The sequence below is a fragment of the Callospermophilus lateralis genome, chromosome 14 (genome assembly GCF_048772815.1).
Source record: "Callospermophilus lateralis isolate mCalLat2 chromosome 14, mCalLat2.hap1, whole genome shotgun sequence".
NCBI classification, from domain to species: domain Eukaryota; kingdom Metazoa; phylum Chordata; class Mammalia; order Rodentia; family Sciuridae; genus Callospermophilus; species Callospermophilus lateralis.
In genome coordinates, this window is record NC_135318.1 from 79,527,533 (window position 1) to 79,598,480 (window position 70,948).

Here is a 70,948-nt window from a genome sequence, read left to right on the forward strand (position 1 = left end):
CCCAAGATTGATCAGAAATCGAAAGCCTCCTTCTAACCTGCCTCTCTCCTAAGTGTCACTTGTCCACACCTGCACAGCCTTTCCTGATCACTCTGCCTCCTTTGGTCTGTGGTACCCTGCCTTTGCCTTTGCTCTGCTCCTGCATGCCAAGCATTCCTTGAAGGCCTAGTGTAGGCAAGGCCCCTGTTCAGCGCCCGGTGTGAACAAGGTGAAGCAGGCCTCCTCCTCAAGGCCAGGGCTGGTGGGTGGCTAGAGCCAAACCACTGTGCCCCACCCAGAACGCCCCAGGTGCAGGTGACACAGTGGACAATGGAGTCCACACTACTGTGGAGTGGGAGGGCACCAGGTTGGCCACAGGAAGGAGAGGCCTGAGCCGGGTAGTGGGGAGCAAGATGCGTAGCAGAGAAGGCTCTGGGTGGAGGGAGAGTGCCTCGAATGGCCTGATGGAACAGGAGCAGTTCCCTCTGAGGAGTGCAGGGAGGCGCAGCCTGTGAGCCCAGATGCTCCGGAGACTGAGGCAGGAGGATCGCACGTTTGAGGCCAACCAGGGAAACTTAGCGAGACCTGTGTCAAAAAAACATTTTTGTCTTTGCAATGCTAATATAAGGGAGATTTTGGCTGATGTGAAATAATATTACCCATTTTAAAGCTCATGAGCTAAAGTGATTCTGTATTTCATAACAGTTCTCCAAAGCATCTTGAATATATGCAATGATTTTAAAAAGTTGTGAGCTTTTTTATTCATAATAATAAAACTGTATAGTTTTATAAAACTGAATAGTAAAAAGAATCCCTGGGGAAAGCCATTGGTACAGTGGAAAGTACTGGATGATACTGATTCTGGCAAAAACACAAAAATATATTATTCCATCTCCATGTAGTGAAAAATATACTTGTACAATATTTTGTACTTGTATTTCATATTATTAAAACAGTGATGTTGAAAAAAAACCAAACAAACATTTTTGAAGGGCTCAGTGTTGAAGCCCTTGCCTAGCATGAGTGAGGCCTTGGGTTCAATCCCCATTACTGGAAATAAATAGATAAAAGCTTAGAAGAAGAGAAATGGAGCAGTGCTCAATCTGGGGGAGGGGAAGAGGAGAACAGAGCGGTGGGGCCCGCACCCAGGGCCTCCCGGGCCGCACCCAGGCCCACAAGATGCGCTCCTGCAGACCCAGAGCTCCGGGGGCCAACCCAGGGGCAAGTGTGAGGTTTTCGTGAGAAGAGACCACAGCAGAAGCCACGTCGGCCAGTTGGGAGACCACTGCCAAGACCCAGGGGAGACGCAGGTCCTGGGTGGAAGAAACCAGAAGTGAGTTTGAATCCACAGCATCAGGGACTGGTGAAGAGCAAGGCCCTGGCGCCTTTAGGGCTTCAGTGACCGCTCCTGCTGTAGACAGGGTGACTTCGGTGTCTCTATGAACCCCAATCAGCAGGAGGAGACAGGGCGCTTCACCACTAGCTCCGGTTGCCCCTGTAGCCCCTCCCGGGAGCCCTGATGCTTTTCCAGGGTTCCCGTGCCCAGCTGTGCATCTGGATGTGTTTCAATCCAGGTGAACTAAAATTGTTTCATTTCCACATTTTAAAAGCAAATACCTTGAAAATAACAAAAAGCGTGCCTCCTGGTTATTAGCTACTGTCTCCGCGCGTTTTAAGAAACAAGGGGCTCTATGGCAGAGCGCGGTCATTCCCATTTCTTCACGCCACGCCTTTGGGTACCACAGGGAGCATTGCAGGAGCTCACCTGGCTGGGATGGCAGGCCCCAGCAAGCCCTCTGCACACCTGGCCCACTCAAAGCAAGCATCTCCAACCCGTGCAAGCACCTGCTCTCTGTCTGCTGTGAGCGGATGTCTCTGTGGTTACATCTGGAATCCACCCCCCTCTGTGAAAAATATCATTGGGGTCAGAAGCCTCCTTGGTGGGGTTGAGTGCTGCCTTGGCACCCCCCAGCCCACGGTGCTCTGCACTAAGGGGCTGCCACCCCCACGGCTGCCACTCCTCCGCTCAGGGCTGGAGGGCCCCAAGCCAGCTACAGATGACTTCCGGGACACCAAAATTCAATGACTGTTTGGAGCTGTGCACCCAAAAATCCAACCAGCACCCAGTATGGAGGTGGTTCCCAAGATCCAAACATCTGGAGTGCAATGACAGCATCGACCAGGCACAGGGGGAACTTCCAGCTAAAGCAAAGCTTGCCCTGTTAATGGGGGCCTGTCCTCTCATCCATGTGCGCCACAGGGTCAGCACTGTGTCTGCACAGCCAGGGAGACACACACACACACACACACACACACACACACCCCTGCACAAGTCCTTGCAAAGGTTTTGCTTCCCTTTGAAAATGCTGCATCTCCTGGTGTAAGTCCTTGATGACATGGGTATACTACATCTACCTCAGCCTTGCCAGAATAGTGACTTCAAACCACCTAACTGACCATTAAAAGGAGAACCAAACCTGGGCACCATGGCACACGCTTGTAATCCCAGTGGCTCGGAAGCCTGAGACAGGAGGATCAAAAGTTCAAAGCCAGCCTCAGCAAAAGTGAGGCTCTAAGCACCTCAGTGAGACCCTGTCTCTAAATAAAATACAAAATAGGGTTGGGGATGTGACTCAGCGGTCGAGGGCCCCTGAGTTCAATCAGGTACCCCACCCTACCCCCCCTAAAAAAGGAAAACCAAATTAGGAACACCTACATAAAATGCACCCACTTAAAAGAAAGGGCTGGCCAGGTGCAGTGGTGCAGCTCTGTCAACCCATCAACTTGAGAGGCTGAAGCAGGAGGATCAGAAGTTCAAGTTCAGCTTGGATAATTTAGCAAGACCCTGTCTTAAAATTAAAAAAAGAAAGGATGGAGGATGTAACTCAGTGGTGGAGCACGCCTGGGTTCAATCCCCATTACCAAAAAATAAGAAATCAAGAATGGGGTAGACCCATAACTGCTGACACAAAAAGCTTTCCTTCTAGTGTAATAAGAAAAGGAAGTTGCTGGGCTGAGCCTGTAGCTCAGCAGTAGAGCATTGCCTTGTTGTGGAAGGCACTGGGTTGAATCCTCAGCACATCATGAAAATAAATAAAGGTACTTTGTCCATCTACAACATATATATATATATATATATATATATATATATATATATATATATATGAAAAAATATATATATATATGAAATATATATATATATGAAAAAATATATATATATATGAAAAAATATATATATATATATATGAAAAGTAAGTTGCAAATTTAACATTCGATATAAACATCTGTTTGTGCACAGATAACATCTAAAGGATACACTCAAATGTAACAGTGGTTTTCTCTGGAGACTTTGTAGTCATTTTTGTGTTGTCTGAAGTGTTTTTTTTTAATATTTATTTTTTTAATTGTAGTTGGACACAATACCTTTATTTCACTTATTTATTTTTTTATGTGGTGGTGAGGATTCAACCCAGGGTCTTGCACGTGCGAGGTGAGCGCTCTACCGCTGAGCCACAAAGTTTCTTAAGAATATATTACTCTTGTAACTTAAAACACACTTTAAAAGCATTTCTAAATAGAACATGCTCCATGTTAGAGTAAGCACTTTGGATACTTTGAGGAGGGGAGACACTGAAATCAAAGTAATTTAAAAAAAAAAATTTTTTTTTAAAGCCCAGCCAGGGGCTGGGGCTGTAGCTAAGTGGTACAGCACTTGGGTAGCATGCGGCCCTGGTTTCCAGTGCCAGCACTGCAAAAAATAAATAAGTATTAACAATAACTTAAAAAATTAAAAGCCTGCTGGCCCATGTTTGCTTCAATCTGGCCCCAGCAGGGGAGCAAACAGCTCAGGGCAGCTGTGGCATGACAATGGGGAACAGAGGGCACATGGCCCCCCGTCCTCGCTTGCAGAACTCAGGGAATGGCCTGCCAGTGGCTGGCCTCTGGAATACAACAGCAGCTGGAGGGGCAGCACAGTGGGGGTCTCCCTGAGAAGACCCCCCAAGCCCTGAAGAAACTGGGAGAGAAGAGCAGGCCAGGGGGGAGGAGGGAAGAATGCCTCCTCCCCACATTCACCCAGGCACACAATGTCCCTGCCAGCACCCAGAGTGAAGTCCCATCAGAAAGCCTGGGAGCTGGTCCCAGGGCCAAGAGAAGAGCTTCACAGGCAGAAGCAGCAGACAGGGCCACGCCCAGAGGAGCAGAGCCTTTCTTTTTTTAATTTTAAGACACCCCATCCTGTGAGGCTGTAGAGCAGGAGCATGGGAAGGCAGGCCAGGCGAGAGGGCAGGGCTGGGAGGAGCCAGCACCCAGCAGTGCAGGTCATAGGAAGCCACCAGAGTGACAGTGTCAGATCCCACTTAGGGAATGACCCTCATAGCAGGGGGGCTAGAGGACCCCTCCACACACAGGGTCTGGAGTGGAGACTGCTGCCTGATAAGTCCTCCTCGCTGGAGAAACAGTCCAGAGGCCTGGTCACCAAAGGACACCAGTGCCCCTAATGCTTCCCTGCTAGGTGCCTCCAGGCAGTTCCCCCAGAACGTCTCCGGCCCCATTTCTCATGAGGCAGGCATTCCCCTTCTCAGCCCCAAGGAGACACAAGCCTCGAATGAGGGTGCAGTGGACACTCCTCCCCGGACCGCTCCGCCTGTTTCCTGAAAGTTTTAATTTCCCCTTATCGTCTGTCACTCGCACAAGAGGCTTTTCCAAAGGCCGTTTTCAAACTTTGTCCTCACCCTTAAACCCAGATTTCAGCTGTCCTATGATGCTCCCCGAGGCTATTTTTCTGGCCCTCTCAGAGCTCCCAGCCCCCTCGCCAGGCGGGAAGGTGACAACCGCGAAAAGGAGGCCGATCTCCTCGGTGGGGGCTTCGGGTGACATCACATCCTCCAGTGCGAAGTCAGGCTCTGAGGCCGGTCGAAGGGCAAACTTCCCCGTCCGCGCCCCGCGGTTCCTGAGTGCCGCAGCCCACCGCGCAGGGATCGCGCCATGGCCTCGCAGGGGACCTCGTGGCTGCTGCCGCTGGCGCTGCTGCTCGGTGAGCGCGGGCCCAGGGCGGGTAGCGGTTCGAGGCCGACAGGGACGGGGCGGTGGGGCCGGGGCGGTAGGCCGGCAGGGTGCGGCAGGGTGAGGGCAGGGGCGCGGGCCACCTGTTCAGCCCCGCTGCCCCCCGCTGTTTCCACCGCAGGCGCCGCCGTCGCCCTTGGGTCCATCCAGTTCCGAATGCAGCCGCTGAGGGTGGACGCGGAAATCGGCCGGCGGCTGGACCTGCGCTGCGAGGTGATGACGGCCAGCGTGGCCCAGGGCTGCTCGTGGCTCTACCAGCCGCCGGGCGTGGCCGCCAGGCCCACCTTCCTCCTGTACATCTCCACCCACCGGACCAAGCTGGCGGAGAAGCTGGACCCTCAACAGTTCACCGGCACGAAATCCAGGGACAGCTACACCCTCACCCTGAACAGCTTTCGCGAGGAGCACCAAGGATACTACTTCTGCTCGGTTGTGGTCAATTCGGAGATATCCTTCAGTCCCTTGGTGCCCGTCTTCCTGCCAGGTCAGGGCGTGGGGCGCGGCGCCTCTCGGCGTGGGGCTTGAGGTCACCTCTGAGCACTACTGGGGGCTACTTTGATGCGGTTCCCATTACACAGGCAGGGAAACTGAGGCTAAGGTGTGCTAGGTGGGGACCAGAGATGACTTTTTTTTTTTTTTTTTTTTAATGTACGGAGGATCCAACTCAGGGCACTCAACCACTGAGCCACACCCCAGCCCTATTTTGCATTTTATTTAGAGACAGGGTCTCACTGAGTATAGCTTAGGGCCTCACTGTTGCTGAGGCTGGCTTTGAACTCACGATCCTCCTGCCTCAGCCTCCCAGCGGCGGGGATCACAGGCGTGGGCCGCTGCGCCGGCTGGAGGCGGCTTTGGTGCCGCCGACCTGGGCTCGGTTCCCGCGCTTGTGTGGCCCTGGGCAAGTGTCTTAAACCCCTGCACCTGTGCTTGCTGGCAGCAGTACCCGGTTGTTAGCTGGACTCACAGGTTGCTGGCGAGCCTGGCGGTGCTGCTGGAGCTCACGCTCCCGCGTCGCGGTCCTGGTCCCGCCAACGTCAGGCCACCGCATTGGCCGCCACTGGTCAGCGCGCGTCCAGGGGACCCTCCTCCCTTGTCCCAGGGGAAACCGGGAGGAGGCCCTCCCATGGGGAGAAGGGAAACCGCCGGCACGGTGCATTTACAGCCCAGTCGGCCCCAACCACCCCGTTGCTCCTCCCGCAGCGAAGCCCTCCCCGACGCCCGCGCCGCGACTACCCACCCCGGCGCCCCCCACCACGCTGCTGCCCAGGTCCGTGCGCCCCGAGACTTGCCGGCCCGCGACGGGTGGTGCAGGTGAGGCCAGCGGGTGCTGGGGCCTGGGTGGGCCAGAGGTGTAAAGGACCGCAGGAGGCCTGGCCTGGGACGACCCTGATCCCCTGGTCGGTCCAAATGTGGGGAAACCGCGTCCTGGAGGGGAGAAGATTTCGGGGTGGCAGGCGGGCGAGGAGGGATGGGAGGCCCGGGCCTCTTCCTAAACGTGGGCGTCTCCGGTGTTGTCAGCGGACACCAGGTGGCTGGACTTCGCCTGTGACATCTACATCTGGGCGCCCTTGGCTGGGACCTGCGCGGTCCTTCTGTTGTCACTGGTCATCACCGTCATCTGTCACCACCGTAAGTCCCGGAATCACGACGCCAGGGTTCGGCCCCACTCCCACCGAAACGGAAACCGGGGTGGGGTTTGAATTTCTGGAACTCCCAGTGGCTGCCAGGACCTGGCAGGGACATTCCTTCCCTGAGGTAGGACGCAGGGAGGTGTCCCCGCCCCTTCCCGCCCTCCAGGAGGTTGTTGGGAGGCATTCCCCGCCCAGTTGACCCCGGCCGGCACAGAATGCAAACTGAAGGCGGCAGGGCACCCCCACGCTCCGCCCTGTGCCCTGGAGGGCTGGGAGAGAAACCTGGAACCCTTGGCGCCTCCCTACCACCCCATCCCCTAGGGTCCCGAGCAGCGTCACTCGCTCAGGTCTGAAGAGGCTTCAGTGTGCTGAGCCTCTCAGGAGAGTAGAAAGACAGGCTCCTGAGCCACCAACCTCAAATAGCAAGGAGGGCGTCTGGATCCGCTGGACACTCACTTTCCCTTATTTTTCCTTATCTAGGAAAACGAAGGCGTGTTTGCAAATGCCCCAGGTGAGTCTCTTAGCCCTGGTCCTGGCTACCAGATGGCAGATGGTGAAATGCTGTCCCAGAGAGAGGTCCTGGCAGTGGTGTCCTGGGGCAGGGAGTCAGCTGTCTGTCTCAGGGAGAGCAGAGCTGCTCCAGTAAATCTCTGTTTAATTGAGAGCCAAAAACCCACTGAGGGCTTCCACCAATTCTTCCTGGCCCTTCAAATAACTGAGCTCCTCTTTTTCTACATGATTCTCTCTGGATTTTATTGTTAAGATGGCCCCCTGCCCCTTAGCTGGTCTAGTTTTTTGAGGGAAAGTTAATCGTTTATCTTCCAAACAAAACAAATAACCTTGGTTCCTAATTTCCCTGTGTCAAAGCAGGGCCTTGATTTGCTGCCAGGGACTGGAGGAAAGGGGGTCAGAGGCCGGGGATTAGCTCTCTTGCAGGTCAAGTGACAGCCCCATCCAGTTCCACTCCCATCATTTTGAAATGATCAGAAACAAAGTCTTTAAGAAGTCCAGTGTCTGCACTCCTTCGCCTGAGGGCAGGGCAGCCGGGGTGCTCTCCCCACAGCGCGCTCCAGCTCAAGCAGGCCTGATGGGAGCCATGCTCGGGACCCCCTCATCTCCACAGCAGCCATGGATGGCCAATACCAGGTTCTCGACTCAGATCACAGCCCTGAGGTTAGGAAACCCACGCAGCCGAGGCAGGAGTACACTCCGATGACCACAGCTGACCATTCAGCTGAGGGCTGAGAGGGCCAGCCTCTGCACACTCCAATTCCACATCTCAGCCAACCTTGTACTGAAAAACAAATTGTGAAACGTGTCTGTGCCAAACAGAGAGGGGTTCTTATGGCCATGGCTTCCTAGCCGTGCAGTGTGACATTTAACTGGTATTTACGCTGAGGAATCTAGAGGTGATCCAGGCAGTGGGGTGTGCAAGGCTCTATGCAAATACTATGCCTTTTTCTATGAGGGACCCGAGGGCTTTGGTATCCAAGTGGGGGGGGGGGTCCTAGAACCAACCCTATTGGATATGAGAGGCAACTGTGTGTTTTTTTAAATGTGAAGTTTCATGATGATCTTTCACTATAACTTTCGTTTTACAGATGAGGAAAATGAAGCTTGGGACATTTGAGGGCTGGCGGGGGTTGGAGGGCACTGAATGTTAATGCTAACCAACTGTGTATACCAGTTCCTTTCAGTAGGCAAAACTATTCCACATTTTACACCTTGGGTTTGCATTTTATTCTCCTTGGTATTTCTTTGCAGAAATCCAAATTCAGCACCTTACACATTAATGGAAATGTAATTAACTTCCAATGTGTATATTATATATACCAAGGTCAGAGCTCTAAAAACTAAGGATTTTTATTACTTGGAGTGTAGTTGTGAGTTTCTCCAAGAGAATCCCTCATCTCTTTTCTGAAAACTCTTATTTTTGAAAGGAATAAAAAAATACAATCCTGCCTAACCCTAACCCTAATCCAAAAGATCAAACACATCTGAGGAATTCACACAGCCACATTCCCGTCTCAGTGATGGCCCAGGGCAGCTGGGCTTCAACAGGCATGGCCCCCACCCCGAGAGTCACCGGCCGGTACTGAGAGAACATGTAGTGTGATGTCAAGTTTAGGTTGTCACAGGCACTCTGGCTCAGGCCACTGTACATGGCCGACACTCCTCGTCCCTGTGAGCCTTGGATGAGGGCCAGGTCAGTGGGTGGCAATGGCTGGCATGGGGGAGGAGCCTCCTCCTACCTTCCTGGGGACCTTGACAAAGGCTCCACGCGCTGGACTCTGGTTGTGTGGCCTTGGCAATTTCTCCCACCTCTCCCACCCAGTGCCACCCCTGCATGGTTGTGGGGGTCAAACCAGATGGAGCCAGAGCAGCACTTGGCACATGGCCAAGGGCTGGGGGGCTGGTCATGGCCAGATGCTGGACTGAAGGGCTCTTGCTACAGTGACAGCCACCACCTCTCTTTCAGACCCCTCGTCAGAGAAGGAGGCAAGCCCGGCCTTTCAGAGAGATCTGTCTGACATGGCGCTGGGCCACGCAACAGCCACTACAGACTCCAACCTGAGACTGCGCCTGCTAGACCACACGGCCTCCTCTTCTGGGCCCCTGGTCTTCCTTTCTGTGTGTGTGTTCTCATTTTGGTAGTGGGCAGGGTGGGAAGGGTCATGGGTTCTGTATGTATTCACTTGGCTTCACACAAAGCTTTGTCTCCAGAATGTCACAAGGGCCAGTTGTGTTATGTTCCTGTGGGGGGCCAAGAGCCCAGGGCAGCAGAGCTGGGCCACTGGTACTCACCATCTCAGCCTCTCCCCACCACTTCTCAGAGGCTGAGCCCAGCTGGGAGCAACCCGGTCAGAGTGGCACAGGGGCCAAGGCTGGGGCCTGAGCTGGAGGGAGCCCTACTGCCACAAGGGCTGTCCCCAACACCATGTGGTGCCTTGTAGGGTGCCTGTCCCAGACCTCAGGGATCAAGCATTTCTCAGGCCCTGTGAGGTGCATGCGGCTAGGCCCTGAGCCTCAGGGAGGCCAGAGCATCTGCCTGTAGCAGCTCCCAAGGCAGCTGGACACCACTTTGCACCGCTGTGTAGACAGCACAGGTGCCCACAGCAACACTGAAGGGCAAGCAGTCCTGGAAATGGATCTGTCTCAGAAGAAAATTCCCATGTGGAAGCAAAATGACCATCCCAGCCTTTCCTCGGCCGAGGGTGAGGCTTGGAGTTGAGCAGAATCTCTAGTTTGAGGTATCACAGTAGAACATGCTCCTGGAATCCCTAATGACTTCTCATACTTTGAAAGATCCCTGGAGAGCTCCAGCACATTCCCTGGCCTCCCCGCAGCCAGCAGAGGGGAGGATGAGACTGAAGGCGGTGAGGAGGCTCAGAGCCCAATTGCTGCCCTCAAGTTGCATATCAAGCTCAACCCTAGAGGTGGGAGACTGACCCTGTCTGTCCACTGCTCACACTGATGCACTTTCTTCCCTTGGTTAATAAACATTCATGGTGGCCTTGAGCAGCTAACCAGCTCCCCACTTTTGGTCGCGCCACACTTACTTTCCCGATTCTCCACTCTGGTAGGGCCTCTGCTGGGATTCTGCACACCTAGAGGCGTTACCAGGCCAGACCCACCTTTACCTGGGCTTCCATGACATACACGGACAGGGATTAAGCTGGTTCCATCCCCAACAAAGGGGGGATTAGCCACCTCTTGCTTCACCCCATTCCTTCCTCTTATTCTTCCATGATAACACACAAGAGCTATCACCAAATCTCCATTTTGTGTTAACACGCATGTCAAGTGAGCACACAGGTCCTCAGGGTGCCACTCAGGGCATCCTGGCAGGAGCCCACCTGCCCTCCGCTCTGGCCTACCTTCCACAACCTTGGTTTGGGGAAAGGGGATGCTGGGGATTGGATCCACTGAGATGCATGCCTACTTTCACTCGTTGCAGGCAAGGCTGCTCACACCTGGGCTCCAAAGATCCCCTTGCCCGTTTGCAGAGTAGCTGGGACTGTGGTGGCTCAGGGTGTGCCACACCTGGTGACGACCTTTATCCTCTCAGGAGAGAAAGCAAGAAACTCTCCAGGCCGAGGTGGTAACCCTCCTGCGAACAGAGGCTGGGCCCTGTGCTGACTAGGAGTCCTTGGGGAGAGCCACCTACGATGGGCAACTGACCTCCTCCAGGAGATGCTGGTGAAGTGGCTGACCAAAACCAGGGTCAAAGCACTCGGGGCTGTGAATCCTGTGCTGCAGTGAGAACTGTAGAAGTGTGTGTCTGGCCCGGGCAGCACTACCTGTCCAGCCTTCAGCCTGTGTTGCCCACAGGGGAACGACACTGGGGAGGCTGGGGGGCTACTGGGGATTGAACTTGGGTGCACTCGGCCACAAAGCCACATCCCAGCCCTATTTTGTATCTTATTACAGACAGAGTCTCACTGAGTTGCTTAGTGCCTTGCTAAATGCTGAGGCTGACTTTGAACTTGCGATCCTCCTGCCTCTGCCTCCGAGATGGAGACACTGGGATTAAAGGCGTGCACCACCACAACCACACCTGGCTATTTTTTTTTTTTAAAAAAATACCTTCTATTAAAAGGATTTCACTGCTGGGCTGGGGTGCAGCTCCGTGGTGGGGCACCTGCCTAGCATGCCTGAGGCCCCAGGTTCTTTCCCTGGTACTCCAAAAAAAAAAAAAAAAAAAAACAAAGAGGACTACTTCAAGTAAAATGGTAAATAACCATTTAGAACTTAAAAATACCCCATACCTAACCAGAGATAAAACAGAAGGCCACTATGCAGGCCACGCTGCCTAAGGCACACCCAGGCAGGCTGTGGATCTAGGCTCAGGGCCTGCGGTGGCCAGATCATCCACCCTGTGTCCTGCAGGCAGAGCACCCACTAGTGCCAGCCTCAGGCCCAGCGTCCTACTTGCCAGTTGCAGGCTTGAAGCAGATCATACAAATCCACGGGACAGGTGCCTAAGACATGGTTTTCTTTCTTTTTTTGGACCCTGAAATGACTTCTTTCTTGGGCCAGGATCTAGCCTTGATAAGGCTCATTTGACAAATACTCATTTTTTAAACAATATCATTTTTGTGGAAGGGAAAGATCAGGGAGGAAACTGTCCTTTTGTCTCTTTGGCTTTAACACTGCGTTGGAGAGCCTGCCAGGCCTTGGAAAACCTTGGCCTTGGAAAACCTCAGCCGTGCTGTGGTGGTGGGGTGGGGCAGCCATCTGCCCGCCCACCTGCAGCCCCGGGGCCTGGGAGCAAACCCCTCTGCACGGGATGGTCTGAGGACCACAGAGGCGGCCCAGCAGCAGTGACTCGGGAGAGGCCAGGGGCAGCACCTGCAGGTTCTCTGGCAAGTGACTTCATTTCTTGATAACTCAGGGAAAATGGGAGTCCTAACAGTCCTGGCCTCAGGAGGAGGAAGACGGGAGTTCACCCAAACCCACTGCCTGGAGCAGCGCTGGACGCAGTGAGCAGACTATAGACCTGTGCTGGAACCCAGGAGTGGCCGGCTCCTCCTGTCCGTCATGCCCACTGCGTGCTGCCCACTCAGCCACCTGGCTCTCCTGTTTCCACGTCCTTCCCGAGGGCAACGGTGCCCTTCCTAGTGGGGACCTCAGCAGCCCTCCTGAGAGCGGCCCGGGGAGAGGGACCCGCTGGCCTCTTCCCCACCACCTGGGCCACTGGCTCCCAGCACGAGTGGGTGGGACCCACGCGATCCCCATAGGAGGAATATTTTTAAAGTCTCAGACATGACTTCATCTGTCCCTAAAAAGATGAACAAAAGGAGCACAAACCAACTCTTGGCCTCTGTCACCTAAGCTGTCAGAGAGGACAGAAATGGCTCCTCTTACCTCCACGGGCTGCTGCCCTCCGACCAGCCTGGGTAGGGCCAGCACAGCAGCCAGGACACAGAGCATCCAGCTGCGGAACCCAGGATGTGCTCAGGCACCTCCTGCCCTCACACTGCTGGTGGCAGAGCCAGAGAGGCGGTGACAGAGACCTTTCCTGACTGAGTGGCGCTGTTCTTGTCTCACACCCTCCTGCCTCGTCCACAAAACCATCCACAAAACCACTTTTAAATGTGCATTTCTTTAATTTTTAAAAATATACACAGGAGAAGCCATGTGTTTTACATAGGAATACACACATCACAAAGCATTTCTTATAATTTTCCAAAACTCTTATTATATCAGTCTAAAATTTATAAATTAAATATATCAGAATTTTTTTTAAGTTAAATGAAATCCCTGAAACTACTAGATATGCTCAACTTTTTCCAAAATCAAATGAACAGAGAATGAGTATGGTGTGTGTTAAGTTGGGTTTATTGCCTATAATCTATAAGATGCAACTTTATCGTGCCTTTGCAAACAGGATACATTTCTTAGAAAACAGATCAGAATCGTCCATACATAGAGCTCTATATGATAGATTACAGTGCAACACTATTCTCGTTACATAATTATAGAAATACTATAAAACCCAAGAGCACAGGGTAAGCAAAGAAATACGATCCTGAGCCATCTGAACAAACGATTTGATGAATCCTTTTAGTGTAAATTTAGAAAGCACAAAGGAGGGGACCCCACGCACACACGCGGTCATGAGCAAAGCATACCCAGCGCCTACCCGCCGGTGGCAGCATCTGGATGGAGCCCACAGCTGCTCGCTCCCGCCCACCTCCAGCCCCTCCTGGCCCCAGTACATTCACTCCCACCGGGGCCCAAAGAGAAGGTCAGGCCCCAGTGGCTGCGCTGGAGGAGGCTGGCTGCTGCTCAGGAAGCCCATGCACATCCTCACCCAGTGCGGTGGAGCCCAGGCTGCCAGCCAGCTCCGGCTGCCCTGCCTCTTTGGAAGTAAAGGAAGCATGTGCCCACTACAGTTCACAACTGCAGCTTAAAAACACCTTAAAAACAAAATTTTATTTTTCTTATTACATCTTAAAGTAAAACCAACAGTGGAAAATTCACCCTAAAACTAACTGCCTCATCTGCTATTAAAATACATCTGTCACTCTATTTTTGGTATCTACTCAACTACAGTCCCACGGAGTCCATGAAGCGTGAGCCGGGAAGTCGAGCTCCACCTGGCCAGGCTGCCAGCACCATGCCCCCAGCCCCGTGTGACGCCACAACAGGCAGCGCACACGCAATTGAGTGACGAAAGGTATTTGGTTTGTCTTCACCTTGCCCATCCTAGCGATGAAGCTGCCCAAACCAGGTCTCCACACCTTCCCTGAAGATGACCTGAGTCTGCTGACGAAACTGACTGGCCAGAGGCCATACTTGCGCTCTCCTGAGCAGCCCATCCAGTGTAGATGACCAGGAGCTCTTGGCCTCTACAGTTTCTACCATCCCCAGGTGAGACAGTGGAGGTGGAGATGACTCAGCGTGAGACCACTGAGCTGGATCTGCGCCACCTGTGGGATGAGCTGGAGAGAGGACCCCGCCTACATGACCTGGAGTGCTGCTAGGGTCTGTCCAGTCTGCTGCCACAGAGACTGAGATAAGACCTGCTCACAGTCTTCCTATTTTCAGTTAAGTGCTCACACATTCACAAATACACACCTATGACTATGAGGTGGCTCTTCAACATTTTAAAATAAAGAGGCACCAATACCCGTTAATTTATGTATTAGAAGTCTCATATGATCACCCAGGAAACAGAAATGACATCTGTGATGATCATATACAGGGGAAAGGATGGAGACCAATCTGAGCCCTGTGCAGAGTGTCCTGGACAGAGGCTCCAGCTGGCCAATCTGACTCTCTGGTGGGCTTCTGCCAGTTGAGCACAGTCCAAGGACTGCTCCCCGCTGGCCAGTGAAAACAGCTCTGAGAAAACCTTGGGAACCATTCTGGAACTGCTCTCCGCCTCCACCACCAGTGTGGCTGTGAAAACCCCGCCTTTCGCCCAGCGGAGGCAGGAGACGGGTGGCATCCTCTGCCTGGGGAGGTGCTGGATGGCACTGCTGGAGCAGGACAGGTGCTGTACCGCAGCCTCTTTGGTTAAGGTCTGGCCTCTTCCGAGCCCCTCTCCTGCACACGGAGTCGTCAAGGAGGTTTGAGTCTACACTTAAATAAGGTCAGGAGACAGTTTTTGTGTGAACTGTCAGATGGAGAGAGTTGCAGACCGGGCCTTGCCCCGCCCAAGGCGGTGGACTCAGGCCCAGCCTCAGGAAGCTGTCAAGTCAAATGCTCATTAACACACGTCCTTTTCAGTTTCACGGGCTGCACAGGAAGCTGTCACAAGGACTCCCTGCACTACAAGGGGATAAGGCAGAGCTCTGGCCTTTGTCCTTACAAGTGGCCCAAGCAACTGTGTAAAGAGGCTCACTGCCCAGAACTTGCCACCAGCCTCTAGGACACATGTCACCCAAACCCCATGTGAAGCCCAAGTGCTGTATAGGAGTCGAAGGTGGAAAGAGGAGAATAAGTTGCAAATAAAGTGAATTTCTGGCCTAGAGAGAAAACCATCACAAAAGAAGACACCTCAGAATGTGACTCACAGGAGAGTCTCCTGGCCAAGCAGTGACACTGGCAGCACCCTCTCTCTTCACCTCCTCACCCCAGAGAGAGGCTGCTGGCTGCTGCTGCACAGTGGCTGTGAAGAGCCTTCCCAAGTGACACGAGACCGCTGCAGGCCACGCAGCCGGGCACCAGTGATTCCTGGCTGACCTACCCAGCCATGGTGGCCATCGACGCAAATTGGGCCCCAGGGCGGCCACACAGGCTCTCCTGCAGTCTCCTCCACAGACAGACCCCAGTGCTCCCAGTCCAAATCTGCTGTCTCCCTCCCTCATCAGTCCATGCGCAGCTGATGACACAAAGCGCCATGTCCTGCTCTGCTTCTGTGGTCATCTTTCTGTATTTTCTCGTAAGTACTCCTGCATTGGTGTCCAGCTCCATGGGATGAAGCCAAGTTGGCCAACTCCTGGTGACCTCCACACGACACTCTTCTCATGAGGGAAGTCTTCTGCATGTAGTTCCTCTACAGAGAAGGACCTTGCACGTGGCTCTCCCTGACAGTGCTGTACATGAAGACACCTCACAAGAGAAGTGGTCACCATCTGCATCCACCTGAACCACAGAGTCACAGTCAACAAGATGCTGCCCCTGCAGGGGAGAGGCCCGACAGAATGCTAATCCACCTGCTGGATGGAGGTGGAGAAGGACCACAGGGAGGGGCAGGCAGCTGGTGCGTCAGCACTGGAACAGGCTGCTTCCCTTCCAGGGATGGTGTGCAGAGCTGTCCTGCACACGCCCACACAGCACCACGCTAGCTGGCTGCCGGGAATAGCAGGTGACAGGTGGCCAGTCCTGAGGGCAGACTCCAAAGGACAGGGCCACCCAGACCAAGAGCACACTTCTAACTTCAGAATTTCATTTTATTGAACACATTTTTAAAACAAGCACCTCTTAGCAATTAAAGTTTAAAAAAAATAATAATATTCCTCCCACTCTGTTCTAGCGGAAGACTTCTCACACCAGCCTGCTGAATTCATGCCGGTATTTTACACAGGCACCCGCTGGGGCCAAAAGGAGACCCGTGGCAGTGTGCCACCTCCTCAGCCAGAGCTGGAGCAGAGGGAAACATGGGAGGGCAAGCGTGGACTCTTGTCACAGCCGCTCTCCACTTCAGCAAAAAAAAAAAAAAAAAAAAAAAAAAAAAAAAAGGCAAAGATAGGTTTACAACCACAATTCAATCTGCCAACCTTTCTCTGAAGAATTCCAACTAATCATGTATATATAACACGAAAGAAAGCTTTTTCACAAACATTCTCAAGGCTGACAATTATCAAGAAAATGACAAAGTAAAGCAGGAGGACATTAAACGCGTGGCGGAGAGGGTGGTTTCTGTTTCTGCTTAGAAGTAAAAAATCACCATATAATGAAGTACAAAACCTGCACTGAATGCGACTGCTGGTGTAGGTGCTGATCAAAAACGCAGACCAGAGGCAAGAAGCCAGGGGTGGCCCTCGCTGGCTGGCTGCAGGCTCCCTCGTGTGCAGCGCTGGGCAGTTTCCAGAGCACTCGTTGCATGACACGGGAGTCCTTGGTCAGCCGACTCAACGGACACTCTCTTCTGAATGACCCACAATTCAGTTTCACTTACAAATTGCAAACTAAATTCATTTCTTCAGAAAAATATTTGTTTGGCATCTCCTGGACTTTGTTCCATTGGGCAATATGGACATTTTAATCTGAAAACAAGACAGAAAAGACGGAGTGAAGGAGCAGGAACGGTACGAGCACTTCATTCCACCTCCTGCAGAAAATGCCAGGCGATCACGGATGCCCTGCAGGTGCGCTACCAGCCTAGGAGACCCAGCCACCCACACCCCCACTCTGGCTTGCAGGGTGACCACGCTCTCCCTTCCTGTAAGTGCTGAGCTTTGAAGGGTCACAACGTCAACCAGATCTTAACCCCCAAGGTCGTCTTCAGTGGCAAAGGGTGAAAATTGTTTTAAACAAGGTAGTCCTCTAAAGTTGCTTCTGGGGTTTCAGAGTGGTTCAGTTTCTCTTCTCCAAAGGTCTTTAGGCTCCTGTCATGACTTCCACATGTGTGGACCGCAAGCCCAGAGCCACGCTCACCAGAAGCTGTCTGCAGGCCTTGCAGTGGCCAAGGGACTCAGACAGTCTGTGCCAAGACCAATGAGCTGGCAGGCTTCTGGCTGCCACAGATGCCACCCTGGGGGGTTGCTGGGCAGTCTGGGAGGGGCACAAGCAGCTCTCCAGCCAGGGCCTCCCATGAAAGAAGGACCTCACCATCAAGGGTCTAATTGACGCAAAGAAAGAAGATATAGCTACCTGGGCAGTCAAGAGGCCCCTGAGACTGGCTTCTGGCTCTGTTTTTTAATTGGATCCACATTTCCAATTGTGAGGACTTACACATCACACATGGAGAAGGGAACTCACTGTGACACTCCATAAAAAGTCACCAGGAGGAACCTGGCCAGACACCTGTTTCCACAGGGTGGAGTACATAGCTCTAACCAAAAGAGGGCTCTATCAATAGGACATAAAAAATCTCTAAGACAACAGTCTAGGGAGAGGGGCACAGCGCTCAATCATAGCAGTGGACCACCATGAAAAGGGGCTGGGGAGATGCATCACCCACCCAAAATCTCAGGATTGAGGATTGTGCCTAGAAATCTACTCGTCAAATCCACAAATGCACCAAACAGACTGACAAAAGATAAAACCCACCCATTCTGCCAAACAGTGAAAAAATCTATTCCTAAATCTAGCTCCACTCATGTACCCTAGTTCTTCTCATCATCTCAAGTTCCAAGAGACTTCCACAGTCACATCCAACACTGGACACTTACTTGCTACCATTAAACATCTTGTTCAGGGCATCTCTTGATATAATGTGACCACAGACCAACTTCATGGGTGGATTGCTATCTGTTGTTTGCTGACGAAGGATGGGACAGGCAAATATAGAGTGATACCAGCACTTTTTACCAAGGTCCACTTCAATCTGCTCAAAGAGAAAGAAACCAGAGCAAGTTACGGTTCAGAAAGCCATCTACGCATTAACATATCACTGAGCAGCAGGCACTCCCAGGCACTCCGTCAGACCTCTGTTCTTGGGGGAACCTCCTCCAGTAGGGGACTCAGGCAGGCAGTCTGAGGAGTCAGTCTGTCTACAGTGCTCCACCTCTGAGCACATCCCCATCCTAAATACTCTAGAAAACCCACCAGGAGAAGGAGCACAGCCCCCAGAAGCCCAGCACACTTAGCCAGATGATAAAATGCAAAGTGGTGACCTTTAAGGACAATCTACACACAGCTCACTTCTCACTTCAGACCAAGTTTCCCATGTTTTGTAATGGTCCAGAGAAACTGCCTGAAACAGGGCATTAAGGAAGATTCAAATGAACATTCTGTGACCGCACATTAACCTATGACATCTGTGCTTTTTCTCTCCGTTGAAATTAAACAAATCATAAAAACTGAAATCGGCTAGGTGTGGTGGCAGTCACGTGTAACCCCAGCAACTTGGGAGGTTGAGGCAGAAGGATTCCAAGTTTAAGTCTTGCCTCAGCAACTTAGTGAGAGCCCGACTCAAAAACTAAAAAGGGTTGGGGATGTGGCTCCGTGGTAGAGCACCCCTGGGTTCCATGCCTGGTACTGGAAAAAAGAAGGCTGCCCACGGAACGGGACCCGCAGGGCCCCCTCCAGTGCCTGTCCAGCCCTGGGCAGCCTCTGGTCCCAGTCCAGGCTGCTCTGCTGTGTGGGCACTGGCCTAGCTGGGAGGCTGCAGCATGAGCAGGCTCAGCCCTGCCCCCTCGCTCTCTGAGCACAGGGACTGGAAGGCGTCTGTGCCTCTAATCACAAGCCTTTAAGCAGCTGGGCAACCAACAGGCTGGTGGGCTAGCTGGAGAGCAGGCCCCGCAGAAAGGTGCGATGCACATTTTAGGTCCCTGCAGGGTCTGGACACCACATGGAAGGAAGGACAAGTTCAGGCCAGCCTTGGTGCCGACTGTCGAGGAAGCAGCTGTGACACCCTAGGCCTATGCTGAAGCTGCACCACAGCTGCCCACCCCCTCCTCTGCATACGCTGGGTCTGGGGCTGAGGTGGCCGGACAGAGGCACGGCCTGGTGCGCATGCTGCTGGTCATTCTGTCGTGGTCCTCATCTCCATTTTTCATTTACACTTTATTTTCCACAGTGCTGGGGAGCAAACCTAGGGCCTCGCACATGCCCATCGAGGGCTCTGCCACTGACCTACAGCCCCATAGACATTTTTAAAAAACCAACAACTGTCAGATGGCCACAGCAGTATTACCCAGTTGAAAGGCAAAATGGACATTTAACACCCCTGGAACCCGCAGACCCTCCAGGAGGGCAGTCAGCGCCCACAAGCGGCACTTACCGGGAGCTCGTCCTTCTGGTTCCACACACCGGTGCACTGCCTCTGTTCGATCACCGCCTTGATGTTGATCAGCGCTGGCAGCGCCACGCAGCCCGCCGAGAAGCTGGCGGGGGAGGAGTGTCAGCTGCAGGTGCTGGGCTGGTTCTGGGAGACCCAGGCCCTGGCTACTGGACAGCACGCAGAGCCTCCACCTGCCAGGGCCAAGCCCAGCCTCTCCCACTATAAGAAAGTACCTGCCTTTCTCCCACCTCCCGACTCAGTGTGTGTCTCCCACAGCCACTGAGAACCAGCCCTGTCCAAGAACAGACCCCACCTCATCAACATGGGAGAAATGAAGCCTTACATCTACTATTTTAAAATTCTCATTTTCTGAAAGGGTCCCAGTTTTCTCAATGCCTAGAAAAACAAAGCTTCCGTCCACGAGAAGAGGAAGCAGCACTGGCACCCATGCTGAGGGAGGGTCAAGAAAGGTGGGAAGCGTCCAGTCAGAGAGGGCCAGTTGGGACAGGAACCGAGGGCCTTGCCCTCCAATCGCATATCTTGGCCCCTGCTTCAAGGGGGAGGGACGTCCACTTGGCCCCCCTGGCCTCTCCTGCTCTCCCCCTCCCACGCACCCAGGACACTATCATTCACTTCCCTGGAAAAGGCTGCGAGGCAAGCTTCCTAGAGAAAGCTCAGCCAATTGGGAGCCTTTACAGCACACTCTTGGTCACAGCAAGTTGTCACGCTTGCCAAGACCCGACTGAAGAGGCTCTGCTGAACAGTCACTAGTGGCACTTTTTCTTCCGAGGTTCCTCCTAGACCTGGAGCCCCTTCCGGGTGGAAGCACCACTTCTCGGACCTGAGAGTCCCTTCTCAGGGCTGTCCCTAGTCCCGCCCAGGCTCCTCCCATGAAGAAGCCTGTCAACTTTGGACACTCCTGCGGCCACCACAGCCCAGGCTCCTGGGGCGCAGGCATTGACATACCTTCCTCGCATGCCAACCCAGTCAACTTCCTGTGCACACCCCACTTTAGCACCCGCTCAGGGGACCCCAATGGACAGCAGCACCACAGGCACCAGGGCCAGAGACACCACCCGTCTCCTGTGCCAGCATGGAGCCCAGGGAAAGGAAGGCAGTGGCACAGTGGCCACCTTGTACCCAGGGGCTGGCACATACCAGGGGCTCAAACCCTGTTGAATTAAGTGAACAGAAAGCTAAAATGTTATTAAAACAGGTCCTTCAACTTTGGTTTCAGGATGCTTTTACAGGCTTAAATATGAAGGATCTCAAAGAGGTCTGTTTTTTGTAGGTAACATCTATGATTTAATGTATTAGAATTTAAAACAAATGAAAGGAACTTATTCACTTAACAACTTCACCCTATCTCATGATGAGTAACGCCCTCACGACAACACCTGCTTCTCCAGGCGGAGGGTGTGCTGAGCAGACAGCTCCGCTCTCCCACTCCCGCTCTGCAGCCTGCCCCAGAAGGAGGCTGCCTGCTGCAGGAAGTCTCAATATACAGCACCTGACTGCCTTTCCAGATACCTGGCTACTCTTCAGCACAATACGAAAGCTCAGCAGGCTTCTCAGGGTGGCTGCAAAATGGAATCTGGAAGCTGACCCCTGAGGGTTCTGTACTCTGCTGCCCTGAAATCTACTGGTCCTTCACACTCTGAATGACGCTCCTACCCGTGATTGATTTTCCTAACATCATGTTAATTACGACCTTCCCAATGCCTCGCTCCATTACATAATGTCCCCAAACTCTTGTTAACACCACCTGCACCCCAACAGCCTCTGTGCTGGAGAGCTGGCGAGCTCACGCCAAGGGCACTAGTATTGGAGACTTTCTAATCCAGCTTCAAGTCCTCAACTTTACATCATGGCAAAGATACTGTTCGCTGTTATTTTGGACACACAGGCCTCCTGCACTCATTTGGAGAGTGTAAGGAACAATGGTTGTCAGTGATTCTTTTTTTCTTTTAAAGGATTCTTTTTCTGTTGTTGTTGTTATTTTTATGCAGTGCTGGGGATCAAACCCAGTGCCAGGCAAGAGCGGTACCGTGAGCCACAGCCCTGGCCCTGGCGGTTATTGGTTATCTAACTCCAACTGCACACAGGGAGGCAGGAAGCTCAAGGCTTTATGCCACCTTCCCAGTCCACCACCCAGAACACTGAGCAGATGTGCGCTCAAAGTCAGGACTGAGTCAGATGGACCACCCTTAACGTGTGGTCAAGTGTAGTAAGTATGGCCAGCACCTCTCAGCCTGCGCGTGGCTAGACTGTCCCCAGGTAACCCACCACCATTTCTGCATGATCTGTGCAAACCTCAGCACTGGAAGAGACCACCGAGGTTCCTACTCCATTCTGGAAACTGCTACCTAAAGCCACACCTCTGTCGAATGGCTCAGCCCCTCGGCTCCAGTCACCACGACAAGCCGAAGGGGCTGCCTGAGGGGGCAGCACATAGCTCCATACCTGACGCTGAGAGGGGACTCCACGGAGAGCCCCAGGAGGGCGCAGGCGTCCCGTGTGAAGATGTCACAGATGTCAGCCCACTGGTTTGCGTCAAGCAGGTGCACGTACGGCGAGTTCTCAATCCCTTGTCTCAGGTACACGAGGCTACCCATCAACACCTGAATGTCTAAATGAGAAAGTGTTGTAGTCTGCAGGTGCAGGCAACAGGCTGAGGCAAGGGCAGCCACCCAGCTGACCCCGCCTGAAACAACGTGAGGCCCACGGCCGGGCCTGGCCGCAGAGCCCAACCTGCAGCCCAACTCCTGCTCCCACACAGGCATGGCATAATATCACTCCCCAAGAGTGACTTCGACGTCGTGAAGGAGCTGCCACATGTCCTGGGCGCAGGCAGCTGGAACTCCCAGGCCACACACAGGGAGCAATGGCTGCCGCCGGCTCTGTACATGGACAGTGAGGCCAGGTGAGGTGGGCAGGAGGAGGGTAAGCACACAGCTGCTGCTCCCCCTCCCCGCAGGCTGAGGGATCCCCAGCTGCCCTGCCTCCCGGAGTTGCCCCTGCAGATGGTGGAATGTTCAGTCTCACTGGAGTCAGCTGAAGCTTTTTTGAAGAAGTAACTCTCATCTGCAATCCTTTTAGTTTATTAGCAAATGCATACACTAGACCTCATGGAGACCACCCCTTCTGCTCCAGTGGTGACAACAGACCTGTTCCAAACACGGAGAACACCTGGCTCGAGACTCACCTTTTTGATGATTTAGGGCAAATGGCTGAAAATTTTTAGCATACTGCAATGCCTCTCGCTGATTTGTAGTTCCACCCATCAACAAGCTAATGAAGTACAGTCGGTGCAGCTTGAACTCCAGGGAGCTGTTCTGCGCTATGAGCATTTCTCGGTTTGACACTGCCCACCTGAGGAAAGAGCAGAGTCGAGATGGTCAGGAACATAGGGAGCTGCCACCAAGCTGCCTGAAAGCTAGCGTGGCGTGTCTGGCTGCCCCCTGGTGGAAGGCTGGGGCAGCACCGCCCGCACCAAAGCCCAGAGGAGGAGGTTAAGCTGGATGATCACAGCAAGTTTCCCACCAGGACAAGGACCACATCATCACAGAGGCATCTGGGTGTGAGCAGGGCCACGCCCTGAGCAGGGATCCCCAGGAAATCCTCCCTCCATGCCTGGATCCTCTTTCCCTGTGAAGATGGCCTGCTGACAGGCCAAAGAACCACTTACTCCTGAACTTCCACTTTCATTAGCTAAAGACGGTGCCACTCACCCTGGGACTAACAGCAGCAGGCAGGCATTTGTCCCCAGGGTCCTCCCCACACCTTAGGAACTAACACTAGACAGATAAGTGTGATCTTCCCATGCCCAAGAGACCTGTGCAGACCTGGTGTCACCAAGGGAAAGAAGAGTACCCGGTTCTGATCTGTCCAATGGGGCGACCTACACCTCAGGGCACAAACAGCCTAAATAACCCCTGCACTGGGACCACCATGACAGCAGGGCAGCCACATGCAGAGAAGGACCCCAGCCGCTTGTTCAGTCTGACTCCCCAAACACACCCGAGGATAGAAGCGGCTGGTATCTTATTCTTTGATTTGATTTTCAGCTGGACAAATACTCCCCACTTGACCCAATTCATCAGTCAATGCAATCTGAACTGAGTATGAATCAAAATCTGTGTTAACTCCACAAAACACCAGAGATCAATGTTCCAAGTTCTACACGGTCAGCGGACAGGACTCTCACTGGACCACCCAGATCACCCTTCCCAAGGTCTGCACACGCACTTCTCAGTGACCTGCAGGTGACCCAGATCTCAGAGTCACATCACAAAGCTTCTGGCTTCAAAGTCAAACTGGGTTTTAAGCATTAATGGTCTGGATCTTGGAAGTACCTATTCACGTACCTCTAGGATCCTGGGCACCAACCTGGCCCTCCCAGCAGCCGTCGTCTATGAACACTAGCCCCCAGCACGAGCACCAGTGTGCTGGCTGGGGTGGCCTCCTTCCTGTCTGTCCCTGATGGGGACAGCACCACATCCACATAAGGTCACTCAGCCAAAGCTCACTCCACACCCTCAACTCCTGCAAGCATGAACACCCTCTCCTCTCTCTCTGATCGGGGTCTACACGTGCAGGAGGTTAGAAAGTCAAGCAAGGGAGCTGGACAGCAACTATGAATTTTAATAAGAATGAAAGCCAACAGAAAAAAGGCAAAGCCCATAAATAAGCAGTTCACAAAAGAAAATAACCTCATTTTCACAGGAAAATGTTCATGATACCATGTTAAAGGAGGAAAAAGTAACTTTTAGGTAAGCCCCCACCCCCCAGCTGTGGTGTCAAGGATTGAACCCAGGGCCCTGCACACCCTAGGCACATGTCTACCATAGAGTTGCACCCCCCCAACCCCTCTTCTTTTTAATTGTTTAATTTGAGACAAGGGCTCCCAAGGTTGCTGAGACCGACCCTGAACTTTTGATCCTCCTGCCTCAGCCTCCCTAGCTGCTGGGATTACAGGCATGCAGCACCATGCCTGGCTCTAGTTACCAGGAACTTTAGCAGTAGTTCCTTGGACAGTGGATTTTTATCATCAACTGCTGCGGTACGGCCTGACAGCCATGTGCACTGTCAGCCCAGCACGGGGCCCACCCAGGACCACGGGTTCCTTAACAGTCTATGCTGGTGTCTCCCGAGTTCTCTACAGTGAAATGTTACCTTTACATTTGAGAAAGTAGTACCTTGGTAAGCTCATGTCTAAGTAAGATTTCTTCACTAACAGTAATTACAGATTATTTTTCCTAAAAGTAATTCAAGCTTTTCAAGCTATAAACATGCAAATCTTTTTTGAAACTTGCTGAGGCATTTAGATAATGTAATTCCTAATTTACTATTTGAATTTGTTTACACATTTTTAAATTATGTCACCAACAAATAATCAGAATAAAGGGAATGTTAAATCCTCCCTCTGCTCTTCAAGAAATGTTTAGAAAACTAAATAGAAACCCATTTCAAAAACAACATCACAAAACCCAACACTCACACAACCAGGTCTACACCATATTCCCCAGTGCTGGGGAATAAACCCAGGGCCTCACACCGACCACTGGGCAACACTGGACCACTGGCCACGTCCCAGCCCCTGGTCAAGTCAGTCTACTCTAAAAGGCTTCTTCGTGTTACTTCTGAATACTTGTAAGACTGGGATCTGCAAAGCAAAGGGACTTCTAAGCTTCTCCCTTCCTAGCAAAGTGTTCTTCCTAAGCTAAGGATGATGTGATCCACTTTTACCTCTTTCTGGTCAGGGTCCTCCCAACCCCCAGAATTGTACCCATGGACTCATGATGGGACTTCTTAACCTCAATTCCTGGGCCACAGTTGACTGGACAGTAGGCAGAGGCTGCGTCTCACAGCCACGCCCTGCGCTGCCTCTGGCCAGCTCATCCACCTGGCCCTGCTTTGCCCCTCCCATCAACGCCCTTTCACGTCCACTTCTGGAATCTGGTGCAGGTTCCAAGCAGCATTGTCACACACACTAGCTGCCTCCCCAGGTAGCACAACACTGTCAGCTCACACTGACACCCCAGCCAGCTGGGCCATCTGTCACTGGCAGTGACGCTCTAACATTCCTGAAGTGGTATCTTCTCAACAGGGAAACTGACTTCGGCACTGTAGCCTGAATGTCAGACTGGAATTTGTTTTTTAAAAGTCTCCAGCCCAAAGTAGAAGTAAATGCTCCACTTAGGAAGGAGCAGCTCCCACTCTGCGGGGCCTGGAGGGCCCTGAGGCGGGCTCCGCACGCTCCCCAGCCGGTCGGGCCATGTACTGCAGCACTGGCCGGCGTCACTTTCAGATCTTTCTATCACATCCAGTTTCGCATCCAGCAATCCGTCTGCATGATCATCTGTTTCTGTGAGGTGTCACACAGTTTGCCACTGGGCCCCGGGCAGGTATACCACGACCCAACACGAGTGACCTGTAGAGTGGCGACGGGCTGTGGCCATGATGCAGTCTGTTAATACGTGGTGGTGACTCAGGTCTGACCCACATCACCGCAGGCCATACCTGTGTTACTTAACACAACTGTGACAAATGGAACTTGGCAATGTTGGAACCACGCCCGGTGCCCTGGCCACAGGTCCAACTCGAATACAGATAGCAGAGGAAGGGCACGGTGACTTCGGGTAGATGGCCCAGGCCCCGTGGAGCAGAGGCACCGGCAAGTCAAGGTGTCTGCAGCCCACTGTCCTGAACCGCAGAGAACCAGGGGAAAGTGAGGTCGGCCTTCTGTCCCTCAGAAACCTCAGGCCTCCCTCTCTCCTCTGAGAGCAGCTGGCCAGCAAGCCTGGAGATTCTCCCAGTCAACCCAGGGGCCAGGGCAGTCAGCCACCAGAACCAGCTGCAGGCCTTTGCCCATGAAGAGTGGTCAGGAGGGAAGGAGGCCTGCTGAGGACGGGAAGGCAGAGACCGACAGAGGCAAACAGCACACAGAGAACCTCATGGCAACATCCCGCAGGTGACCTCGCTGGGGCAGCTAGGGAGCTGTCGAGTCATCCCCAATACAGGTGCCAGCCAAACCCACCAAGCACAGGCACAACCTGAGCAGCTGAGAACAGGTGGGTGCGCTCAGGGCAGGCTTGTTGCTGGCCACAGGTGCAGAGCTGCTGCATTCTCTGTCTGGCCTTGACCCGACTTCCCCACAGTCCCTGACAGCAGTGTCTGGGCCCTAACAGGACAAAGTCAGCCAAGGGTTCTTGGGTACTTCCATATACTGCTCAGGGCTGTGTTAATTTTTATTACACCAACCATCTTGGAATATGGCCACATGCATGTATTAGCTACACTCCTTCAAAAAAATTTTAAGTTTTCTTAGCTAGGAAACTATAATATCTGGGAATTTGATTCACTTGAGCAGGAATAAGGAAGACAGTACCGTGATCAACCCGACAACCGCCAAATCCAAAAAGACTACCAAGCCCACGAACTAAAGAGCACAAGCTGTAAGTGGCACCAACAACCTACTGCCTTGGAAGCACTAGAAGACCTGTGTCACAAGAGAGCCCACCACTAGACCATGTGGTGCCAGGGCAGGGGTGGATGTTGGACAATGGGGCCTCCAGCAAGAACGTCTGTAATTAAAGACTCAAATCCCCATCACTATGCCAGCCAGTACTCTAACCCAAAGTCCAGCTAACTCTTACATCCACTCCCAACCACCCCTGGAGAAGGCCTGCTGCCTCCCCACCCACCACAGGGCCAAGCTCTGGTAACCAGCTCTGGCACTGCCACCATGTTCTCCAAGGAAGAGGCCTCTGGGCCTCCTGCAACAGCGACTAAGGTGATGAAAAGCCCACACAGTCCCCCGAAAGCACCGTCAGCTTGACTCCGCTGCAGGCTGCTGAAGACTCGCAGCTCCATACTCAGAATCTCCATATCATTCAGAAAATAACGGGAAGATGTCCACCTTCCTGGTCTCCTCCAGAGACCTACCACAGCATCCGCCCCTTCCTCCCCTCACCCCCAGCACCTCCCAAGGCTGGCTCCATGCGACCACTGCCTTGCCGTGCTCAGGGAGGCTGCCCCACGCCGTCCTCTCCTCTGCTGGAGGGAGGCTCTCTTGGTCTGTGTCGGTCTCCTAGGATGAAGGCTGATGCCGGGGGAGTGAGTGACATTCACCCAACCCCACAGGTATGGATGTGGGTAACACTGGGCTCTGGGTTGGGTCCCCACTAGAGCTGGAGACCTTAGAAGCTCAGAGTCTCTGTACTCACCTGCGCCTGCTCACACACACTTCACAGAGATGCCCAGCAGTGCAGAGATCAGCAGAGTGCCCCAAAGTCCCACATGGCAACTGGCCACGATATCAGGCAACACCAATGTCAGGCTACTCATTTTTCAAAAGAACTTAAATGTGACATTAACTTATTCACAGTGGTTTCCTGACGATTCCCTGTACTGGCTAGCATAGTGATGGGGATTTGGGTTTTTAATTAACAGCAGAGCAGCACCTCCCGCTCCCGTCCCATCCCATGGGTCCGGTCTCCTGGCCACTTGAGGGCCTTCGAGTTTGAGCACTTATCTCGGGGGGGGGGGGGGGGGCGGGGGGGGGCGCGGCGGCTCATGAAACCCTTCTCCACAGCTCTAGGAGCTACCTGCCCACTTGGGGCAGCATGGCTCAGGGCGTACTCAGGTCACGACTCCTTCTCCCAAGGAAACCGTCACCCGCAAGAAATGTACAAGGGACAACAGAAAAAGGTGTTACAACCCAATCCCTTTCCTCGTCAGACTCCACCACTGCTCTGACTTCCACACCTGCCCCTGGCACCTCCCTGCCAAGTGGCTTCTTGTGGGGAGGGCCTCTCCTCCCTCAGTCCTGGCACACAGGGGGTGAGTGGGAAGTGTACCCTCGCCCCTCCGGCTTTCTCAGACCAGGCCACAAGAGAGGGAGCTCCGGCTCTGGTGGAGGGGCCGGCTGTCCAAGCCTGGCTGTCACTGGGGCCCATCTCCTCTACAGCAAGACTGCACCCACAGGATGCCACCACTAGAAGAAAGGAGACCCCAGACACTGGGCATCTGGCCAGGACCACCGGCGAGAGGCAAGTCCCAAGTCCCAGGGATGTGCTTGCTGCCTGCTTGTCAAGGATACCTTCTCACTCTCTGCGATCTCTCCCTCTCCCTCTCCCTCTGTGCTCTAGGGATCAAACCCGTCTCCTCACAAACGCCAAACACACAATTTCTCTAAAGCCTGGCAAGCTTTTTATTTACTTAGGTACTGGGACTGAACCCAGAGGTACTCTACCACTGAGCTACACCTACAGCCCTCTGTAAGTTTGATTTTGAGACAAGGTCTCTCTCAGTTGCCCAGTCTGGCCTCAGCCTCCCAATTTGCTGGGATTACAGGTGAGGGCCATCACACTGGCTACTTTCTAATTACAGGGCTGTAAAATAAAACAAGGAAGAGCAGGTGACAGGAAGCCAAGCTCAGCCTTCAACACCTACAACATTGGTTATTGGGCCCTTTATTGAAAAGTCTGCTAGCACTGCTCCAGAACAGTGCCGTAACTTCCTCAGATAATTCCTGTCAGTGACCAGTTCTTAAAGGAGCATCAAGAGGTATAGTAGTCGTGAACAGAGCTCCATGACCAAACGTCTGCACTCTCCACAGTCACTCTATCCAAGGAGCTACTTACACACCTCCCCAGAAGGCTGGCCCAGAGTCCAGCACCCTATGGGGGCTCAAACACCCTGTCACACAGCCTGAGCAAGGGGGGTCGTCAGAAGGGGTCCCACAGAGGGTGGAGCACCAAGGACCCAGGGAACCTCTTACACATCCCCGTATTTCACTGGCTAAAAGAAAGAACTCTCTACAGATCTCTCTGACGTCTACCCCAGGTAAGACAAACACATCTAAACATGTCTAAAGTGCTTTCTAATTTAATTTTCGTACAGTTCTTTCAAAGTATCCAAAAGAAGGCAAATTCAGTAACTCACTCCAGGGCAGGTCTCAGAACTCTGACTTTTAAAGCTTCTAATATCCGATTTAACTCCACAAACGGTTCTTTCTGACTTGGGTCTACAGAAAGACCAGATTCCTGAAAAACAGAAAGAGCGTTTGTTAGCAGGAATCAGGATGAAAGCAGCATAGTGAGTATACTCCAGATCACAGATAGCTGACAGCTCCTGGGACAGGTGTCTCCATGGTGGAGACTAATGGTGGCCGTCACTCTGCCCACCGTGCTGCAAGGGGCACCTGTGGCTTCACAGGAAGGAGGCTGTGAGACAGCAGTGCTGGAGGGGTAGCTGCCACCCTCGAGGGCTGAGGACAACTGAGAAGCAGCTAGGTCACGAGGCCTGGGAACTTCAGGGAAGGCGGAGCACATGCTGTGCACTCCTCACTGCCTCCCACTCTGCGTGGGAAAATAAACTTCATGTTTTTCTAAGCCACTGTTGTTCGGGTCTTTATTATTTGAAAATAAACTTAATCCTCAATGATATAATTTACTATAAGAAATTTATAGACACACAAACAAAATCCCAAAAGGTTCAGAGAAAGATTTGAATTATCATTTATTTGAATGGTTTAAAATAGAAAAGGCTTAGATTATAGTTCAGTTTGTAGACCGGCTTTAAGTTACTCAGTCCTATTGGCCCTTCATTTCTCTAAACAGAGGGAGACAACACATGAGGGCCTACCACAGTTCCCAGTCCCTCACCAAGACCCTGTCCCGCCCTGGGCAAGCTCCCTCTTTCTCCAGGCTTCACCCTCCCCCATCTGCAGACCCCGGCCCACCATCTGCAGAGCCCGGCCCCCCATCTGCAGACCTCAACCCCTCATCTGCAGACTTCCAACAACAGTCCCCACTTCCTGGGGCTCAGAGAGCAGGAAACACAGGGCGGGGCCTGAGGAGCCCTCAACCCAGGCAGCGGCTGCTGTTGGGACGGCAAGGCACTGGTGAACCATCCCAAGAGCCAAGGCCCACCTCTAAAAGAGAGAAAGGGCAAACATCACGCACCCGAAGTAAACTTTACTTTGGAATTCGTTTGATAAAAAAAATCCTTAAGTGGGGCCAGATGAGGAAGCAAGCCATGCTTCTGTCCAGGCTGCCTCTCTGCTGCACAATCTCCCTAGCCACAGAGGACTAGGGAAAGCAGTCTCTATTGATCCCTTGGCTCAGAGCCTGGGACCAGCCTTCTGGGCAAGAGTTGGGGAAGAATGGAGGCCGTGAGTTTTAGGACTAAGATTGGCACCACTAGGAAAAAAAAAAAAAAAATTTACCTGTAAAATGAGGTCCAGCCTCATTTTAAAATCTATCAACAGCCTGCAGAAGACTCGACCCCCACTCTGCAAACAGCATCACCCAGAGGCTCCCCCGCGGACACGCTGATACCTGGCAGAGCTCCTCGGCCACGTCCAGCATCCCCTGCCGGAAGAAGTGCTCCACCATGACCTCATTGAGGAGCCGCTGGCTGTCGGCCTGCCAGCAGCCGTCGATCCCCACACTGCTGATGTCAGAATCGAAATTCTGGGAAAAGAAAGGGGGGTCATGAGTCCTGACCAATTCACCCACCCACCAAAAATGGTCTCCGCTCCCCTCTAAAGTTTCCCAGTAAGTACCAATCCTAACTTATTAGACACCACCGCAGAAGGGACTCTCCCCCCCATGAGAGCAGTCACTCTCATGGGACTGCTAACAATTCACACCCCCGCTGGCAAAGGCATGGGGAGACGGGAGCTGAAGCTTCCGGGCTTGCTGTGCAGCACCGCATGCCCAGGTCTGAGCAGCACACTGGAGACGCTGACAACAACACTAAGGCAGACTGGCGACTGTCAGGCACATTCTCAGTGAACACAAAACAAAACTGACACTGACACTACAACCCAGAACGCCCATCAGGACTTGTGGCCTGAACCCAACCAGCTCAATCACTAATAAATCAAAGTTCTCCACCATTTTTCCTTTTTTGGTTACCAGAGATTGAATCTAGGTGCACTCTACCACTGAGCCACACGCCCAGCCCTTTTTATACTTTATTTTGAGCCAGGGTCTCACTAAGTTGCCCAGGCCACCTCCAGCTTGCGATCCTCCTGCCTCAGCCTCCTGAGTCGCAGGAATCACAGAGGCACATCACCGTGCCTGGCTGCCACTTCAGAGCACTGAAAAACGATGACTGAGACACCCAGGGCACAACGTGAAACCGTGTGCATACAAAGAGCCAAGAACATCTCCACACATACAGCAAGAGGTGACCAACAGACACCAATGCCAAAGTGACAGAGATGCTGGAGTCACCAGGACTTCAGACCATTACAAAAATGGTCTAAGAATAATAAGGGCCACAATCTTGAGGCAAACGGAAGAACTAAAGATACAGTGAACAGAATAAAAACTCACTGGATAGATTCAAATAGAACAAAATCGCAGCGCAAAATGTCAGTGAAGGTCATTGGAAACCACTCAATCAGAACAGAAAACAAGATCTAAGAAAAAAAAAAATGAACACAGCCTCAACAACTGGTGGGAAAATACAAGAGCTAACAGTCGTGTCATCACTGAGCCAAAGGAGAGGAGAAATGGTGCTGTGGAAAAGAGAGCTGGAGAAGAGCCCGAGTGCGCAGACCAAACCTCCCATGAAGAGGCCCGAGAACTCTAGAGGACAGGTTCACAGAAATCCTACCCAGACACCTCTCATTCCATCTCTGAAACTTAAGGACTGAAAACCAAAACTCAACAGAACCTGCAAGCAGCTGGAGAAAGCAGCAAATGACTCCAGTGATCACAGACTTCTGTCACCACCACAGAAACCAGAGTCCAGAAAGGAGAGAGACAACGTCTTTCAGACTCCAGAAGAGCAGAGCAGTATCCCAGTGTTCTGCACCAGTGAGTGCGGCCTTCAGGAGTGAAGAGGACAGACAGACACTCTCAGGGGAAGGAGAATCCAGCCTGTGGCGGGCAGCCTGGTTCTGCGGGAACTGCTCAAGTGCATTGTGGGACAGAAGGACAGCGAGCTGAGCTCTCGAAGGAGAAGCATCTACATCATGGTCTGAAAGTTGCCTTTGTCATAGGCACTACCCCCTAGTAAGCCTCTAGAACTTGCTTTTCTAAAAAAGCACATAAACTCAATTAGACAAGATCTTTAGGTATAAGTGAAATTACAATGCTCAAATACAGGCTGACCAGATGAGAACAGGTAGGAAGTAACTGGCAATGCTACCACAAACAGCCCACTGTTTACAATCGCCACAATGCAGAAGAGCGTTCCTCTCCAAAATTTAGCACATTTTTCTTCCCCCTAAAGAGCTCTCTACCCTGTTTTTAGAATCACTAAAATCACTGTCGGTCTGAATTTTTATTCTCTCTGATCACAGACATCTTTCTTGGCCTAATATCAAACCTAAACAACAGAAATACTACCAAGTACCTCGACGCTGAAGCAGGGGTGTCCATGTGTATTCAGAACTGTTCCATAACACCTGGAAACACAGCTTGTGTAAGACGCTGGAGTCTCACTTCTGCTTATCAGACTCTGCCTGATGAGAGTTGACCGCACAACAGTTCATCAATACTCTAAGCAAGTTGGACTTCCTTTGTTCTGATGACTAACACACTGCACATTCTGGCCCTCCTGATCATACTGCCCAGAGGGTAATGTGTGCTATTATGCGCTCTCATGCTTTACTCACAAAGAGGCAATCAATGAATACAGGACAGGCCTGGGTCTCTAAAGAGGGCACAGCTGACCATAAACTCAGGACTCTTCCCTCAATGCTCCAGACGAGAACCCTCAAGACTAAGCTCCCTTGCTAATTTGTTAAACGGATTCAACCCAAACACAACCTATAGGTTTCCACTGCTCACTTAACGATTATTCCTCAGCCTCATCAGCCCCCAACAAACGTCCAGTACTTTTTCCTCAGGAAAGAAAACAACTTCAGAAGAATCCCTTCCTAAGACAGCTTTACACGGCAGCATGAACCAAGTCGGGACCTCGACAGCTCCTGTGACAGCATCTGCTCACATCAGACAAAAGAATCCTCGTCTCAGGCTGGGACTGTGGCTCAGTGGAAAAGTGCTCACCTAGCATGTGCAAGGCCCTGGGTTCGATCCTCAGCACCACATATAAATAAATACAGTTATTGTGTCCAACTAAAACTAAAAAATAGATATTAAAAAAAAAACTGAAGCCAAGATCATTGGAAGCAGCCGAGAGCCCACAGCTCCCACTTCTGCTCCAAATGCAGGCTCCCAGAGTGGCGTCAGGCGGGCAACGCTTCCTGCACCGTTGCTAGGTGACCGGACTCATCTGCCAGGCTGCCAAGGAAACCAGCAGCACCGCAGACCCGCCAGGAGGTGGTCGACGCTGAGAATACCTGCTGTTACTAGCATCTTCTGTTTTGTTATATTCCTTTCACATTTTTAAAACAAAGCAAAGTCTGGCACAATGTTCTTAAATGGTCAGGTTAAGACTCAAGTAACAACCAAAAATTTAAAAAGCACACATCCAAGGGTGTGTCCCTCTGCAGAAGCTGTTATGGCTTGGGAAAAGAAATCCAGAACACACCAACCCTGAGCTGAGGCACAGGAGGCCCAGGCCGCTCCACTAAAACATCGCCAGGAAACGAGGCCCACAACCTAGCCACAACTCAAACATGTCCAGATCAGTCCAACCTGAAGGACTGGCTTTCACTGGTTACCATCAAGAACCAATCCACTTCTCAAGTATGCTTTGTGAAGTCACAATTACTGAACAGCCAGGGTACTGTGGTAAGACCCAGCATTTGTTTTAAATCCTAAGTAAGTACCAACCCTCTAATGTGCTCGTGCACTTTTCCTCAAACTTCCCATCCACCCCAAAGAACGCCGTGGTGGGTACGTGGACCTAACAATGTGTGACTGGTGCATCAACAAGGAACCGTCTTCCATCTTGCCTGGCGACGAGAAGCACCTGCGAAGACTCTTAGCAGAGCAAGACCTGGGTAAAACCCTGGTCTCCACAGATGAAGACAACAGCTACTTCATACCCAACCAACGGAAGGTCAGCATCCAGGAGCCAGAAAACAAACACACAGCTCCTAATGGTGACCAAGGCAAATCATCCATGGGGAAAATGGAAAGAGCATGAGATTCACAGAAGGGGCAATGCCAAGGGGATCTGCAAAGAGACTCTCAGCCACCGAGATGGACGGTCAGAGGAGAAGCACAACTAGACAACACCCCTTCATTCCACCTGTCAGATTCTAGAAGAGGGGCTTCTAGCCCAGCAGCATCAGGGGTAAATGAGAAGTGAGAAAACAGGAACTGCCGGCGTCTGGGCCGACTGGAAACCCTACAGGAGAAATGCAGCAAAACCCAGTGGAGCCCAGATGAGGCCCTGGTCCCCGATGAAACAGCTCATCCTCGGTGAGTCCCAGAGAACTCCTCTAAAAGCTCAGCCACCTTCTTAGATAGTCTACATTCTCCTCTACTTTTCAAAGAGATGGTAGATTCACACTGATAAGCACTGGCTTCATAAACAGAGCACAGCAATGTACCAAACCATTCGGAGCTTTTAAGATCCCCAGCACCACACACACACAAAAAAAACAATGTAAAGGATTTTTAAAAATCCTTAAAATGCTCCTTCATCCTGCCTGTGCCCAGGGCCCTGCGCAGCACCAGGCCCGCACCCATCACAGCCTGGCGTCTGCTGCCTTTTACCCCTGGCCTGGTCGCCTCCCCACTGGCTCTGTATCTGAACTGACCAGGGAAGTGCATTTGAGAGACTATTTGTTACCTCCCCCAAGCAACATCCCTCTTACGCTAGAGGCAGAGGAGGAGAGCTGCGTGAAGGTCCTCAGGGCACCCAGCTCTTCACAGCTTGTTCTCTAGCTCTGTGACCTGGGCAAGGGACTCAACCCAAGTCTCAGTTTTCACACTTACATCCAGGGACAATCACCCCCACCTTACAGAATGATGAAGATTAAGTTGAACGATGTACACGACACCCTCTCCCTGTCTCCCACCCAGCTGTGGGATCTAAGAGCTGGGCCTGGCCCTCAAATTTTCTGATGCTATGCTTAATTTAAGAGTCTCAATTAGAAACATAAAGACTTACTAAAGCGTTTAATAACAGAAGTATAACAACAAACTCACTAACTTCAAATCATTTAAATATAACTGCAGACTATCAGCTGGCGTGGCCCAATGGGTGCAAGGTCTTCCCTTTGCCCAACTGGAACAGTGCAGAGCCAGGCACAGCCCCACACCTTCAGCAGCAGGCAAAGTGGGCCTTGGGGTCCAGGGGGACTCTCTGACCTGCAGTCCAACTGGCTGCAGAGCCGCGGCTCTCCCCCAGGCCTGCTCCACACTTAAACAGACCCCCATCGCCCACATCATGCACCTGTGTCTGGAGCAAGAGTAACAAGCAAACTCCCAGACCTGGCGCCATCAACACAGTGTGACCTGGGGCAGGACAGAGCGCGGCCTTCAGATGGAAAGGGCACACCACTCTGACACAGAGGCTCAGGCCAGAAAGGGTCACAGAGCCTGGCTCTGGTCCCTGTCAGGACAACTGGTTTCTACCACACAAGTCCTTTTGCCCAAGTACACTAAATTTGAAGGAGGGGGCAGGCAGGAGGGCAACCGCCTGGGAGCCTGGGAACCTCTCTGCCTGTCTCCTGGCACCAGGGCTGCTGCCCAGTGCAGACTGGATTCTTTCCAGGGCTACTCACCCACCACTCTGAGGCTCATATTCCCAGCCCCTCCCTCCTCAAAAAGCCCAATGCAAAGGCCAGGGGAGGGAGCTGGAGTGCCTACCCCACGGCACACGCAGGTGCCAAGCTGGCTGGGGCAGTTCTGTCCTCAGAACAAGCAGTGGCCAGCCAGCAGGCACGGGAACCAAGGCAGCGCATGCTCAGACTGCATGATCTGAAAAGCAGCGTCTTCATCTCGATCACAAATTTCCACAAGTTACTAAACGCCTTGTCAAAGTTCACACAGTGTCGTTCATTTTCTTGGATTGTATTTTTGGGGAGAATGGTTGACTTAACTATTTTGGTACTGGAGATAAAACCCAGAGATGGTTTACCACTGAGCCACATCCCCAGCCCTTTTTATTTTGACAAAGTTGCTGAAGCTGGCCTCAAACTTGCAATCCTCTTTCCTCATCTTCTGAATCACTGAGATTATAGCTACATGCCACCACCCCCTCACATCCAGTCACGCCTATGCAAAGGCAGCTCCAGACTGCTCACCGGTCACCTTAAACACACGCCTCTCACCCTGGACACTTGTACCCTGCAGCTTTCATCCCTCATCCAGACTGCTCACCCTAGACACCTTAAATACACGCCTCTCACCCTGGACATGGCTGCCCCTGCAGTCTCAACCCCTCAGCACATGGCTCCACAAGCTAGCTGCTCCACCTAGAGGCAGAGAACTGCTCAGACCACGGAGTTGCATTTTTTGATAATTACTTCCCTCCTCCAACAGGAGCAGCTCTGCCGGGCTAAGCTGATTCTCCAGTAAAACACACTGCTCAGAGGGGATAGCTGGGTGAGCACATCTCCCAAGCTCACCCCTGGCATGTTATTCCACACCCCTGAGCCTGGTTTCCCCTATTTGAGGAGGGAATGGCCTACCAGCACATGGGGAATGAACCAACCCGTGGACAGTTCCTGATCCAGCCTGCGCAGCACGGCCCACCCTGGGGCATGATGGCCGCCTTCTCCCTGCCGCTGACCACTCCTTTCCAGTCCTCAACTGCTTTCACAGTTCACTCTCTTTTCCTCTGGTCTCCTGTTGGATCAAACCCACACCTGCTGGGCTTTCCACCATCTGCCGTCCCCTGGCCTGAGGTGTCCCTACCCCTAGTAGGAACAGCCCCCATCAGGCCAAGCTGTGCACGCTTAGGCGCTGTTCTGTCCCTTCTCAGTCCTGAAGAAGGTCACTCCCACTGCTGCTCTGAACGACACCCCCCTTCCCAGTCGGACACTCCACAAGCCCTAGATGGCCCTAGATGGCCCAAGAGCCCTTCCTTCCCGTGCGCCCTCAGAGTTCTCCAGTGCCTGGTGTGTGCGAAAAGCACTTAAGCGCACACGGCCAGGCCAGCCTGAAACCCTACATGGACACACTGTTTTAGCTTTTCACCACACGGCGAATTTTAGACACTTTGACATCCTAGTATTATTATTTTATCACATAAATACATACCTGGAAGTCTGCAGCAGTAACTATTTTTATTGGCTTTTCTTAGGAAATAAAAAGCCAGTGACAAATTTAAAACAGTGAATAAGTGCCCTAAACAGGACAGAATTCTAGATTATCTACAAACAGGGAAGGCAGTTAAAAACAGTCCAACATATTGTTTTTACAAGTATTGTCGTGGAATCCAAGGGCTGATATTCTTTATTTATAATAATGCTCATACTATGGGCATAGGAAACAGTCAACATGTTAAAGCAGAACCCTTCAAAAATTTATTTATTTATTTTTTAGTTGTAGTTGGACACAATACCTTTACTTGTTTATTTTTATGTGATGTTGAGGGTTGAACCCAGGGCCTTGCATATGCTAGGCAAGCACCCTAGTGCTGAGCCACAACCCCAGCCCCCAAAATTTTTAGGTTCATGATAACCTAAAACCTATAAAATGTCTTGGCTAACACCACAGACTTCTTTTTTGCTTACATTGGAGAAGAACTAGAGAACTTAAATACCCAAGAAGCCTTAAAATATTAAAGGAAAAAATTACCATTTAGCATGTCAAAAAATTACTCCCCAGTTCCTTCCCCCAGCAGCCTGCCTAGGCGGAGAAGAGCCCTAGCCCAGAGACCACATGACCACAGCAGCTTCTGGCGGGGGGCTGGCCTTGGAAGCCAGTCCGGAGAAGGCGAGACCACCACTCCAGCCCACGGCCTGAGCAGGGAGGCTGGGGTGGGCATGGAGATGACCCACAGCCTGGGCCTCCCTTACACCCCCACGCTCCTGCACACCTCATGCAAAGCTACTCCAAGCCCTTCTCAAGGGCCACACTTTCTCTCCTCTAAGCTGTCACAGGTCCCTACTCTTCAAATCTAGAAATTCTTCCTGACTTCCTGGCCACTGGCAGAGTTTAACAGTGTGATTTTCACTTTAGACTGGTTACTATAATATGCTTTAAGAAACAAAGGCCAGCCTGCGCAGGGAGTGCCCCGGCCTCCCGCCTGTCATCTGGAGAAGGTGGGGCCCTCCTAAGCTGCTGGACAGCACTCTGGCCTGTCTGCGGGTCCTGGACCAGTCTGCCACCAGCCTCGGGCCACATGGCTTCGGTTCATCACCGATTCAGGGTCCACCCGGCCTTCACAACAGCTGCCCAGCTGTACAAACTAACAGGCTTGAGCGAGAGCCCAGGGAGTCTCCGGTGACAAGGCCTTCACAGAATTCCCCCTGCATGCAGAAGCTTCAGGAGGGAGACAACTTCCCCCTCAGCCAAGCCAGACAGGATCAGGAACACAGGGAAGAGGGCCCTGAAAGGAGGAGCAGGCCCCCCTTTGTGCGTCTGGACCCCCCCCGCCCCGCCCCCCGTGCCCCTGAGAGCACCCGCTAAATCCAGAGTTCCAGGCGAGCTTGGGGCAGGGGCACCATGAGGCACTGGGTTCCATCCTCAGCACCGCATAAGAACACATACTGAAGGTACTGTGTCCATCTGCAACTACAGACATTAAAGGAAAAAAGGTGATGTGTGATAGATGAGAAGAACCCAGGCCACCTAGAAGTTGCATTTAGAGGAACATGGAGCAAGTCTGAAAGAACTGTAAAAGAATTACAGCTACTTGAAAAAGTCCTTATAATTTCCAAGTACATGCAAAAAAAAGTTCTCAAAGGAGGAAGAGCAGATTATGTAATCAGGAACACTGCCTCAAACACCCGCCCCTCAAAAAACGGGAACGCAGTCGACCACTTCAAATGTGTCCCCTGGTGCGCAGAGAGGGACTTCCGTTCTCATCACCAGGCACATCTAAATGTCACCAGGCACATCTAAACACTTTGCCTACCAACAACCTCATGGGTGTCGTACAGACCAGAAGACAGCTCAGAGAGGCACCAGCGCAAGCAGGTAAGAACAACCGGGCTCTGATCATTTCAATAAGACAACACCTGAACTAGGCAACGGACAGGACAGGTCCCCCACCCGCAGCAGGAATCACACCTGGAGCCTCACTTGCCTGGCCATTCCCAGTCCCAGGGGTTGGAAGTCCACACACATCAGGTGTGGCTCCTGAGATCATCCCCACTGATTCCAGAACTGGGGGCCTCTTTCCAGACACCAGCTCTGATTGGCTACTTGGAAGGATCAGCTCTTCTGACCATAAGGGCGCCTTCTGGTTCTGCTGTCCAGCAGCCAGCCTGGTGGTCACGCAGATGTCCCCAGGAACCTCCTAGGGTTTTCTCTGTGCTTTGAGCCATCAGAATCACTAGCATGCCTTGGTCACTATCAGCCACCAAAATCTGAAGCTTCTTAACACCATCAGGAGTTAATGCCTGGAAATGATTTAAGACCTACAAATGATTTAAGACCAACCCTCACATGCCTTACTTTCATTCCCATAAGCCTTATGCTAACACACCAGCAGACACTTCAGGTACCAACCGAAGAATTCCAACGCCACAGTCCAGGCAGGTCTGATGTCAAAGCTGTGTGCACCACCTAGGAGTTACCAAACAGGCCTCACAACCTCAAAAAGGCTGCAGAGGATACTCACTGCCTTTCCAGCCCTTGCCAGTGACTACCATCACTGACCCAGCCATGTGTCTGGAACCTGATGAGCCTAAGCCCTTACTGCACAACGGCCATGGTAAGAGTACTCTGACAGGCCAGGGATGCCTCTGTAGGCACGGCCAAAGCAAGTCCCTGAGCTCAGGCATGCACAGCCCCATCGTACCCCTCCAACCCTCCAGGTAAAGAACAGCTCTGAGACACCTCAACCCAGCCTTTCAGTACTGCTGCAGGCGGTCACTCAAACAGCTGGCCCCCAGCTGGACGCCAGTCTCTAGATCCGCAGCACCCAGTTCTGCGTCACAGTTCTCAGTGGTGCACACACAGACTGGGCGACTCTACAGCTCAGCAGATACCATACCTCTGCTAGGAAGAACGCCCCCCCATTCTTCCTGCCCTTCCCAACATGCTATGTGAACAGGAGGACCCATGACCCGTCGCGCTCTCCCAGTGGCTGAAATGGTCATGGGAACCAGGTGGTGACCCTGGACGACCCTCCTGAGGCCCCATCAGGACGGGGGAACCCCAGGGAAGACTGGTCTAGTGCTGAGAACACCAGCAGTTTCTGAGCCCCCCCACCTCAGTGCAGACTGTGGACTCAAGACGCCCCTCAGAGAAAGTCACCCAACAAAAGGAATCCTGCTGGCTGGCAGCCAGCTCCCTCTGTCCCCTGAAGGCAACACTGAGCCAGCCTGGGGGCCACGCCTGTCACCCCACACAGAGGGAGGCAGGAGGACTGCAAATTCAAGGCCAGCCTCAACAACTTATCAAGGCACCAGGAATGCTAGCAACCCCGTCTCAGAAAAAAAATCAGGGCTGGAACATAGCTCAGTGGTAAAGCACCCCTGGGTCTAATCCTCAGGACCCCCAAAAAAAGGCAACACTAAAGAAAAGCAACCAGCATGCCCACAGGAACACAGGGTCAGGAGCACTACGAAGGACAGACCTGAGGACACGGCTCATCACCCACAGCAGATGAAGCTGGAGCAGGCACCCTGGCCACAGGAGGTTCCTCCGGGCCCCTGGGCTAAGGTGCTCAGAACAAGGTGGCCTTGGTATCTAGGCCCTGCCCAACAGACAAACGGTAAACAATAGAGCCATAAAAGGAGAGAGGGTTTGTTTTGATTTTATTTTCATTTTGAAAATAACAGCAACAGGGACTGGGGCTGGGGCTCAGTGTAGAGAGCTCACCTAGCCTGTGTGAGGCACTAGGTTCCATTCTCAGCACCACATAAAAATAAATAAAGGTCTGTGCCCATCTACAACTAAAATAAATGAATAAATAAAATAACAGCAACAAGGCCCTTCAGTAAGAACAACAGTAAAACCAGTTCAGCAAAGTTACCAAAAGCAAAGACAGAGGAATCACATAAAACAATCTGGGAAAGCTTACGGTAGTAAGTACCAACAGAGAAAGCTGAAGAGCACCGGTGCCCCTCGGTACCATACCTTATCGATGGCTTTTCCAACCCGAGAAACACTGCTGTGGATGTCTTTGTGGTCTGATGCCAGTTTTTGAACAGTATCCTTTATTCTTTTACAGCACTGAGTCAAAACAAGTGACAGTGTCCCTGATAATTCAGCATCTTGGCCTGTAAAACAAGAAAGGCAGATTACTCCCCAAAGCAGACCCATAGAGGGCAGGTTTTGAGGAGACCCTCGGAACAGCAGAGGTGGAGGAAGATAAAGAGAAGTTGGGATCTGCTTCGAGACAGAGGGACACATTCACAGACTTTAGTGTTTCAAGTAAACACCATGAAAGCACTCACTGGGAATAAGAAAATTTTAATATGAAATAAACCATTTCTTTGATAAACGTCAGCACAAACTGAACACCACCACCAAGGCAGTATTATTTTTCAGAAAATTATGTCTATTATGTCTAAGTGAATAAATTTACTTTTTCAACTCAGTGAAAATGTTCAAGGCATCCTGGAAACCTTTTGGTTTTGGCTGGCTGTGGTCAGGCAGGCCTACAATCCCAGCTGCTCAGAAGGCTGAGGCAGGAGAATTGCAAGTTCAAAGGACCTCAGCAAGGTCCTAAGCAACTCAGCAAGACTGTGTCTCTAAATAAAATATAAAAAGGGGGCTGGAGATATGGCTCAGTGGTTTAGTGCCCCTGGATTCAATACCAATACAAAAAAAAAAAAAAAAAAAACCCTTTTGGTTGTCACTGAATTTCTTAGATGATTTAGTTTAAATGCTTTTTATTCCACACAAATGCACGACCCTCCCTCAATGAATCCTGGCACTAAGCTTGCCCGGAGCTTCCCTTGCAGGTAACACCTGGTGCTGGTCCAGAGTCCCTTGCAGGAGTTCATCATGTCCTGAGTGGGTGCACTGGGAGAGGACCCCGGAGGCACCCTCCTGGCCCCTCTGCCAGTTCTGCTCGGTTAGCCTCCTACTGTGATGGAGCTGAGCCATGGTGCCTCTACACCTGGCCCCAAGTCCTCCCACTGGCTCTCTGGACCCCGACACATCTCTGAAGCTTACTAAAGCCATGACCTCTTGCCCTGTGCTCCCTGCCTCCAGGTGGTTCCTCTGGCAGGAAAAGGGGAGGAAGAGGGAGACAAAGCAAACCAATCCAGTCTGACCATCTCTCCGCCATATCTCACGTCCACAGAGAGCACCAGGCCTGGCTCTGGACCTCGACCCACATTCCACCCCGTGGTTCTGAACTTGGTTTAAATCAGAGTCACCCAGCGACCTAGTTAAAGCAGCTGTCCCACCCCCCAAGTTTCTGACTCACCAGGTAGGGCCCAAGAATCTGAAAAAGAGCAAGTCCAAGAACACAGAGCCCCGGAGTCTCTTCACTTCACAAACATGCACTGTGCACACCCACTGAATAACCAGATAGCCGTGCCCTAGAACTTACAAACAGCGCGACAAGCAAACTACGCGTGATCGAAAAATGACACATGTAGTGGAGGGGCCAGAGTGGGAGAGGGAGGGTATGAGTTCAATCAACTGCAAAAACAGGGGAAATGGACAGCAGGCCCCACTGAGACGATGACATCTGAGTGAAGACTTAGGAGAAGCAGAATAATGTGCCACATGGCAACCCTGGGGAAAAGCATCCCAGGACAAGGAGCAGAAAGAAACCCTGACCAGCTGAAGAACAGCAAAGACACCAGAGTGTCTCGAGTAAATGTCTGGCAAAGGAAAACAGAGAGGTGGCTGGAGAAACCATGGGGTCAACAGGTGAACGGATGAAGAAAATGTGGTGTGTATACACAATGGAGTATTACTCAGCCATAAAGAAGAATGAGATTATGGCATTTGCCAGTATATGGGTGGAACTGGAGAATATCATGCTAAGTGAAATAAGCCAATCCCCCAAAACCAAAGGCTGAATGTTGTCTCTGATATGCAGAAGCTAACACACCATTGGTGGGGGAGGGGATAGTTCAATGGATTAGACAAAGGGCATGAGGGAAGGGAGGGGATGAGAATAGGAAAGACAGAACGAATGGAACATCACCTTCCTATGTGCTTATATGAAAACACGACCAGTTAACTCCACATCATGTACAACCACAATGAAAAATGGGAAGTTATACTCCATGTATGTTTGATATGTCAAAAACATTCTACTGTCATGACTGTCGTGTGTAAATAAAAAGAATAAAAAAAAAGCTTAAAAAGAAAAAAAGACTGACTTTGATTTTAAGCCAAGCCAAAGGGAGATCCACTGCAAGGTTCTGGGCAAAGAAGTACAAAAGCTGAGGTGAAGGTCCAGAACGGTCATCGTGTAGGACACAGGAACAGATCAGTGAGACACGCAGGTGGGTGGAACTCAGGGATCTGCAGCACCTGGCAGAGGGTTTCCCACTGACTATGAGGGTCGGGGGCTCTCAGATGGCCCCAAGATCTTTAGCCAAGACAGTGTTGTCTGCAATGAGGATGGAAGGACTAACAGCTAGAAAGTCCTCAGGGCCCAGTGGATTAAGTGGACATGCAAGCCTGGAGCTCCAGGGCACATCAGGGACAGTCTGTATCAGGCCCTTCCAACCTGTTTTCACACAACTTGGCTAAGGAAGACCTGGGACCTCAGGAAAATCTCAAAACGTGTCTAAAAGGTGCTCGGTGCATCCTCCAGGGAAGAAGGGACCTGCCACTCTGCCTCGGCTGCTCACTTCTGCTGTGTCTAAGTGGGCGGCACCGAGCTGAGCCTCTCCATGAACCTCACCCTGTGAACTCCTGCTGTGTATGTATATGTGTGTGTGTATATATTTTATATAGAGAGTTACGAAAAATCATGCTGTGAACGATTAACTATGAATGTATTGCATTCCACTATTGCCGTGTATGTAAGAAATAAAAAATAAAAACTTTGTGCTTCACACTTAAGTGAAAAGACAACTCACAGAATGAGAGAAGATACCTGCAAATCACGTTAACATATCCAGAATAAAGTAAAAACCTCTTACAACCTGACATAATGTGACCATCAATTCAATTTAAAAATGGGCAAAAGATCTGAATAGACATTTTTCCAAATTAGACACATAAATGACCAATAAGCATGTGAACAAGTGCTTGAAGATAGTAATCATTAGGCAGATCAAACAGGTACTCCTCCACACCCACAGGATGGCTTAACTGAGAAGACACCAGGCGTCGCCAAGGAAATGAGACTGCAGGCAGGCTCCTCCTCAGAAAGCCAGGGGTCACCGTCTGGCTCCATTTCCCTCAGGCTGGGGGACTGAAAACAGTGGGCTCATGCACGGGTGGCCAGGGCCCTGCACGCAAACTGGCAACCACACAGGATGGCCATGCAGCAAGTGTGGGACAGACAACGGCCAGTGGTAGGAAACACGGGGGGAGAGTGCCGTTAAGGTAAGCGAGATAAGCCGGACACTAAATGCCCCATACAGCGTGGTTCTTCTTATGGGAGAGTGTCCAGCATGGGCTGACCCAGAGACGCGGCAGGTGGGGGGTGCAGAGCAGTCCATGTGTCGAGCATGGGGAGTCAGGTCACAGGCACGCAGGTGGCACACAGGCACAACACTGCAAACCCAACAAAACCTCCAGCTCAGCTCCTCTACAAGGTGAACTGCATGGCCAATAGGTCACACCTCCGCGAGAAGATCCTTAGAGTCATGACACCTGGCCTACTGATACGGGGGAACACAAGGACCCCAGAGAACAGAAGCCAACCAGTGCCCAATCTGCGAAGCGGAGGGTCACTGAACAGGACAATGTCCCTGCTGCTTCCCAAAGAAGCCACCGGTGGTCTGTAAGGCCCTGGCCATCCCTGGTAGAGGACAGGGCTGCAGGAGCAGAGGCTCCTCCAAGTCCCCGAAAGCAACCCCTGAGGAGTCCCGGGCAGCAGGACCAAAGATTTACTAATAGGAGGTAGAAGAAAAGCCAACCCACAGCAGTCACGCATGGACAGTTAGAAGGGAAAGACCACGGCCATTCTAAATGTGACTAAGGACGTGCACCTATGCCAGCCCTAGGAGCCCCCGACCAGCACCTCCAGGAGGGACCCAGGCAGACCAGGGCCCTCTATCTAGACAGAAACAAGAGAACAACTCCCTTATCTGATTTCAGTGTGTGCTCTTTAGTGGTCCATACCCAGGGGCCTCATAAGAAGCGAGAACCCCCCAGAGGACTTACTGAGTTGGGTGTCTTCAGACTTGGGCTCCCTTTTGTATTCTGTTTAAAACTGACATGGACAGTTCTACTTTAAAGCCTAAGCATCTGACCCTTTTCGTTTGAAGCAACCATTACTCAAAGACTGATTATCACTGGTCACGAAGCCTGCACAACCAGACTGGAATGGACAAGAGACGGGTTGGGGGACTGAGACAAGGCATTAAGACTCTGCTTTGGCTTGCAAAGGTCCCAAGCATGGCTAATAGCAGGGTTACAGACTTGGCATCTCTGCCTCCATCCCTCTGCCTGGAGCCAATCTGGGTTCCAGGAACAAGGTCTGACCTGATAGACACCTGGGATGAGTCAAGGCCACCCCCACCTCCGCAGGCAAGGCCAGCTTCCTCATCCCACAAGACCTGCCTAACCAACCCAGAGCTGATGGACAGACCACACCCGTAGTGAGAAGCCCAGGTGGTGTCCTCACGCCCCTTTCTACAGAACATAAAGTCTCTGTCAGCCCCTGGAGGACAGAGCCAAGGACATTCAGTAACTAGTTACCAGATGAACATAAAAACAATAAATGATATACTGCACACTCTTGGCCAGCACTGGAGACTGCGACTACCAACACCAAACACCAAAGGAATGGGAAACAGTGCTGTGTCCATCTGCCAACGGAATCGTCAAGTAGAAAACTCCAAGGATTCTTTATGGACACACACTCATACACCATTTCCAAATAAGACACAAACGAAGGGTCCTCCCCTCCCCACTCCAAGCTTCCCCCCCTCTTTCAATAACACCCCACACACCTCTGGAACCCACTGGCTTGTATTCAAACTCGTCACTTTTGAGTCAGTTTGTTTGTAAAAGAAAAGCCTCCCAAGGTATGTCGAAGAGACAATGAAATACACCTCAACACCAGTACCACGCGGTCCTATAAAAGGACATCCTGAGTCATTCAGGAGCACGTGACACTGAACATGTTCAAGGGCGACAGGGTTGGATCGAGGCTCAGCTGTAGAAGAGCCTCGCCTAGCACATGCAAGGTGCTGGGTTCTATCCTCAGCACCACATAGAAATAAATAAATAAAATAAAGGTATTTTTTTAAAAGGGGGTGTCTGGATGCCACAAAGCTGAAGATCATACACTTCCCATTGTCCCTTGGTTTTTAAAGTAACTCTCCATGTCATTCTGCATTGTGGACGTCTGCTTGTCCCATTTTCTTCTCTGCTGACCACAAGGCTTAAGACAGCAGGTGTTCAACTGAATGACAAGACCTACTCCCTATTCTGGCCCCCTGATTCTACGAAGAAGTTCTCAGGATGGACAGCTTTCTCTCCCTAACTCCTGCTGGGTATTTACTCTTACAATTTTCTGCCTGTCCTTATTTTCACAATTCGGTGGTTGGGGAGGGCCTCGAACAACTACACTGACACAAGGTTGTGAGCCCAGACCACAGGCTTGCAGGCCGACAAGGGCCAAGCCCTGGGAAGAGCCCAGCACACTGGAAAGCAAGCTGTACAGCAGCGGGGCCCAGCACAAGTGGGTGCTGTTGACATCCAGGACCATGATGGGGACTCAGTGTAAAAAGCCTGACAACTTCACCACCTAGGACTAGACTATTCCAGTAGAAACAGTCGGATTCCCCCGAAATACCCTACACCTGGCTTAACATTTTTATGACTATACTGGAGGCAGAAAACAACTAAAACATCTTAGTTTATAAATATTACATACACTGCATTTAGCTCTGAGTTACTGAAAACAACTCCACTTTTCACAAAATGGAAAGAATTCAATAAAAAGCAAAATGGAAAGCAGTTCTGATGCAAATAAACAAAAAAATCTATTTGGGGGCATGATTCTAAGGGTGCCCAAATGAAAACTCAGACTTCAGATGGCTTTACTCCACAATTCAATCCAGAGCAGTTTTTTAAGGAAAAATTTTAAAAAGTCAAAAGAAATCAGGCATCAATAAGAAGGCTAGGAAGGGGGGAAATTTAGTTGTCCCACACCTTTAAAAGTGTTAATCCTCTAAAATAAACAAAATAAAGTCAAGACAAAAACAAAAACAAAAGGAGGGAATGGTGACATTTAGACTCAGGGAGTGCTGACCTAGGCAGTACCCAAGGTCAGCAGTGCCCAAGGTGCATTCCCCTGCTATCAGTTTCCAGAGGATTAAGAAATCTAGGAGATAAGGGCTAAGACTCTCAGGCTGGTTCTTCTTAAAAGTCTAGGCCGGCCAGGTGTAGTTACACACACCTGTCATCACTCCAGGGCCTCAGGAGGCTGAGGAAGGAGGATGATGAGTTCAAGGCCAGTCTGGGCAACTTAGTGAGACCCTGTCTCAACATAAAAAAATTTAAAAAATTTTAAAAAACCCTGCTTAAAAGGGTTGAGGGTGTAGCTCAGTGGTAAAGTGTCCCAGTCTTCAATCCCCAGTATGATTATTTCTTTCTGTCCCTGATAAACTAAAGTGGCCCACTGAAACCTAAGGCTGCCTCAGAGTGACCTCAGCACCCAGGACACAGCAGCTGATCAAAAGATACCTACTCAGAGAAAAAAAAAAAAAAGGCCCAAGCAGAACCAGCTTTTTTCCTAGAGGCGGTATACCCTGGAAACAAAAAAAAAATTGGGGGAGTAAAATAATGGCTGGTAAATCTGCCAAGTGAAAGAACACAACTGACGTTCAAGTCCTGACCTTTCAGAACAGAATGGTAGGTTCCCAGATGGGCGCTGAGACACAGAGAGGTCATTAAAGACCCAGAGCAGTGTGTCACAAAACCAAGCACGCACAATAAAGTTGATGCTTAACAGCTAAACTAGACGGTACAGACGAACAGTGGTCCTGGGGCAGAGAACAAGACCAAGGACTGTCACAAGGAAAGCAGGCTCACAGTGTATGAAGAACTGCATAGAGGATGGGAGCCGCAGGCTCACTTTTTAAATGTCAGACAGTCCAATTTTAGGTACTTCAAATTAAACATGTAAAGACTTACTTCATCTCCAGGCATCTTTATCTCTGGAATGAATTTCTGAAATTAACTTCTTATTCCAAGTAGAGAGGTCTAAAACAAATTCCTGCCTCAGTAATTTTACCTGGTACTGGCCCTCAATTCCCTAAAACAAATCTCATAATCACATCCCCCCTGCAACATCTTCTCTCTCATGGAAGGTTCTTTACTTTCCATCCTTTCCCTCTTAAATCCAGCTAACCCTGCACTGCTGATCTGATCTGGAAAGAGGAAATATCCCCTCCATTTCTCCAAATCTGGGCCCTTCATTCATTCTTTTCCATCACTGGCTCCTTCCTTTGAACCTTCCACAAGAGGTGATTTCCAGGGAAGGGGGCTTCAAGGACTGAACAGGAGCAGCCTTGAGCTTCCTTCCCCCAACCACTATAACTTCTTCTTAACCCCCAGGTATCCAGCTGGTTCTAAGAACTCCACAAAACTGTAAGGGTCAGGGGCTCCCAAACAGCCAATGACAGCAAAGCAACCTCTCTTCTCCTTAGCCTGGCCCCTTTCCATTTCTGAGCTCTCTGCCTTGGCCTTCCACCCTCCAGGGGCAGGTTCCAGGCTGTGGCTCCAGGCATCTTAAGTGATCACCTGTTGTCCCCTTAGAAATGACATGGGAAAGCAGCCCTAGACCTGTGTCTATCCACTGACAATCCTCATTAAATCTTCTCCTCCCTCTCTTGTGTCCCAAGCCAAACGCACCCGTCTTCCCTCCCACGCCCTACTTCCTATCTGTGCCAGGTTCAACACCAACGCAGCCGCCTTTCTTCCACTGACAGAGCCCAGTCGGCTTGCCCATGGGCCTTCGGCGTTAGCATTTCAGCCCAAGCTCTTTCTCAAAGTTCACAAGTGGCTTCTGTGCTCACAAGTTGCAGGAGCCCACAGGCGGGGAAGGGCTCGGGCTCCTGAGAAACCCCCAGACGAAAGTCCTGCACTGCCGCTTGGAAGGGGTCATCTCCACGGCTACACCGACCAGGAGCCAGGCCTCCTCGTTACTGTAAAGCCCCATCAAATGCTCCCCAAGTCAACTCGGCAAGGCTGTCCCGGGGCGCAGGGCGACAGCGAAGCGATCTTGGCAAAATGCCTCCTACGGAAAACCCGACTTCTGGAAGGAAAACAGGTACGGACTGGGGCGGGTAAAGCGAGTGACCGCAGTTCCTGCTGCAATTCGCTCCTCGCTCCCCCGGAGGCCGCTCCGGGGATGCGGACGCGGGTCGCCTCGGCGGTCTGCTAGGGACCGGCCAGCGACGAGTCAGAAAAGCGGCTCCGCCGGCAGTCGCCAAGTTGCAGGAGGCCGTGCTGAGCACCAGATGGGGACCACGCTGGCTTCCAATAGAAAGCCAGGGAGGGAGGCCGGCCCGGGACCTCGGGAGGCCGAGGACAACCGAAGGCCGCGACCCGCACAAGGCCGCGGGCCGCGGGAGGCAGGTCGGGGCCTCGGGAGGACGGACAGCGGAGGCCCGAGGTCACTGGGCCGCCCCGCGGCGGAGCGCGGACCGGGAAGCGGGCGCGGGCCCTACCGTGGCTCTGCAGGATCTCGCGCTTGAGGCCGCCCGCGTAGTCGATGAGCTCCTCCAGGCCGCGCTCGCACAGCTGCGCGTAGCCCGAGAACTTGAGCAGCACCTTCTCCAGCTCGCGCTCCACCGTCACACACTGCTCCATGCCGGGCGGCGTCCGCGGCGGCTGGCCGCGAGGCTCCGGCGCGCGTCCCGGAGGCCCGGCGCGGAGGCGGCGCGCTAGCCACGGCGCCGGGGCCGCCCCGCGCGCGCCCGCCCCATGGCGCCCAGCCCTTCGCCGCGTCCCGGCCCAGCTCGCCGCGCTCAGCCCCGCGGCGCCGCGATTGTTTTGTTTTCCAGGAGCCGCCGCCGACCCGGTCCTCCCGGCGGCACCAGGCCCGCGACCTGAGGGGGAGGGGCGGAGGGCGGTACCACGCCGCGGGGGAGCGCGGGCCGTACCACGCGGGCGTTGCGGGGTGGCGCGGAGGCGCGCGAGCCGCGATTGGCCCAGCCGCCGGGGGTACCGCCTCAAAGCCCGCGCGAGGAGGGCGAGGCGGCTGCGCGCTGAGTAAACAAGGGCGGGGCTCCAGCGCTCCGGGGGACGAGCCAATGAGCGTGGGAGAGGCCGGAAGCCAGTGTCCTCCAATCGCCGGCCGCGGCGTGAGCCCCCAGCCAATCCGGGTCGAGGGCCGAACCAACGGGCTCGCTGTTGGAGGGGTGACGGGAGAGCCCCGGCCAGCCGGTCGTCTTGGGGAAGCCCCGCGGGCTTCACGGCAGGCGTCCAGAGGGCTGCTTCTGTAGCTTCGCTCTATCCGCAGTGCCTCTCGTCTCCTCGGCGCTCTGGAGGGAAGAGGGTCCGCCGCTCCGGGGTTTTGATAGAAGGACCAGCAACGCAGGTGGAAAACCGAGCCCAGCTGCCCGGGGTCTCGGGCCGGGGTCCCGGGCCGGCGGTCAGCGGCACGGTGAGCAGGGCCGCTGCTGGCCTTCCGGGCGCCGGCGACACGGCACTCGGCCGCCCTCCCCAGCCTGCGTCCTAGAGGCGCTCCTGCCAGGTGACCGCGGGCCGGACCGCCAGGCCTTTCCCGGCGTTTCCCGGGTGTCGCCAGCGCGGCCCGAGCCCCGGTGCACGCAGTTCGAGCGCTCGGAGTCCTGGACTCCCGGGACCGCCGGGCTGGCCCAGCTCTCAGAGCCTGTACATCCGCCGGTGCCTGGGGTGGGAGGGCTCCTGAACGTCTCCCTAGCTCCCAGCTCCCGTTGGCGGAGCCCTAGTGCCTCCCCCCCCTCCCGTGTCCCCCGCCGCCGGGTGTGCTTTTGCCTGCGCAGTGCCACCTTTCCTCTTCGTGCCTTGTCTGCACGGCTTCAACTACAGTGTGAAGCAGACCCCTTCCTACTACAACGGTGCTGGTGTCACGGCGGTGACTTTTTTTTTTTTTTTTTAACCAAGGTGGTAAACTTGTTGATCCTTAATTTTCTTTTCTATGATTTGGAAATAATTGAATGAATTTTTCACGGGATTCTTGGACTGAATCAGGCGGTGCACGTGACCGTCGGTTGGAGTCACAGGGTGAACGATGGTGATTATTATTAGGACAAGCCCGACTGGCGCTGTTGCAGATCTTTCTCCTCCCCATGTGTCCCATTTTTGTTTTCTCCCCTCTCTCTTGGCAGGTGGCCCTTATTCCTGCTTCACTGAGATAAAAAATCATCAGTTCCAACAACCTTGCCACTCTTTGGAAAAAAAAAAAAATTCTACCATTAGTTTTGTGAAAGTTCTCATATACCTAAAGGAACAGGACGCCCCTCTACGGGACCACCCTGGGGCCCTACTGCGTTTCATTCCTGCTCACTCCTCCCTCTCACACACTCTCCTACTAGGTTCTTCCCCCTTACAGGCTGAAAGAGTCTGACCCTAGGTGTAGGGGTCCCTTCACTCAACTTTCCTCAAGCTGTTTTTCTCTTCCTTGGTCCTTTCACTCTCAAACTGCTCTGGCAAGTCTATATTTGTTTCTCCCTTTTCTCCGAGAATCTCCCCCATAAACTCAAGTCACCCTAGTCTCCCCATCCCCTCAAAAGTTCTTTCAATGATTAAATAATGTATGTAAGGCATTCAACATAATACGTGGCACAAGGAAAGGGCTATTATTGTCCACTGAGCAGAAATAATCCAAGACTCCTCCTTATCAACAGCTTCAAGTGCAAGGTCTGCCCAGTGTGATAACCCAGCACAGGTCCTGCCCAGGCACCAATAATCAGTGACCCTAGGAGTGAGTACCGCTGAGTCATGCCTTTTCTCCTGGAATACCAATTTTCAGCTTTCAGACCTTCCCTTTCTTGTAACAGGACAAGCCTTATTTAACTATTGACACCTTCTAGAACTAGGACCACAGTGTTCAGTACAACAGGCATCAGCCACTTAAATTAAAATTGAAGTTAAATTTCACTTCCTAATTGTACTAATCACATTTTCAATACTGGATGGCCACTTTGTTAATCAGCACAGAATGACCTTTTCATGGCTCTATGGTTTGATACTGTATTGGACAGTGCTGAGCCAAACCACAACCCCACCAATGTCTCCAGCCCTGTGTTTGTTATATGAGATAGTCTGATGCATTCGTGCATACCAACCCCATATTTCTAGTTTTCCTGTTTGTACCTTGCTTATTCAAATACATTACCAGCTCCCAAATCAGGGCTGACTTCTCCTTTGTCTTGTGATGTAATCAACAGAGAAGAAAAAAGTCTTATGTACTTGCTAAAAGAAAGAGAATAAACAAATTAGAGTAGTCTAGGCTTCAAATTTAGTTCAGAAAAGAGATAAAAATAGTACTTGTATGGGCAGAGACTTTTCTGTTCCCTCTTTAGTTTGCAGTGGCCCTTCCCACCCAGTGCATAATTGCTTTATCCAATAGAAACAAGGTGGGGCAGATTTAGTTTTTAGAGCAACTGCAAAATTATTTTTATTATTTTATTATTATTATTTATTTTTATTAGAAATTTAACTTCTATTTGTACCATGCAACCAAATAAATAAATAAATAAAACACACCAAAAAACTCACTCCAGTACTCCAGTGTGTGGATACTTGCTACCACATCCTGTCCAACCTGGAGAGTCTTTCATTTGTAATTATTCTATCCTTTGCTTTGGTCCTCCCCTCCACTCTAAATTTGATTCTTTATAACATGTAGATAAACATTTTTTTTTAATGTAACTCAGTGGTAAAACACATGTGTACACAAGGCTTTGGATTCCATCCAGCCCTGCAAGAAAAGAAAAAGGAGGAGAAAAATAAATCTTTTGTCTTCTGACCAGAATGCATATTAATTGTAGGAAAATTAGAAAATAAAATGACCAGAAATAAAGATCCTATGAAATCTCAACATCAAGGAGGGGAAAAATCAGCTTTAACATTTGAAATTTACAGATTTTTTCCTGTGCAAGTACATATACCCATATGTGTACTTTTACCAAAGATTTTTATAAGTTGCTTTTGTTGTCCATAAAAAATGCCTAACTCCTTTGATTTGTACTTGTATGAAACCAGGCAGAGGCATGGTGAAAAAAATAGCCAAATTTTAATTTCTTTCAGATTTAAGAAATTATAAAAAATTTTAACTGATATAAAAATGTTTTTTCCTGCAAGATATACTTTCAGATAAGGATAAGAAAGACTTTAGAATTACAATTGTGAAAACAAATTAGCAAGGTTTACAAAGACTTTAACTAATTTCCTGACTTTATTCTAGTCACAGCTGATATAAAAATATAGGTAACTGATAAAATGTTAGGAAAATATTGGTCCTTTTCAGTGTTTTAAAAAATCAATTTTCTTCAGAAACCTGAAATCTCCGACTGAGACATTTTTGGAAGTTACTGCTAAGGCCAACTGGAGAATGAGTGAAAGCATAGCCAGTGGCAAAAGGTCCTGATCTGAATGCCTTCTGCTCTTCTGTCCTGTGTGGTGGGTGGGGCACACTGGTGCTGTCTGCTGGCAGAGTGAGATCATGCCCCACTTCTAGAGATTGGTGGGCAGTGTTGAAGATAACACATTTCTTCTGTGACCACACCGCCCCCCCTTCAAACTGCACTGCCCTCTCAAAGTTAGCCTGTCCTCAGCAGTGAAGCTCCAGCATGGCCTCCACCACTTCCAGAGGCAAAGGCAGTTCAGACGTGGCAGCCTCCAGTTAGGTCATCCACTTCTAGACTCCATGTAGATGGTACCCGGGCAATGCCCTCATACGTGGTGCCCAGTCCACAGGAGCATTGGTTACTGTGGACCTGCTGCTCCAGGCCTTATTTGTCGGAATCTCTCTGGAATCTGGTTGTCTTCCTGTTCTGTTTTTCTGTTTCCTGATCACCATTTTGTGTGCTTTACCGGGTGGAGGAGGAGAGATGCTAGCACTGTGACCTGGAAGTAATGTATCCAACCCCTCCCAGCATCAGTTTCCTTATCTATAAAATGAGAAGCTTGCAATAGAAGGCCTTTAAGTTCCTTCCAGTTCTGAAATTACAGAGGTGACAGTGCTTATTAAGTAGAATGTGAGGCACTATGCAGCCAAACAGGAATGGGCAGATGTGCCCTCCTGCTTCTGAAAGCTTGTGGTCTGAATCATTACTACTCATAATAGAAACACAGGGATATTGTTTTTTGTATTTTGTTTTTAGTGGGTGGGGCTTTATTTATCTCATAATAGCTGCTATTTGCTGAGAGCTTACAGTATGCTGGACGTTCTGTTCCAAAATTGTTACTACCTCAATCCTCAAAGCAGCTTTTCTTTTGCCTCTTATGTGACACTAGGGATGGAACTCAGGACCTTGCACAGGTTAGGCAAGTGCTCTACCACTGAGATACATCCCTGGCCCTTTTTAAATTTTATTTTAAGACAGGGTCTGGGTAATTTTCATAGGCTGGCCTCAAACTGGTGATCCTTCTGCTTCAGCCTCTAGTGGCTGGGATTAAAGGTGTGGACCTGCTGCAGCCATCACAGCCATTAATTCAGAAACCAGTGAGAGACAATAGGGGATGAAGGAAAGACAGAGGAGCTGGGGCCAGGTGGATAGCCAACCTCTGATGGAGACTGACCCAGAGCTAGCTCAGCACATTGATTATATAGGCTTTATCTTCAAAAGGCTATTGGTGAGAAAGTTATAGAAAAGCAGGCAATCTGAAGGACATAGCGAAACATGCAAGACATTGAGGTCATCTTGTTATGCCCATAATTCTCTATCCCTGGGAGTTGGTGCCTGAGCTCAATGTTCCAATTGAAACAGCTGCACGCCTTCGCACATAGCCCCCCAGCCAGGTGTCACCATAACAACTGGGCCATCTTGACCTGCACCTTTGCACAGGAAGTTCTCAACACCAATAAGCCATGAGGGAATCAGAAACAGCGGTTCAAGTCACTGCCCTCCACACGGACCACCACACCCAGCTCCATTTGCAGCCTTTTAATTTTTTTTCTTAATTTCTGAGTGCTCTCATCATTTTGAAATGATGACTTGTCCTCCCTTCCAGAAGTACAAAGGGTTTCTCTCTCTGATATATACCATGAAAACTTGGTAAAGCGCCTGGAGGTACAACGGAAACATGGGGGCCCTCCACGACTGGGCCCAGGTAGAGCTCCTAACTCAGACTCATTCACCCAGATCCTCAAGGTTCCTCCAGCCCTGGTTCCTGGGAGGTGCCTGCTCCAGCATCATGACCTGCCTGCCTACCAGTCTGCAGGAGCCAACAGCTGACTCTCTGACCTCACTTCTCCAGTGAGTCTGCCAAGAGCTGATGTTTTTCAATTTGTTCAGGTGTTTACTTGTTTGAATAGTGATCGCTTCCAGGCTCCTTATGTGGTAGGCTAGGAATGGGAAGCCTCCTTGGACTTTGTATGCGTTTGACTCTGTTTATGCACAGAGTTGCCTCTTTGTAGAGGAGGTGTCTAGGATGTGCACTGCTAAAGGGGTCATGGCTTTTAACCACTTGGGGAAGACTCCAGGTACTAAACTAAGCAAGTGTTTTAAAATAGCCTTTTGAGACTTCTGGCTCCACCAAAGTGGGCCGTGTCCTCCTTTAAAGAAATCTGGACATGCCCCCAAAACAAGCACACAAAGACTTTAAAAGATAGGGGCATGTTGAACTGCCTAGAAGCTCAAGAGTTGAGAGAAGATACAGTGAAAATGCCCCAGCTTTACTTATTTCATCACAAATCCAAACCAGGCACTTACAGAAAGTGCCATCCCAGCTCCAAGAACAGGCACAGAAAGAACACATCAAAACAAACAAACCAACAAAATCCTGTGTTCCCTTGCCAAGGAGTGGGACAGTGTGACCTGATGGCAGGAAGCCTTGTTGCAGAAAGTGCCCCGACATTCACAAAGATTGTAACTCCAGCTTTTCAACCCTGGGCAAGAACCCTCACCAAACTTTAAAACTGTTTTAAAGTCCAGACAACCAAATGTGCATAAAGAAAGGAGGAACAGTAGAGAAGAATGAGTGGCATAAAACAGCAAACTGACAAAAGACGGCCATGCTCTCCATCCCCCAGCAGTTCTAGTGGTACCAGCCTCAGACTGGACCTTAACCCACCTCCAACCTGTGGGAGTGGAGGCAGCTCTGTTCCCCTGTGGATGGCTGGGAAGGCTGACTACGGAGCTGAGCTGTCATCTCTCCCTGGCGGAGGCAGGCAGGGCTCCAGTGCCCAGCAGGTACTGTCAGCAGACTGAGCACCCCTGACCAGAAGCTGGTGTCCACTTTCCCTGGAGCAAAGCCAGAACTGAACTTCCACTGCACGACTTGCAACAAGGTCAATGAGTCCTACAGCTTGACCAACATGGTGCCAGCCTGGCCCATAGGCACTGCTTACTAGGAAAGAAAATAGAAGATAGGATCCAAACTTTCATAATATGCTATCCAAAATGTCCAGGATACAATTAAAAAAAATTATCCAAGAGCCAGGAGCAATGGTGCATGCCTATAGTACCAGCAACTGGGAAGGCTGAGGCAGGAGGATCACAAGTTCAAGGCCAGCCTCAGCATATAATAAAAAAGACAGCATGTAGCTCAGCAGTAAAGGACGTGAGTTTAAATCCCCAGTACCAAAAAACTCCACAAATTTTATATATATAGCAGGAATATCAAAACTTGAGAAAGGCAATCAACAGATGTCAATTATGAGATGAATCAAAGGTTGAAATGGTCCAACAATGATATAAAAATAGCCATCATAAAAGTACTACAGTCTTGAAACAAAGTGAAAATCCAGCAAAGAAATAGAAATGGACGCAGAGGCAGGAGGATCACGAGTTCAAAGCTAGCCTCAGCAACTTAGTCAGGTCCTAAGAAACTCAGTGATACCCTGTCCCTAAAAAGAAAGAGAAATTATCAGAAGAACTAAATGAAATGATAAAACTGAAATTTAAGAATATAATAACTGAGAAACATGCTGTTTAGGCTCAATAGTAGAGTGACATAATAGGATAGAATCAGTGACTCTGTGCCTCAGTCTGGCTGGGCACAAAGTAACCGAGCTGCCACATAGCCTTGTAGGTTCAAAACAGGAACTCCTTTATTCTCCGCACTCCCGCAAACGCCACGCACGCGGCCTTCTCCTGGGACACACCATACACCAACCAGAAATCCCTCCTCCGGCACTTCCTCACCCAATGGGAACTCTCCAGGAATTCCCAGGAGAACTCCAAAGTAGTTGAGAACTCCAGAGTAGCAGGCGGAGGCAGACAGCAGGGGTCTAATATACAATTGAATACACAGCTTAACATAACCATTATCATCTCAATGGCTTGCTGGCATCACCTCTCAACCACTCTGTTCTGGCAAAAATGCCATGCTTCATTCCGACTTAGCTATGGCTCTCAGCAAATCTGAAGTCAGACCAATAGAATATCCCTAGTCTGAACTACAGGGGAGAAATTCCCTGGGGTGGGGAATGAGCAGCATCATAGGGATTTATAAGATAGGTCAAAATAAAGGAAAAGTATGTAAAGAAGTAGCTAAAATTTCCCCTGACTTAGGAAAAGATGTGATCCTACAGATTCAAGAAATTGAACAAATACCAAATAGGATAATCTCAAGGAGATCTCTGCCACAACACATGATCACCAAACTTGTAAAAACTGAAGATAAAAAAATATATTGAAAGCCACCAGAAATAAATGGTACATTACTTAATAGTGAAACGACAGTTTGAATTAACAGCACCTCAAACTATGGAGGTAGGAAGGAAGGAATCTGTCATTTTTTTCAAGTAATAAAAGAATTGTCAAACCAGAATCCAGTGGAAATAAACTTTGGTGATAAGAGAAAAGTAAATTCTCTCAGGTAAAGGAAATCTAAGTGAATTCATCCCTGACAGACCTATCACAAAATGGTTAGAGAACTTTTCTAGGCAGAAAGAGGAGATAAAAGAACCTAGGAACACAGGAGGGAAGAAAACAGCTAAGAATAATATAAACAATAGAAGCCGGGCACAGTGGTGTGCACCTGTAATCCCAGCTGCTCAGGAGGCTGAGACAGGAGGATCATGAGTTCAAAGCCAGTCTCAACAAAAGCGAGGAGCTAAGCAATTCATTGAGCCCTTATCTCTAAATAAAATGCAAAATAGGGCTGCGGATGTGGCCCAGTGGTTGAGTGCCCCTGAGTTCAATCCCCAATACAAAAAAAAAAAAAAAATGTATGTGTGTATATGTGTGTGTGTACATATTTTTGTGTATATATGTATATATACACATGCACCCCCACACACACAATAGACTTACCTTCTCTTGAGATTTTTAAATTTCTAAATTGACAGTAGAAGCAAAAATTGCAACACTGTTTGAGTGTAGAGGAAATAAAACGATTATAAACAGGAAGGGCAATGATGTAAAGGGAGGTCAGGTTTCTATACTCATCTTGAACTTACAAATTGATGTCATCAGTAGATGATAGATTTACATATAATAAAACCTATGGCACCAACTTAAAAAAAAAAAAAACCTATGCAAAAAGATATCTTTAAAAACACTATTGCCTGGTGTGGTGGTGCACACCTGTAATCCCAGCATCTCTAGAGGCTGAGGCAGGAGAACCCAAGTTCAAAGCCAGCCTCAGCAATTTATTTATTTATTTTTTAAAAAAAATATTTATTTTTTTAGGTGTAGATGGACACACACAATGCTTTATTTTTATGTGGTGCTGAGGATCGAATCCGGGTCCCGCACGTGCTAGGCAAGCGCTCTACCACTGAGCCACAATCCCAGCCCCAGCCTCAGCAATTTAGTGAGGCCCTAAGCAACTTAGCAAGTTTTGTCTCAAAACAAACAGAAACACTACAAGTATAAGGGAATAAGAGAAATTGTTTAACAGAAAAAAAATTATTTTCGGTCTGATGGAAAGTTTCTAGAAATGGATAGGGTGATGATTGAAAAAGTAGCCCACCCGATGACAGGAAGAAAGAAGCTGGATACACAAAATCAAATGAAACATGCAAAACAGCTGTAAAAAGTGTAAAGGTGTCTTTACAAATATAGCAATAAAAATACAAAATTGGAAGAGTAAATCAATAATCATGACCCAACTACATGAGGTCTACAGAGGTTCATTGCAAATATAATGAAATGAGCAGGTTGAATGTAAAAAGACATATCATGCAAACATTAATTAAAAGAAAGCAAGAATTGCTCTATTACTACCACACAGTGAAGATTTCCAAGCAAAGAAAATTACCAGAGATCAAGGTGGAGGTTATATCATGAAGAAAAAGTTAATCCATGAAGAAGCATAGCAATTCAAAATATATATGCTCTACACAGGAAAGCTACAAAATAGAGTGAAAGAAAAAGAAAACAAAGAAATTGAAACAATATGTGAAGGAGAAATCGATCAATTCAAAATTATAAGAGACTTCAGCACCTGTTAACAATTGATAGACCTTCGGCGGGATTGTAATGGCTGAAGAGATGGCGATCTTAGGACTCAGCTGTTTAACTCTCCTATTGGCTGGCTACTTGGCACAACAGTATTTACCATTGCCTACTCCTAAAGTGGTTGGCATTGACCTGGGCATCACCTACTGTTCTGTTGGGGGTGTTTTTTACTGGCACGGGAAAAGTGAAGGTGATTCAAGATGACAGTGGGCCTGTCAGCACACCTAGCATTTGTCTTTTACTGATGGTGATGTGTGTGTGGGCTATGGAAGCTGAGAGTTGGCAGATTCAAATCCTCAAAACACAATGATGCCAAAAGATTCATAGGCAAGATTTTCTCTCCAGAAGAGCTTGAAGCTGAAATTGGCAGATACCCATTTAAGGTTTTTAAAAAAATGAATTGGTTGAGTTTTCTGTGACAAGTAATGAGACCATCACTGTTTCCCCAGAATATGTTGGCTCTCGACTAGTGTTAAAATAAATGGCAGAAGAATATCTTGGAATGCTGGTTGCTAATATGTCATTTTTGTACAAACAGGATTTGACTTAAAACAAAGAAATTCAACAATTGGAGCAGCCAACCTTGCAGGACTGAAGATCTGCGAATAATAAATGAGCTTCAGCAGCAGGACGGCCTGTGGTCTCCAGAAGGCTGAAGTCTTCCTTGTCTTGGTTATTGACCTGGGCTGGGGAACTCCAGAGGTGTCATTACTGAATAAACAAGGAGGGGTGTTTCTAACTTGAGCGGTGTCTAGAAACCATAAACATGGAGGACAGGACTTCAATCAGCGGTTGCTTCAGTACTTGTGTCAACTGGTGTACCAAACATGGCTTCCTCCATCTAGGAAAGAGGAAGTCCACAGACTAAGGTAAGCTGTGGGAATGGTCCAGTGAAATCTGACTGCATCAATCCTCCCAGAGATTAGTGTTGCCAACAGTGGAGGAAAAGAGGGGAAGGGAGCACAGAGTGATGACACCGAACTGCCAAAGGACAAACTTAACCCAGATGGCCATGCAAACAGACAGTTTGGACCTGGCCTTTCAGGAAAGAAAAGTGGAAAGTCAGGTTTTATTTGAAACAGAAATATCCTAGAAGCTCTTAAATGGCCTTAACGAAGATCTCTGCCAGAAAATACTCACACCCATTAAAAGAAGGCCACCTGGATGCAACTAGGCTGACAGGCTATTTTAGTAGGGGCTCTCCCTCGAGTCCTGGGATCCCAAGTCACCAGGAGTTCTTGGGAAAGGGTCCCAACCCATCTGTAGCCCCTGACCTGGCTGTGGTGGCAGGGGTGGCCAAGCAGGGATTGATGGAGGCTCGTGGCCTCTCCAAGTCAGTGTTTGAGACATCCGCAATAAGCATCTACAAAACCCAACTTCAGTTGAATTCTGGAGGAATGATGTGTGATCAAATAAAAAATATATGATCTTATCTGGTGAGCTCTTCCCCTTGATCAGAACACCTCCTCCAAAAAAGAAGATCGCTATCTAAAGGACCTCCCAGATTTACATAGAAGGCAATATTTGGACACAAGAAAATTTAACATAGCATTTTTTTTGAGAGGTCTCATTTCAGTACATACTTCTAAAATGACAAGAGTTGAAATAAAACTCTTACTGGAGGAGCATAGGTGGATATATTTTCTGGATTCTAGAAATAGATAACCATATGCACTTAACATTATATTCTGTAAACATTAAATAGTGCCAATAATAAGGTTTCCCAGTTCTTACTAAATTGTGTTAGTAGGAGCTGGTAATTTCTTTACTTGGTCATCACATGTAACTATAAATTTGAACTATACTTGAATGACAGTGTTGATGTCAGGTATTTACATTGGGAGGTAGGATTATTAAGCTGTATATATATTCAATAATGGCCATATATAAATTTACTTTTACAAATTCAGTGTCCAGTTATGTGTCATATGCACATATTCTGCATTTTCTAGATTATTTTAATATATTTCATGAATCCGTTTTTCTTTCTAAAATAGGTACAGATTTATTCAAACTTTTCTGTATAAGCTAGGAGAAATACCCAATTTATATTATAGTCCCTTCATCTACTGTGCATCATTCTCTGCTTGGATTTCCATGATTCTGCTTGACTAGAATACAATAGGGAATTATTCGTTGCATTCTTAAATTGTGCTAATGTCACAATAAAGTCATTGCTATATCATTTTTGTAATCCAAGATATGTGCAGATATTAGTAAATAGCATTAATTACCTATTGTGTTTCTGTTTTATTTCTTCATTTACATTTTCAGTGAGCTCTGGAAAACATAGCATGGATTTGAACTATAAAAGTTAACCTGATTCATTTTCATTGAGATTTTTTTCTCCATATTTTGTTTCAAATGAGGAAAAATGTATCAAACTATAAAAGCACTGTTATTATTCTGTATTATTTTTAAATAGTTATAATTGGATTTTAGCCATAAATTGGGGTGTGATGAGATCATAAAATTTGTGAATACTGGAAATAATTCTAACATAGAAGGCAATATGGGAAAAATTTCCAGAAATCAGCAATTGTAGAACTTGAGTATTTTGTTGTATGTTATTTTTAATGTTTTTTAGTTGTTGATAGACCTTTATTTTATTTATGTATTTATATGTGGTGCTGAGAATCGAAACCAGTGCCTCACACATGCCAGGCAAGTGCGCTACTGCTGAGCCCCAGCCCCAGCCCCTTGTTGTATTCTATTTATTTCCTTTAAGAAAAGCCACAGAGACCAAGTAAGTAAACAATAGCAGTTAGTTTCTATGATTCCGATGTTATTTGAAGATACTTATGTTTCTTTCCTTAGTGGAGACCTACTTCACATTAATATTCATAAATTTTATATCCTAGTCACCATTTTTTTTTAAGGCAAAGTGTATCTTCTTTTTCTGGTGTTGAACTTGAAAGATGTTGTTTCCAATCACTAAAGGTGAGAACCTAGCAAATATATTTCAATAATATCAAGACATTGAATAGTGTTAATATTTTTTCAGATATAAAAAGGAAAACATGGGCTGGGGATGTGGCTCAAGCGGTAGCGCGCTTGCCTGGCATGCGTGCAGCCTGGGTTCGATCCTCAGCACCACATACAAAGATGTTGTGTCCGCCAAAAACTAGAAAATAAATATTTTAAAAAAAATTCTCCCTCTCTCTCTCTCTCTCTCTCTCTCTCTCTCTCTCTCTTTCAAAAAAGGAAAATATTTCTTAGCAGTGAAATTGATTTTGAAACAAATTTTAAATATGTTTGTGTACAGAAAATATTTGTAGTAGGTAAATAAATTATAAAATTCTTATTTTAGAACTAATTGAGAATGCCAAAGGTGAATCTACCACTGCATTAGGAAAATATTCAAGTGTTCTCTTGGACTTTATGTAAATCTTAATAGATTAGAATTGAAAAATATCTTTGGGAAAGTCTTTGGGAAAAGTGTTCAGTCTCCATAGGGTATCAGTTTTGACCTAAAATATTTTAAGATTAAAAATTTGAATTTCTCAGATACCTGATATTGTTCTTAACAATCTGTTAACCTGTTAACTTTTTTTAAAAAGAAGTAATGTGCAAAACAGGGCAGCTAATCACACAATAAAATTGGAATTTTAATAATTTGACTCTTCAAAAAATAGAATAGCAGTGTTGGAATTTTAGGGCAGTAGATTAGCATATTCTCTAGTATAATTATACCTTTAAATAAAATGAAGGAATGTCTGTCTTCAATCATATTGTAGGGCTCTCAATATATACATAATCTTGACATTAATGTAATTATTTATTTTAATTATTTATTTTTTTGAATATTTGTTTTTCAGTTTTAGATGGACACAATATCTTTATTTTTATTTTTTTATGGTGCAGAGAATCGAATCCAGTGCCTCACACATGCTAGACGAGCGCTACCACTTGAGCCACATCCCTAGCCCCCAACGTAGTTTATTTAAAAGATAAGAATGCATCCTGAAAAGGGTCATTTATTAATAATAATCTGAAGTTGTTTTTCATGAAACAAACTTTTTAGTTGTATATTTGGCTGGTGTTTTTTTCAAGTACATAACAAAATTCTAAATGTCTTATAATTACAGTATGTGAGTAATTTATTTTGTATCCGGAATGTTTCAGTACTATGTTTTTATCAAACCACCAACTTATCAACAGATAACTGTGTAATGTGTGCTGAATATTATAGTATTGTGCAAAACAGATTGTGCCTCTTAAATATGTGTGTGTACAGGTAATTCATGTTTTAATGTAAATAAATACCACCTTGCAGTTTGTTTTACAAAAAACAGTTGAGGGCTGGGATTGCGGCTCAGCAGTAGAGTGCTCACCTAGCATGTGCAAGGCCCTGGGTTCAATCCTCAGCACCACATAAAAATAAAATAAAGGTATTGTGCCCAACTACAACTAAAAAATAAATATTAAAAAATAGTGTTAAAAAACAATTGATAGAACAACTACACAGAAAATCAGTTAAGAATAGAACTCAACATCATCAAAGGATTTAATCAACATTTATAGAGCATTCCATTTAACGGCAAACTGCACTTTCTTTTTAATTTTTTTTCTTCTTCTTAGTTACACATGACAATCGAGTATATTTTGATAGACAACATACATGGAACACACCTTCCCATTTTGTGGTTGTACATGTTGTGACATCACACTGGTAGTGTACTCATAAGAACATAGGAAAGTGGTGTCCAAGAACACACATTAGGTGCTCATGGAACATACACTGAGATAGATCATCTCCTGGAACGTAAACCTCAACAAAGTTAAAAGAATTGATATTAGATACTAAGTATGTCCTCTGAGCACAACGGAATCAAACTAGAAATAAATGGCAGAAATTTAACAGGAGAATCTCCAAACGTTGGCAACAAAACACTTAAATAATCCATGTGTCAAACCAGTTGTGATGCTGCACAACTGTGATCCCAGCAATTTGGGAGGCTGAGGCAGGAGGATAGAAATTTCAAGACCAGGCTGAACAATTGAGCAAGACTCTGTCTCAAAAGATAAGAAGGGTTGGGGGTGTAGTTCAGTAGTAGAGCACCCCTGGGTTCAATCCCCAGTATCAAGTAATAATAATAATACATGTATCAAGAAGTCTCACTCAACTCAAAATACTTAACTCCAAAAAAAAAAAAAACAAAAAAAAAAACCCAAATAACCCAGTCAATAAGTGGGCTAAGGAACTGAACAGACACTTCACAAAAGAAATAGAATCAATCAACAAACATGAAAAAACATCTATCATCTTTAGCGGTTTGAGAAATGTAAATGAAAACTACTGTAAGATTTAATTTCACTCCAATCAGAATGGCAATTATCAAAAATACAGGCAACAGTATGTGTTGGCGGGATGTGGGGAAAGCGGTACACACATTTGTTGATGGTGGGTCTGTAAATTGGTGCAACCAGTATGGAAAACGGCATGGAGATTCCTCAGAAAACTTGAAATGGAACCACCATTTGACCCAGCTATTCCACTCTTGGGTATATACCAAAGGACTTATACTAAAGGACTTAAAATCAGCATATTATAGTGATGTAGCCACATCAATGTTTATAGCAGCTCAATTCACAATAGCTAAGTTATCCAACAAACCTAGATACCCTTCAACAGGTGAATGGGTAAAGAAAATGTGATACATACACACAATGAAATATCATTCAGCCTTAAAGAAGAAATTATGGCATTTGCAGGTAAGTGGGTGGAGCCAGAGAATATCATGCTAAGTGAAATAAGCCAAACCCAAAAAACCAAAGGCTGAATGTTTTCTCTGATAAGTGGATGCTGATCCATAGTGGGGGAGGAGGTAGGAAGAATGAAGGAACTTTGGATTGTGTGGGGAGTTGGGGGGGTGCGGGCAGTGAGGAGAGAGGAGGGGAGTTGGGGATGGGAAGGGCAGTAGAATGAGATGTTATTGCCCTATTATGTATGATCACACACTGGAGTGACTCTTCACCGTGTGCAGCCGGAGGAGGAGAAGCTGTGCTCCATTGTGTACAATGTGTCAAAATGCATTCTGCTGTCAGGTATAACTAATTAGGACAAATGAAAAAAGAAAATCTAAAAAATAAAAAGAAAGAAATCTCACCTCAAGAAAAAAAAAAAAACTAACCCAAAGCAAGCAAAAGGAAGGAAATAATGAAAAGAGACCAATGAAATTGAAAACAAAAACAGAAGAGAAGATTAATAAAGCAAGATTAACAAACCTCTAGCAAAATGGACAAGAATAAAAGAACACACAGATCAGCACTATCAGACATGACTCAGGCCAGCACTGTAGACCCTGCTGAGATTAAAAGAATGATAAAGGAATGCTCTGCAGCTCTACACATGAAGCCACAGCACAGGCAAAATGAACCTTGGGGGCCGAAATACACAAATGACCACAGTCACTAGCCACGGAACACAAGGTAGATGCCCAAATCGGGGACGTTGGGTTCATGATTTTAAAGTCTCAGAAAAGAAAAGAAACCTCCAGGCTGCTGCAGTTTCACTAGAGAATTCTGCTAGACCTTTAAAGTAGGGTTAAAACCAAGACTCTACAATCTCTTCTAGAAAATAGAAGAGGAGGAATACTTTTCAGCTCACTGCATGAAGCTGGTGTTACCCTAATACCAAAACCAGACAAAGCACACCAAAAGAAAACTTCAGATCAGTATTCTGCATGATATATATATCAGTGGATTGAACCTAGCAATATAAAAAAAGAATTATATGCTATGACCTAGTGGAGTTTATTGTAAATAAATGGAGAAACATACCATGTTCCTGAGTTGGAAAAATCAATATAATGAAAATATCAATTCTCCCAAATTGATTATGGTAGGTTTAATTCAGAAGGAAGTATCAAGGAAGATGTTTTATAACGTAGACAAGCTCACTGTAAAATTTGTATAGAGAAATGTGATCCCTTGAAAGCTAAGACAAGTCTGAAGAAAATACAGTAAGAAGAACCACGTTAGTTTCAATATAGCTCTACAGCAACCAAGACTGTGTGGTACTGACTCCGGCACAGAGATCAATGGGATAGAATAGAGACTACAGAAATGGGCCTACACAACACAGGCACAATCTGCACGCCTATGATTCCAGCTATTCCAGAGGCTGAGGCAGGAGGATTGCAAACGTGAGGCCAGTGTCAGAAACTTGATGAAGCTCTGTCTCAAAAAGGGCTGGGAATGTTGCTCAGTTATAAAGTGCCCCTGAGTTCATATTGTGAGACCCCAATATGAAAAAGAAGCAGCAGCTCACTCTTTTTTTCAAAAATTAACTCAAAATGTATCACTGACTTAAATAGAAAGCATTTAATATAAAATGTAAGATTTTTTTTAAAATCAGTGAATATTTTTAGGATTTAGAGTTAAGTAAAGAGTTCTTGGATTTGATACCAAAAGACAATCTATAAAATGAAAAATTTATAAACTCAAAATTATCTAAATTAAAAGCTTTTTCTACAAAAGATATTGAAAAGAGAATTGGGAAAAATGAAGTACTGAGAATATATTTGCAAACCATATATCTGACAACTTGTATCTAGAACATACAAAGAACTCATAAAACTCAAAGCAAAAGGAAAAAAAAAACTAATCCAAAGAAGGTAAAGGACAAGAACATACATTTAACTAAAAAGAATAAGCAGGTAGCACATGAAAAAATACTTAATAATTATTATTTACTAACAAAATACAAACTGAACCACAACGAGATATTACTACACACCTATCAGGATGACTAAAACTAAACACATGACATACTGACACTGTGAAGGCTGCAGAGAAAGTGGGGTCACCTGTACATTGCTGGTGGGAATGAAAAATAATACAACCATTCTGGAACAGAGCATGGCAGGTGTTTTGACAAAACTAAATACGTACTTACTCTGCAACCTGGCGGTTACATTCTTAGGCACTTATCCCAGGGAAATGAAATTTTATGTTCTCACAAAACCTTATATACAAATGCTTGTATAAGCTTTATTTGTAATAACCCCAAACAGAAAATAACCCAGATGTCCTTCAGTGAGTGGACAGTCATACAGATCTGGTACCTCCATGCCATGGAACATGACCACATAGACGGATCTCAAGGGCATTATGCTAAGTTTAAAAGCTGGCCTTAAAGCTTCCTATTACATAGTATTCTTGAAATGACAAAATAGTAGACAAGGAGAGTGGATTGGTGGTTGCCAGAGACTAGGGATGGTGGGTGGGAGGAAAAGGGCTAAAAGAGCATGGCATGAGGGGTCCTTGGGGTGGGACTGTTACATATTTTGCTTGCACATGTGATGGAAATAAAATGCAAATGAGAGCGCAGGACACTGAGCAAGCTCAGTGGGTGGTGCCAGTGTCTGTTCCTGGTCGTGCTGTGATTATGCAAGGTGCTATCACCTGGGACACTGGTGGAGGGTGTGTGAGATCCCTGCATCACTTCTTACAACTATACGCAAATATACAAATGCCTAAAGAAATTGTTTTAAATGGCTTTCTGAGGGTAGTAGTAATGAAGGCAAAAGGCAGCCACTCTTTTTATGTCTTAATTATTTTATCTACAGACTTTCTGTCTTTGGTGTTGCTCTAATTTCTTTTACACTTAATTTCCCTGTTTTTCTGTTGTCCCTGTTTTTCTTATTAAATAATCAATAGTATATCTGTGTCTGATACGAGACTAAAGTTGCATTTAAATATAGAAACTTGCTGTGGATCTCCACAGGGATCATCCCCACTGTCCCCAGAGCAGCAGACTCCATTGAGGTTGTCAGGCACCCTGAGTGGCCAGCCTGCAGGCACCAAATAAACTGTGCTTTTGCAATGCCTTCCTTACTAATCCTCTAAATCACCTCATGTGTTAAAACAAATAAAGTGACTTCTGAACCTCATGTGTTAAAACAAATAAAGTGACTTCTGAACCTCTGTCATTACCCTTGGTTCAGAATAAAGTATGACTTTCTAGAAAGAGTAATGACTCACTAGAGTTCCGGGAGGGCGTTTTGAGCAGCAGAATTAAGGGTCAGAATACGCACAAGACCACAGCCAGAGACTGCAGACTCTAGGGAGGAATGATAAAATAATAAAAAAGAGAGGGACAGTGGCGGTCTGTACCGTAGACCTAAGCACATGCCATTCATCTGCCTGGCCTGCCGTCCCCCGTCCTCCAATCCTGCTCAGGTGTCCACACCTGAGCCAGGGCTATTCTCATCCCCAGGCTGTGCCACTTACATGAACAGGTGTACTTCCATCGCAGTATGTAAAATGGTCAGAGCCACTACAGTGTTACCATCGAGAACTTGACACAAGAGGTGCAGTGGTGCGTGCCTATAATTCCAGGGTGCAATCCCTACTACCGCCAGGGGAAAAAAAAAAAAAAAAAAAAAAAGGAGAACCAGAACAACTGTGACACCAAACTGAGCTTGAACTCAGCTGTGTGACGGTGAGCCAGTTATTTAATGTCTTGTTGGGACCCAATTTCCTCATCTACAAAATGGCAGTAGTTTCAGTGCTTACCTCACAGAGTTGTAAAGATTCATCTGTACAGGTACAATGCTTGGAAGGCACCCTACTCGGAGCAAGCACTCTGTGTGAGCTGTGATTCTATCTGTGTGACGTAATTAGACCATAAACTATTTGAGCCAGTGTGAATTATTTATTCTCCTGGATTATTCCCCAACTGCTCTGAGGCCTAATGCCTTAACAGATGCTCTCCTGCAGTGGCCGTGGGCCTGGACTCTGGGAGCCCACAGGTGGGCCATCGTCAGGTGTTGCTGGGCCCATTGGTCACCTGGAGATTCCTCTGGGGGGCAGAGTACCCAGGGTCACCCACGTGGTTTGGGCAGGACGGGGTCCTTACAGGTTGTTGGACTTGCTGCAGTTGCTCTCTAGCTGCTGGTCAGAGCCACCCCCAGCCCTCTGTAGGGCCAGGGAGTGCAGCTGGCTTCCCTGGAATGAGCCCACCAGGCAGGCACCCAGCATGCAGCCCACCTCAGAGCGACTCACCCCTATGGCATTGTATTTGCTAAAAGCCAGTCGTTGGATCCAGGCCACAATCCAGGTGAGCGAGGGACAGGGCAGGAGGAGGCAGGATCCCTGGGAGCTGTCTGGAGGCTGCCCACAGCTCTGCCTCCTGGACTGAGGGTTCACGTTCAATTCACAGGCCACATGCACCTGCTGCCTCGCTCTGTAGGTAGAAAATAACTTTATGATAGTCATAAAGCGCCACTTTTTCTTATTCATTTGAACAAAAGAGAAAGGGTAATGTTTTTCTTCATTATGAAGGAAAAGTACAGAATCTTATGTCAGTAACACTTAAACTATATGACTTTTTTTTTTTTTTTTTTGTACTAGGGATTGAACCCAGGGACCCAGGGGTGCCTAACCACTGAGCCACATCCCCAGCCCTTTTTATATTTTAATACAGCTCTCACTAAGTTGCTTAGGACCTCATTAAGTTGCTGAGGCTGGTTTTGAAGTTGCAATCCTCCTGCCTTAACCTCCCAAGCTACTGGGATTACAGGCATGCACCTCCATGCCCAGATATGTGAATAAAATGCTATAAATCAAAACGCAAAGAATAAGACTTTCCTTAGAGCTGGGGTTAAAGTCCAGTGGTGGAATATGTACCTGGCATGTGTGAGG

General features: G+C 49.0%; 2 protein-coding genes and 1 pseudogene across 2 annotated transcripts; 2 read left to right on the plus strand and 1 right to left on the minus strand.

Moving 5' to 3' along the window:
• The first annotated feature begins 4,947 nt into the window (after positions 1-4,947).
• Positions 4,948-9,252, plus strand: Cd8a (CD8 subunit alpha). The gene is made up of 6 exons (XM_076833543.1): positions 4,948-5,014; positions 5,165-5,527; positions 6,244-6,354; positions 6,562-6,672; positions 7,155-7,185; positions 9,154-9,252. The coding sequence occupies exons 1-6, from the start codon at positions 4,966-4,968 to the stop codon at positions 9,203-9,205; spliced, it is 717 nt and encodes a 238-aa protein (XP_076689658.1). The 5' UTR covers positions 4,948-4,965; the 3' UTR covers positions 9,206-9,252.
• Positions 9,253-12,760: 3,508 nt separating this feature from the next.
• Rmnd5a (required for meiotic nuclear division 5 homolog A) lies at positions 12,761-50,632 on the minus strand. The gene is made up of 9 exons (XM_076832842.1): positions 50,408-50,632; positions 41,715-41,857; positions 30,921-31,055; positions 29,524-29,624; positions 22,781-22,947; positions 22,039-22,204; positions 19,576-19,678; positions 18,023-18,177; positions 12,761-16,894 (listed from the first exon to the last, which is right to left on the minus strand). Exons 1-9 carry the CDS (start codon positions 50,547-50,549, stop codon positions 16,831-16,833), a joined length of 1,176 nt encoding a protein of 391 aa, XP_076688957.1. The 5' UTR covers positions 50,550-50,632; the 3' UTR covers positions 12,761-16,830.
• A 9,687-nt stretch (positions 50,633-60,319) lies between these two features.
• Positions 60,320-61,999, plus strand: LOC143380545 (heat shock 70 kDa protein 13 pseudogene; annotated as a pseudogene).
• Positions 62,000-70,948: the final 8,949 nt, after the last annotated feature.

What these genes read in the sequence shown, in the direction of transcription:
- Cd8a (XM_076833543.1), top strand. Translation starts at nt 4,966, where the DNA reads ATGGCCTCGCAGGGGACCTCGTGGCTGCTGCCGCTGGCGCTGCTGCTC. An exon ending in GCCGCTGGCGCTGCTGCTCG is followed by an intron (nt 5,015 to 5,164) that starts GTGAGCGCGGGC and finishes TTTCCACCGCAG; the next exon opens with GCGCCGCCGTCGCCCTTGGG. An exon ending in GCCCGCGACGGGTGGTGCAG is followed by an intron (nt 6,355 to 6,561) that starts GTGAGGCCAGCG and finishes CGGTGTTGTCAG; the next exon opens with CGGACACCAGGTGGCTGGAC.
- Rmnd5a (XM_076832842.1), bottom strand. Translation starts at nt 50,549, where the DNA reads ATGGAGCAGTGTGTGACGGTGGAGCGCGAGCTGGAGAAGGTGCTGCTC. An exon ending in TGCCCTAAATCATCAAAAAG is followed by an intron (nt 22,205 to 22,780) that starts GTGAGTCTCGAG and finishes TTTCTCATTTAG; the next exon opens with ACATTCAGGTGTTGATGGGT. An exon ending in AAGATGTTTAATGGTAGCAA is followed by an intron (nt 16,895 to 18,022) that starts GTAAGTGTCCAG and finishes TCTTGTTTTCAG; the next exon opens with ATTAAAATGTCCATATTGCC.